At 38.7% G+C, this 72,089-nt stretch overlaps 1 protein-coding gene across 1 annotated transcript; it reads right to left on the minus strand.

The window, feature by feature from the left end:
• Positions 1–12,231: 12,231 nt before the first annotated feature.
• On the minus strand, positions 12,232–56,396 carry mmp15b (matrix metallopeptidase 15b). Its single transcript, XM_067457148.1, has 10 exons — positions 55,585–56,396; positions 40,896–41,044; positions 39,729–39,851; positions 39,031–39,338; positions 34,301–34,462; positions 29,784–29,995; positions 24,979–25,117; positions 21,117–21,267; positions 19,255–19,373; positions 12,232–17,911 (listed from the first exon to the last, which is right to left on the minus strand). Exons 1-10 carry the CDS (start codon positions 55,711–55,713, stop codon positions 17,424–17,426), a joined length of 1,980 nt encoding a protein of 659 aa, XP_067313249.1. The 5' UTR covers positions 55,714–56,396; the 3' UTR covers positions 12,232–17,423.
• Positions 56,397–72,089: the final 15,693 nt, after the last annotated feature.

A 72,089-nucleotide genomic window follows, 5' to 3' on the forward strand; every position in this document is an offset into this window, starting at 1 on the left:
TTTAATAATTTATCGGAATGATTTTTTTTATCAGTCTGACACAGCATAAAAGAGTGTATATGCCTTAAGAGAAGAAACAGATTGATACTCTGGACTTACTTATCCTCCATGTCCTAGCTGAGGGGTGTCAAACTCTGTAGAGTCGGATACACTGTACAGTTACACACCTAAACCAGGTAATCAAGGTCTTCATGATTACTAGCTTCCAGGCAGGTGTTTTAGAGCTGGTTGGAGCCACACTCCAGGAATTTAGTTTGATACCCCTGGTCTAGCTCATATTTTGGATGCAGGCCCTCAAAGTGGAATGAGGAGGTGCATTGAGGTACATGCACACTCTGTTTACAGCTGGTATTAAGATGCATTTTGGTCGATCGGCTCACAAGTAGACGAGGGAGACACATTCCCGTTTACCCCTGGTGTTTTAATCTGTTTCTGTTTCCCACCTTCTACCACTTTTCTACCACTTTTTACAAAATTCTGCAAAGTTTTCATGGTTGACCTGAAATATTATGATGGCTGTCACAGAATGACTTTAACCAACAACAAAATTATCCACAGAACCCAATCCTGGCCTGTTATTTTCCAAGCCCCTCTATTTTATGGTAATGATTTTGGCATAAGCGTCTGTCTGATGTTGTTGAATCTATCCAGCAGGAAAGGCAGAAAGACACCTGTGCTGTTTACAGGCGGATAGAGGCCCTGCAGAGTCTAACCATACAAATAAACAAAGCATTTACTTACAATGGGTAGAGTACTCACAGATGTGAACGCCCCCTACTCTAATTAGTTGGCCTAACTAATTCGTTTATATTTAGGATCAGAGTGAGAGAGAAGTTTTAAAGGGAAAGTTCACCAAAAAAATGAAAGTTCTGTCATCAATTACTTACTCTCATGTTGTTTCTTAAGACTTTCATTCATCTTCGAAACACAAATAAAGATCTGTTTAATGACCTGCCATTGAAAGTCTGCTAACCCAAAATGTTGACTGTTCAAAAAATTCTTCAAGAGATTGTAAAATAAATCCAAATAAGCAGTTCAATCCAAGTCTTCTGTAGAGACACAATTTTTATGATGGATATATTTAATTTAGGCTTTTATGCACATGCAAACATTGATCATTGAGCATACACTATATTGTCAAAAGTTTTGGGACACCTGCCTTTACATGTACATGAAATTTAATGACATCCCATTTTTAAGCCGTTGAGTTTTATATGGAGTTGGCCCATCCTTTGCAGCTATAACAGCTTCAACTCTTCGGAGAAGACTTTCAATAAATTTTGTTAGTGCGTTTATGGGAATTTTTGACCATTCATCTAAACCATTCTTCTGTGGGACAAGTCTGGCTCGCAGTTTCTACTCTAATTCATCCCAAAAGTATATCAGGTTGAGGTCATGACTCTGTGCAGGCCAGTGAAGTTTCTCCACACCAAACTCGTTCATCCATGTCTTTATGGACTGACGCTTTGTGCACTGGTCATGGTGGAACAGGAAGGGGCCATCACCAAACTGTTCCCACAAAGTTGGGAGCATGAAATTGTCCAAAATGTCTTGTTTTGCTGAAGCATTAAGAGTTAATTTCACTGGAACTAAGGGGCAAAGCCCAACCCTTGACAAACAACCCACACAATAATCCCCCTCCACCAAACTTTCCACTTCACACATCGCAGTCAGGCAAGTGCCAAGTGCCAAACACAGACTCGTCCATGTATATGTATATCGTCTATGGGATTGCCAGACAGAGAAGCGTGATTGGTCACCCCAGAGAACACGTCTCCACTGCTCTAGAGTCCAGTGGCGGCTGCTTTACACCACTGCATCACACACTTTGCATTGCACGTGGTGATGAGATGCTCGGCCATAGAAACCCATTCCATGAAGCTCCCTCCGGATGGTTATTGATCTAATCTGAAGGCCACACAAAGTTTGGAGGTCTGTAGCTATTGAGTTGGCGATTTCTGCATACTGTGACCCTCAGTATGCGCTGACCCCGCTCTGTGAATCTTCGTGGTCCACCACTTCGTTGCTGAGTTGCTGTTGTTCCCAATTGCTTCCACTTTCTAATAATACCAGAAACATTTGATTGTGGAATATTTAGTAGTGAGGAAATTTCCCGAATGGACTTATTGCACAGCGGGTAACCTTTCACGGCACCACGCTTGACTGAGCTCCTGAGAGCGACTCATTCTTTTACAAATGTTTGTAGAAGTGTCTGCACATCTAGTGCTTGATTTTACAAACATTTGACAATGGAGGTGATTGGAACACCTGAATTCAATGATTTGGAGAGGTGTCCCAATACTTGTGGCAATATACAATAGATAACTCAAATATGGTAGAAGCTCAACCATGCTTGCTTGATGTGCAAGAACAAATCTCATCGGTTCTTACAGAAGCTCAAACATCACTGGTTCTCACTAGTCATAAAAGCATGCTTGAGTTTCTGTTTGCTAAATCTGAGTACAAAGGTGTGCTTTACTTTTTTTCAAGTGATCCAGCTAACAATTTAGGCCTGGTAAATTATTAAAAAGTTGCATTATTCCATAGACTTACATTGAAAAAGGAATGCCACATAAAAGCACATTTTATTTGCACTTTGCTTGTAAGTCAGTTTTCTATGTTTCTTAGCACGTTGTTATATTTTTAATAGCATGCAGAGTGATATATAGAGAGATGGTGGTGTTTTATAGTCTTCGAGTCAGCATGACTGACCGGACACTGCAGGTATTCTGTCTTATTTGGCTACATGACAGCTTTTGATTCTTGAACACATGTCTTTTGATTCACACAATATGGCATTTTGCTGATCTGAATCTATACAGGATAAGAGCAGTCTATTAAAGTTTTTCTTTCTTTTGAAAATACAGACTGATCAAAAGGTTCTGTCTCTCATGACTGTCTAGCTCCATGCTATAGTCATAAAGAGTGTTCGCATAAATCAAGACCATTTGTGAATATAATCTTAGAGTGCTTTGCATCTGCATCATAGGAGATGGAAATTTTAAGCACCATGCACATGAAAATGTATGTGTGTGTTCATGCACATGGAACATGCTTACTAGCACACAAAGTACAGCATTCTAGTTAAGCCGCGTAGTGCGTTATACAAAACAGATTATTTCACAGTAATAAACTAACAGTAAAACAGCAGTGTTAACATTGCAAAGTTCTTGTTAAAAATGATGAAACATACAATTGCAGCTGTAAAGCAACTCTAAAAAAAGACATAAGTGTCATTATACAGCTCAATATAGTTCAGTGTTGGTTTAAATTCTTTCAATTACAGTGTCAATGTTGCAATATTCATAATGAAGTGAGCATAATCACTTCAGCTCAAGTCAGTTCAGTGACAGTGTGTCAGAGTTCATCAATTATGAATTATTGCATTCAGTTAAAGCAGCTCTACAGAAGAAGTTTGTCATTATCCAGCTCAATGTAGTTCTCATCCAATAATGGATGTTCATTCAAAACAATAATATAACTGATATAGGGGCCAGATTTACTAACAGCTTACTCCAGCACAAACCTTCGTTTGGTGTTCGTTTGGCTCGTCAATTTACAGGTGTTTGCGCTATTATGAAATGTCTAAATAAAGTATGTTTTAATAATAAAAAAAAGCATTTATTGGGTAGGGTTAGGGGAAGGTGTAGGGAGGGCTTTTTTGTCAGATTAAGGCGGTATCCATTTAATAATTTTAATATAATAATTTACGCTCTATGCATTGCATCCTGTTAATGTACAACTAATGTGCAAACAGTGCGAAAATAAAGTATGAATAACAACTAATTACTATTTACACATGTTGCAAAGAACTATTACTTTTACATGGTGTGAATAGAATGTATCACTATATATTATGTTTATATTTAAGTGTAAATAGCATATATTGCTAATCAAAAATGGTGTTTTCACTTAGTGCAAATAGCCGCTGCCATAAATAAAGGGGACTTGACTGACTCGACTAGATCACGCACTTTCTACTCCCATCGGCGCTTTTATGGGATTGCACTCTTAAAATAATTCACTCTCGCATGTTTTTGTGAAATATAAGGACACAAATGTATATAATGACAAGGGTATGACACAGGTGTTACAATGAGAGGGTGTAATATGAGGACATTGGCCATGTCCCCACTTTTCAAAATGCTTATAAATCATACAGGATGAGTTTTTTTGAGAAAGTAAAAATGCAGAATGTTTAGAATTAGGTAGGTTTAGGGGTAGGGGCAGTGTAGGTGATAAAAAGTACAGTTTGTACAGTATAAAAACCATTACGCCTATGGAATGTCCCCATATGTCACATAAACAAACGTGTGTGTGTGTGTGTGTGTTGTGTCTGTGTGTGTCTCTGTGTGTCTCTGTGTGTGTGTGTGTGTGTGTGTGTTTGTGTGTGTGTGTGTGTGTGTGTGTGTGTGTGTGTGTGTGTGTGTGTGTGTGTGTGTGTGTGTGTGTGTGTGTGTGTGTGTGTGTCTCCAGGGTTCTGCTGCTTCAAATGTCACAGACACAGGAGGTTATGGGAACTAAAGAGTAGAATGAGAGCTGTGATGAGCAAAGAGCCCGACTTCTTCATCAAGACTTTCTCTCAGGAAACAGAGTGACCTACACAGACCACCTGACCCTGTCAAGCCCACTTCCTCTGACCTCTGCTAGCTCACATCTCCACATACTCTCAATATGAGGTGATGCAATCCATCCCATGATTCCCTTCCTCAGTTCAAACCTCCAGACAAAAGAGCACACTACTGGCTGAATTTTCTCATAGGCGGGAAAATGCTTTTTAAAATAACAGATGGAGACTAGAAGACACGACACTACAAGTTAAAAGTGCACTGTTTCAAAGTTTTACTCTACATTTTGTTTTAATCTTTTGTCATGATTTAAAGCATACTCCCTAAAAAGTCACTGTTTTGATTGAAAGTAAGGTCTTACTTTAGTCTAGGGCCCAATTAACTAACTATTAACTATGAATGTTGACCCCAAAAAAATCCCAATTACTTATTAATAGTTAGTGTGGTAGTTGATATGTTTAGGTATTGTGTAGGATTAAGGGATGTAGAATATACTCATGCAGATTAAGGGATTAATATATGCTTTAAAAGTATGATAAACAGGCAATATCCTAGTAATATATATGCTAATAAGCAGCTAGTTAATAGTGAGAATTGGACCCTAAACTAAAGTGTTGCAGATCACTTTTGCATTACTTTTTCACGCCTGGGCTGGGCTTGCTTGCTTGTTTGGTTAATAAAGTGAGATTAAATTTATAAAGTATATGTGTGTAATTTAACATGTTTACTTATTGTAACGTAACGTAACGTAGATGTAGCGTAGAGATCCACTGGAGGCGAGTGTAGATGAACCCAAGAGTAGTTTTATTGCCAGTAATCCAAAGTGAGCAAACAGAACAATGACTTGTACATGGACTTGACAAAGAACTCACCAACAGCGGTTTACAGGAAACAATACTCGACAAACTGACAATGCAAACATGAGTACTATATAACTAGAGACTCGGTGAACACATGACTGTGACAACCAATGAACAACAAGAACTCAACCACATGACAAGACAATTAACTAATGAGAACATGACACATCGACATGACACATAGGAACCAATCAGAACAAGACACATGAAACTAGGGAACCACATGACATGATCACATAAAGGGAAGGAGGTCAGATGACAAGAACCAGGAAACATGATAATAAACTTAAAAATATTAAAATTAAAATTAAACTTCAAAACAAAATACTTGAAACAAACAAAACCAACTGTGACACATTTACACACAAAACTACTTACTCACAATTTCTGTGAATTCATGAATGGGGAAAACTTGCATTACTTATTTGAAAGAGTAATTTTACTAGTTACTTAAAAATGATCTGATTATATAACTCACATTACTTGTAATAAGTTACCCCCAACTTTGATCTTAAAAGTACTAAATTGCAAATTCATCATTACAAATGTGTAATTACGAATATATTTAAATGCATGAAATACAAGTTTTGGGGGGCGGGGGAATGACATTTAAGTATATTTGTTTAGCATGAATGCTTGTCAAATTCGGCAGTACACCTAATGTACTTAAGTGAGTCAAAAAAACTATGTAAAAAATGCTAGTTGCTACATTTCATATAAATTTTAACTGTAATACATTTTATTTTAATTGAGCTTAACACAGTAACATGTCAAGACAAATCACATTCAGTTTGCTCTATTTGAAAGTGTATTATTTCCTTAGTAAAAAAGTATGCATATAAAGATTAAAAATAAAATATTTCCCTAACCATTTCTTGCTTTGCTTCATATATCCTACAGCATTTAGCAGAAGCTTTGTCAGAAAAACATCCTTTTACTGGCAGTTGTGAAAGCTTCTCTGCATTACAGCTCTACCGGAAGGTCATTACGAGGCAGAATCTCATTATGATCATCACTACAATGATCATTTTTCCACTAATGTGTAACATATGGATGACTTGCGCAGTCATTACGCGACCAGGCCATTATCCAGCTGCTAAATGACCTCAAATGCTTTTTCAAGACTGAACTCATGTAAATCTTTTCTCTGTTTTACCTGAAAGTACATTTAAATCTTAAGGCCCATAATGCTGAATCATTACTTCTTCACATCTCCTCACATTCCAAGTTACACACTTTCAACTAGGGCACATTGCACTGGCATATAGTATCATGCAAAGTGTCTTGGTTGTGTATTTTATATATATCTGTATATACTTTAGCAGTATACTATATTTTGGCAAATGTAGTGGTTCATTCAGTTATTGATTGGATCCTATATTTCCAATCAATAATAAAAAAGAATAAATAAATAAATAATTAGTTTGTCCTCTTTACATTAAGGTGCACTTTCACATGTTATTCATGTTTATATGACAGGTGTATGACCCTACATTAAGCAGCACAGGTAACTCATATCAGAATTACATTTTCCATGTTTAATATGCTGTTTGATAATGAAGATATTTGGACACCCCCCCCCCCCCCCCCCCAAACAAGCAAACAAACAAACAAACAAACAAAAAATTGACTACCATATTATGTTTACCCACTGTTTGAGTAATTGTAGGGCGAGATCTGCTTGGTTACAAATATTCTTCCAAACATCTTCCTTTGTGCACAGAACAAAAGACATTTATAAAGGTTTAGAACATCTTGAGGCTCAGACAATTTTCTAAATGACAATTTTCATTTTTGGGTGAATTATTCCTTTTTCACAAACATATTTATAAATTCTTACCTTAATGTAAAGTGTCACCTTGTTTTATTATCTGCAAGTACAGTTGTTTAAAATAGGCCTATATACTTTTACGATTTGAAGAACACTTCATTAGTAATTCTATAATTGGAGATACATTTTGCATTTCCAAAAGTTATGGATTTTTTTGTTTTGTTTTAATTCTTTCCAGTATTCATATTGAAAACATATTCAATTTTAATAATTCAGTGCTTGCCAAACATATTTTAGCCTAATTCCTTTATTAACGTTTAATGAAAAATAAATGTCTTGTCTTTATAGTATTATTTCAACTGTGTTACAGACAAATTGGGCAACGTGTAGAGATTTCATAGGTAACAGAGTTTGACGGTAACAGATTTGACCATTTTTGAGTTTTAAGCCACAAATTCTGTTTTCCTTTCGGTAAGAGAGAGCACACATTCATTTCAGGGCTTTAGATTTAGTGCTTTAACAGTGAGGGACAGTGACATAATTTCCTTTATCTTGTATAGTTGTGGGAGATCATTTCACCAATTTAAAGGCAAGGTATGGTACGGTAACAGAGTTGACAAGATTTACAGACATATTTTTGCAAGATAAACAATCTAAACAATTTAATGTTGTAGAATTAAATGACTATTTAGGGCTTTTGTAAATAAAACAAATGAAATATTACTAAAAGAATAGTAAAAAAATATATTTTGATTACACAATGATACATGATGAAAAGAAATACACTTTTTCGGATAAGAAGAAATCCTACATTTAAGACACTTTTTACAGAAAATATTATATTATTAAACTATGGACACCAAATGTACTTGCAATTATTGAATCACCATTGACATTTAATATAATTAAGTGCATTTATCATAAGGGGAATAATGAAAATAATAATGAGTAGAATGTCAGTTAAAACACCCTTAGACTTCATATTAATCTTGGATTTCCTCTTCCCGTATGACTTTTGTTTGAGCGATAATACTAATGTAGCACTGTGACGTGCACTAAGTGGTCTTTGTTGACAACATTACTGATCAGGAAATAGTTTAAAGACCATTGGAGGAATAAAGTTTCCACAATATCCTAACAAACTATGTGCTCAGCCATTGTGTCACAGTTTCTTTAACGCTTTGTGAACCTTCAGTCTTTTGACTGGCCTTAGGCAGAGAAGCTGACGAAGCATTGAGCACTTTCTAGGGTTACATGTGTGTGTGTGTGGCCATAAGTGTGTCAGGTTAGAAAAACAGGCATGCCCTCGGAGGGTTCATTTAGAGAAACGCCTCAGAGCTGCAGGTGTTCGTTGTGTGTTATGAAATTAGATTACTCTCAACATTCAGAGCCATGGCTCGCATCAGACGTACGCAATTAAAAGGTGTGTTAAGTTGTTTTGGTCTGTGTTGTTTACAAGTCGAAATTGTTCGTAGAGGAAACCATTTAATTCCTAGGAAAGAATGTGCTTGCTGGGTCTTGCTAGAGCCGTGGGTTTTTATGGAGAGATCTTATAGTGTGCGATCGCTGCCCACCCTAATTCTTCCACAAATAAACACTCCAAACCACATGCTTTCTGCTCAAAAACACTGAGCTCATTCCCCAGCAGGGGCAAAGACATATGACTAGAGTGGGGGATGCTGTCAAAAATTAAACAAGTTACTTTAGTGACAGACCTGTTTTCTTCAAGATGATCTGTTAGGAAATAGCAGGTGCCTCGAGGAGGAGTGAGTGTTAAGTGTGTTTCTTTAACAAACACCAGGTGGGGATCTGAAAGTAATAAACTCAGGATTAAGTAGAATCATATGGCAAAAATACAAACCCGGTTCCAAAAATGTTGGGACACTGTACAAATTGTGAATAAAAACAGAATGCAATGATGTGGAAGTTAAAATTCAATATTTTATTCAGAATACAACAATAATGACATATCAAAAGTTTAAATTGAGAAAATGTATCATTTTAAGGGAAAAATAAGTTAAATTTAGATTTCATGCCATTAAAACCTCTCAAAAAAGTTGGGACAAGGCCATGTGTACCACTGTGTGGCATCCTCTCTTCTTTTTATAACAGTCTGCAAACATCTGGGGACTGAGGAGACAAGTTGCTCAAGTTTAGGAATAGGAATGTTGTGCCATTCTTGTCTAATACAGGCTTCTAGTTGATCTACTGTCTTAGGTCTTCTTTGTCACACCTTCCTCTTTATAATGCGCCAAATGTTTTCTATTGGTGAAAGTTCTGGACTGCAGGCTGGCCATTTCAGTACTCGGATCCTTCTTCTACGCAGCCATGATGTTGTAATTGATGCAGTATGTGGTCTGGCATTGTCATGTTGGAAAATGCAGGGTCTTCCCTGAAAGAGACGATGTCTGGATTTGAGCATATGTGGTTCTAGAACTTGTATATACCTTTCAGCATTGATGGTGCCTTTCCAGATGTGTAAGCTGCCCATGCCACACACACTCATGCAACCCCATACCATCAGAGATGCAGGCTTCTGAACTGAGCACTGATAACAACTTGGGTTGTCCTTGCCCTCTTTAGTCCGGATGACATGGCATCCCAGTTTTCCAAAAAGATTCTCAAATTTTGATTCGTCTGACCACAGAACAGTTTTTACTTTGCCACAGTCCATTTTAAATGAGCCTTGGCCCAGAGAAAACGCCTGCGCTTCTGGATCATGTTTAGATATGGCTTCTTTTTTGACCTATAGAGTTTTAGCCGGCAACAGTAAATGGCACGGTGAATTGTGTTCCCCGATAATGTTTTCTGGAAGTATTTCTGAGCCCATGTTGTGATTTCCAGTACAGTAGCATTCCTGTATGTGATGCAGTGCCGTCTAAGGGCCTGAAGATCAGCACAGAGATTATTCCAGATTCTTTGAATCTTTGGATGATTATGCATTGTAGATGATAATAACATCTAACTCTTTCTGATATTGCGCCACTATTTTTCGCCACAGCATTGGGTGATCCTCTGCCCATCTTGACTTCTGAGAGACACTGCCACTCTGAGAGGCTCTTTTTACCCCCAATCATGTTGCCAATTGGCCTAATAAGTTGCAAATTGGTCCTCCAGCTGTTCCTTATATGTACATTTATCTTTGCCAGCCTTTTGTTACCTGCCCCGAACTTTTTGGGAATGTGTAGCTCTCATGAAATCCAATGAGCAAATATTTGGCAAGACATTTCAAAATGTCTAACTTTCAACATTTGATATGTTATTCTATTGCGAATAAAATATAAGTTTATGAGATTTGTAAATTATTGTATTTATTTTTTAATCACAATTTTTTCCTCTTCCCATATGACTTTTGTTTAAGCGATAATGCTAATGCATTCAATGTGATGTGCATTAAGTGGTCTTTGAAGCAGAAAAAATAGGCAAGCATAAGGATTTTAGTGAGTTTGACAAGGGCTAAATTGTGATGGCTATAGACTGGGTCAGACCAGGCTGTTCCCGGTCTGCAGTGGTCAGTATCTATCAAAAGTGCTCCAAGGAAGGAACAGTGGAGAACCGGTGACAGAGTCATGGGCGGCCAAGGCTCATTGATGCACGTGGGGAGCGAAGGCTGGCCCGTGTGGTCCGATCAAACAGACGAGCTACTGGAGCTCAAACTGCTTATAATGCTGGTTTCCATAGAAAGGTGTCAGAACACAGTGCCTGGCAGTTTGTTGTGTATGGGGCTGCATAACCGCAGACCAGTCAAGGTGCCCATGCTGAACCCTGTCCACCGCCGAAAGTGCAGTGCCAACAGTGGGCATGTGAGCATCAGAACTGGACCACGGAGCAATGAAAGAAGGTGGCCAGGTGCGTCTGCATGGCTTACCTGGGGAAAACATGGCACTAGAATGCAAGCGGCCAGGGGCCGGAGGCAGTGTGACGCTTTGCTGGGAAACCTTGGCTCCTGCCATCCATGTGGATGTTACTTTGACACGTACCACCTGCATAAACATTGTTGCAGACTATGTACACCATTTTATAAAAACGATATTCCCTGGGGGCCGTGGCTCTTTCAGCAGGGTAATGTGGACTTAGAGGGGATGGGAGTTTGGATAATTTGCTATTGCTATTTTATCAACATAGATTTTGAGTTGAAAAACTACATGACAGGGAGAAGGGGAGGAAACATTAGCAGAGTTTTTGTGATCTAGGTCAGGGGTGCCCAATCCTGTTTCTGGAGATTTGCCTTCCTGTAGAGTTCTCAATAGCTGACACAGTTAATTAAGATCTTCAAGAGCACTTGATCATTTCAGACAGGTTTGTTGGATCTGGTAGATCTGCAGGAACAGGATTGGGCAATCCTGATCTAGGTGGTCCACAACCATGGTGGTTCAAAGTGGGGTTGTGAAACTGGCAATGATCCATAAAGCTTCCTGCACAGAAAACTGTGCACACTTCTGATTTGTTTCTCCTTGGATTCGTACAGTACATTTGGTGGTGGCACCTGTTATTCATGCTTCGATCATCTGTGTGCTCTTTTTTCTTTGTATTTCAGCAACTATAAATATTCCGCCCATCTCCCATGGCCCATGCGGCCCTGCTCTTTCCTGAGGGAGAGGAAGTGCAGACTGATTCAGGGACCTGATCTTTCTCCTGGGAGAGAGGAGAGCCCAGCGATGGGGGTTGGGAAGGATGAGGCTTGTTTACAGTGGAGATCCCTGGAGGTCTGCACTGTACAAAACATGGGCAACCATGAAAGGCAACCACCACAATAAACATTAGAAAGGGAAACAATGATTTTTCATGCATACAAGTATTTGCTCATTTTATGAAAGGTTTAAAGTCAACATGACATTGTGTTTGCAACCCATTTAACTTAGGTGTTGAATTATGCACAAGACCAGGAATGTGTGTAAAGTAAGTACATTAAATCAATTTGGATTTCATGTTTACTTTGAGAAGACATGTTTGGCCTACTGTATCTTTTGGAGAAGTAACTGTGGAACCCGAACAGAAAACAGAGACTTGATTCTTTTACATCTTTTTTTTCTTTTATTACGGTTTACATGTCCAGCATGGATTGTTAAACACTCAGAAGATGTGAACAAACACAAATGTATAAAATCCTCAGTTTCTACATAAGAAAAAAATCAAAAACACAAATCGGAATGTTATTAACAAGGTAAAAACCAAAAAAAAAAAAAAAAATATTGAAAAGGTACTATTTACAATATTAAAAATGACCAAATTTAATATAATATTAAGAAAAATATTAACTGAACACATGACCATCTAATTTTAATTTGACCATCATTAATAAAGACGATGAGGTGTTTAAGAAAACACTGCAGCACAACCTTGTGCACATTAACAGCATTGCTTTAAATGTTAGTGATTTGCTACTACTGCATATTTTGTCTGAAATGCTTTGTCTAGTTTTAAACAGCATATTTCTGTAAGGCTCAATAAGTAAAGTGAGATTCCCTTCAAGACAGTGTGCATGCCTGGACGCATTGTCACACAGCAGGGCTGATTTGATATTGAATCTACTCTTGACACAGAATAATGCAGGCAAGAGCAAACACACCGTCTTATTCTGCTCAGATGATTCAACAACATATTGTCTCAATCATTTTTTGGCTATTTATTCATTAAGTCAACAATGATTGCAGTCTAATAACTGCAGCTGGTTAATAAGTGTGGTGTGGACGGATGTTCTTAGAGGCACCTCTGATCAGAGCTCAAGTTTATATCAGGAGAATATACTGTACATAAACACAGAGAGAAGAGACAAGTCACACAGCATATGTAGCGTCACTGGGTGGTCAAACTCTACTTAACTGTGATGAAAAACCCATCATTGCATAAAATAGCAGTGGTCCTGAGCTGCATTTATAGGAACGGTGTGACCGAAACGGTCAACGTCCATGATTCACACTGAACAGAGGCTGTTGTTAGTATGCAATGCTAGTGTGAGGGCCGGTGGGAGGAAGCTTTGTGGCCCTGGCTGAGGGCCCAGTCTGTCTTCCTGTTGGCCAGAAGCAATGTGCTGGACAATAATGCAGCAGGAGAGAGGGGCCATTGTTATAAGAGCCAGTCCTAAACTTGGCCAAGAGTTGATTTGAGATGACGGTGAAAATATTACACCTTAAAGTCTACGTACTAACATACTAACAAATAAACAGACTGCTTTGATTATTCGTCAGTCATTGTCTACCACAATAGTCACCCTTATTATCTCTTAAAAAGAAAGAAAGACAAAAACAGTGTAGAAACAAACATAATCATTAATACAGTTTTACGCATACTAGACAACCCTTACAGCCTTACTCTGATGGTACCATAGTACAGTGATCGTGGCCTGAATTATGGACCGAACCAGTGGTGCCAGTTCCCAAGGACTGCCAAAGGGGACTCATCACAAGGATCCTTGATGTATACAGCTAGAGCTGACCACCAAGGCCCTTGGCCCTCAGGCACATACAATGGGAGATGACCACTAGGGCCCCAGGCCACACTGCACATATAGTGGGACATGACCACTAGGGATGACCACTAGGGCCCCAGGCCCATATGGTGGGACATGACCACTAGGGCCCTGAGCCACTACCCATGTATAGTGGGACATGGTCACAAGGGATGGCTGCCAGGTCCAACCACTTAGGCCCTGGGGGCCTACAGCGGGACATGACCATTAACCCCGGGCCACCCAGCACATAGTGGGACATGACCACTAGGTCCAACTATTAGGGCACTTGGCAAACGGGCACATACAGTGAGACATGACCACTAGGGCCCCGGAGTACCCAGCGCATATTGTGGGACATGACCACTAGGGATGACAACTAGGTCCAACCACTAGGGCTCCAGTCAAATATAGTGGGACATGACCACTAGGGATGACAACTACATCTAACCACTAAGGCCCCTGAGTGCATACAGGGGGACAAGACCACTAGGGCTCCGGGCGCATATAGTGGGACATGACCACTAGGGATGACAATTAGGGCCCCGGGCGCATACAGTGGGACATGACCACTAGGGATGACCACTAGGGCTCCGGATGCATATAGTGGGACATGACACCCCTCTGACAATGCCCTCAGTTAATACAGATCGAATGGACCACTAGTGTCTCAGTGAATACTGCCCAGACTGACCACTAGGGCGCTGATCACCTCAGCGAATACAACATTTGCTGACCTTATGGGGTGGTGAGCAGTCCACCACCAGGGTAGGAAATAAGATGGATGGGGCTTCAAATATGTGTACCCAAGGATCTCAAAGAACTATGGCCTGGCCTTTAATACCATACTAAATGATTAACCAATTTAAAAATATGTAAATGATTCTGACTCCAAATTTCCATTGCATAACCAACATGGTTGTGTCCAAAAAGAATGGCAGATTATGGAAAAATGCCATAAAGGAGTATTAAAATAAAACAAAGAATGTAGTGTAGTGGGAACAAGACGGGAATAAGGCCTGAGTGAGCCCCTGAGAGTGAGCGTTTCAGATATCCTTCAAGCCTGTTTATGTATTCCTCATTGATCTGGGCGAGTGGAGGAGAAGGTAAAGGGCGTCCGGGGAGGGACGGAAGAGCTTTTATGTCTGATTAACTCTCCTCCAAATCTCCTCGGACGACAGGAGCACCGCGGGGAGGGGCGGATCGCCTGGCAACGGTATTCGGTGGGATTCATCAGTGACAGCATTCCGATCATGACTGTCCTGTGTCTCCTCTACTCTTCCAATAATATTTATCAAAGTGCTTTCTGCTCTACCTTGTCTGACAGGGCAATATTTATAATGCCACTCACTTTCGTTCACTCCTCTATGTCGACCGCTTCCACTACAAAAAGAAGGTACTCTCTGGCTGATTGCGAAGGGTAAATGACTTAGATTTTGTCAGAGGCACTTTAAAAAAGTGGTGGTGGTTTGTTTTTCAATGCCTTCCGTGTCCTAGTATACTAGCTGTGTTTATGTAGGTTAGACACAAGACTAAGCAAACACTACAGAAAGCAAACACAGACCTACCCGACAGCAGTTATATCTTGCGCTGTTCGGAAACTTGCCTAATTTGCCTACTTTGCCTAGAAGATCACATCAGCATGAATAGGTTGTGAATGAAACAGGGATCCTGTTTCCTCTGCTGGTCAAGGAATGCGCTCCAAAAATAACTGGCAGTGGACCCTGGCAATGTGTGCCAACACGCTCTCATACAGGGATGGCATTGCTACAACACGCTATCTACCAAGCGGCTCAGGCTTAGGCCAAAAATATACTCCAAGCAATGCACCAATGCCAATGCAGCCCAAGTGCACGTTCTCGTCGGATACGCTTAACGTGCACTTGTATTCAAATGGTTCAATGGAGTTACCTTCAAATGTCAAGTTTCATTAAATGTTAGCTAGCTAGAAACATGTCAACAGTTCAACTAAAACTTGCTCAGCAAGATTCCCAAACTGTTGCTTCCAGACAATAACTGAATATCTGGCCATTGAAAAAGAAAAAAAGATTCCTTGTTTGTAAGTGAATTCTCCATTACGTTTGCATTAATTTCTGATATAGCGCCCCCTTCAGGCAATTCTGATAATGCAACTCAGAAATTTAGCTAAAACATACAGGACCACATACTTTTGTCCCTTCGAGAGGGAGCTTGCAAAGTGTTTATCCCACTCCTGACTGTTTGTTTATAACACCCCCACCCCTAAAATATCCCCATTGCTGTAATACAATCCAGTTCAGACTCTACCAGCACACGATAAGCCCTTTCGCAAAGACTTAAGATATAAGGTTTCTGCATCTGAACCCTTTCCTTTTGAACTCACAGTTGTCCCTGCTTCTACCCCTCTCGTCTCAGCCCACCCCAGTGTGATATTTCTTTGGTAGGGAGAGCATTGGGTTTTCCAATAGGTTTCACCCCCTGCTGTTTTTTTAAATTACACTATTACCTAACATTCCCTACAACAGTGAGCCCCTACTAAGGCTTTTATTTATAATTGGGCCCAATAAGCTTTTTTCGAATTTTAAATTGGTGTACGCTAGTGGTATGTATTTTATAGTTCTATTTTTCATATTTTCATTTGATTGAACAATGTAAAGCTATTATATAAATATTCACTCAGCAAATGGCTCCAGCACCAGCAATCTGTATGATGCCTCAAGTTTTTTCAAACCCCCTAAATGAAACCAACCGAAACATTATGCTGCTCAGACAATAAAAAGTATAATCGCCACAGTATCTCGGCATTGTTGGAGATAGAAACACAGCAGCTTGCAAGAAATAAGTCAGGAGGGCTGGACGGAACCACATAAAACATGATTAAAAAAAGGCACAGTTGTTAAATCAAGGGGCTTGGCCGCACTAAGCAAGCTAAATTTTGAGAAAAGTCCCTATTTTATGACACCAAAAGAAATAGCAGGTAAAGTTCAAATCAAACACAATTGGTTGTCCGGTTGAATAACCAGGTCCAGTTGCTTGTGAAATGACTTCAAAAAAGGAAGGTCGAAAAGTCAGAGACCACTAGTTGACAATTTTTCATTTTTTTTAATGCAATAAATGTTTTCTACATTAAAAAATATTATTAGAATGACAGTTTGAACTTTGCTTTGACAGAAATCCTGAAACTTCCTGGCATTTTTAAGGTTTAAATTAGATTCCCAATCCCAGACTTTCCTTGTGGTCTCAGACTTTTGGACCCGCAATATATCAACATATTATAGAAAAAGTTATGATAGAAGCAGCCACAGTCCTTATGGTCTTTATGATGACGTATTATGACTTGCCCGGCAGTTGGAAAACCAAAGCTGAGAGTCCTGAGAAAAGGAGAAATGATGCAGAAATATTCCTAAGAGAGATATTCCTTTCTCCACTTTTCGTTTCCTCTTTTTGCTCTGCAAGACTTCCCGCAGTGATCCAATCCCTTATGCAGTGATTGAAGATCTATATTGTGACATCTTAAAAACAGAAGTTAAGAAATTCCCCAAAACAACAAAATAAAATATGAAAAGGAAAACCCAACGACAAAATCAATGTGCAAACTTTCTGATATAAATAGACTAGACGACATGTTAGGAAAGCACCATGGGAAAGGAAAAGAAGGGTGAACATGAAGGTGTGAGTGTGTGTCAGTATCTGTATGTGTGCGTGTAATCATGTTTATGTTGGTGTTTTGTGTGTGCAATGTTTTTGGGTATGTGAAATGGAAGGGCAGAACAGGGATCGGAGGTCGTTCTGATTGGTTAAACCCAGTCCTGCAGTGAACGTCTGCAGTGCACTAAATACTTGGGTGCTCCTTTCCTCTGTAGTGTGTTGATAATGGCATAGATCAGTCCCAAGATGCACAGCACCAGGACCAGGGGTACCGTCACCATGATGATGTTCATGGTGCGCTGTGTTTCATCTATCTTCAGAACCACATCCACATCATTCTTTTTCTCTTCCGTCTCTTCTTTAGAGTTAACGTCATTGGTGTTGTCTCTCTCTTTGTCCTTGTCTTTGTCTTTGTCCTTGTCCTTGTCTTTGTCTTTGTCTCGGCCAACATCTGGGTTGAAGGGTGGCCGATCAGGCCATTTGCGTCCCGGGTCCACGTCGGTGTCTCTATCAGGATCAAGGTCCACATTACAGCCCATGAAGTCTCTAAGAATGGACTTTGGGTAGCCCGGCTCGCTCGTCATTCTGTGGTTGTCAAATTTCCAGTACTTTGTACCCTTGTAGAAGTATGTATATGCTGTGTGAGAGACAAACAAAGTTGGAAAGTGAAAAATGTGTTGAGTGAATCACTGGACATTACATAAAAACTTAATTTAGCTTATCGGGACATTACTTTATACACTGACTGATTGGAAATAAACAATGCACATAATACACATTTCAGTTCTGGCTGCAAACACACATGCACGCACGCACGCACACACACACACACACACACACACACACACAAATAATATTGCTTTAAAGCAGCTTTACAGAAAATGCTTGTTGTAATTGTCCATTGTCCACCAACCAAAATGGATTAGTTACCAAAAATCTTCAAAATATAGTTTGTGTTCCACATAGGGCTGCACAATATTGGAAAAACTGACGTTGCAATATTTAGTTTTTCTGCGATATATATTCCAATATAAATGGAAAGAATTAATCATTCAAGAATTATTGGGGTGATTTTGTAGGGGAGTGTGTCTGCCTAGAAATTACAAGTATTGATAAATAAAACAGAACAAAGATACAAATTAAATAAGCAGTGCTTCATGTTTTTTCAGGTAATTCTAACAGTATTTAGTATATCACTTTTTGTTAAAGCTACAAAAGTGATTTTCTCTTTGTCTTTTGTTGTTTTATTAACATTAAATGACAGAACGCAGCAGGAATATAGGCTGCTGTCACTTTAAGACAGAATGCACGGATCCAGTATAAGAATAGGCATCTATTTTCTTTCCCCGTTTTTGTACTGTTTATGGGGATACTTGCAGAGACGGGCATTTTGTGTGTTTCAAGCACAAAAAGACATAGAAGAGAATGAAATTAGGTGCATCTTGTGCCTCAGTGGTTTAAAACTGAATGAATGTATAAACTGACAGGACCTAAAATGTGCAAATTATAAACTTTTGCTTTATGATGGTTAAACTTTGCAATTAATCCAAGAATCACATGCGTTTCGAACCGTGGTGGATCCATACGGATCAACTACGATCCCTATACCTGACATCGATGTTAAAACAATATATCAAGCTGCCCTAGTTCCACAGAATAAAGAAAGCCACAGGTTTAAAGCTACATGAGAGTGAGTAAATTATGGCAATTTTAATTTTTTGGTTGACAAAATGAATATCTATAGTAATCGAGATCATGCCACAGATCCTGTCAATATAGTTTGACTTGCAGGAACATTCATTTAAATGGGAAAGTGCTTTCAGTGATGCTATATTACATTATTTTCTCAAATGACATTTCATTCATTACTTTCTCTCACTTCCTTTGTTCCACCGTCTGATTGATCCCCATCCATCCTGTACATTATGGTGACAGGCTCTAGATGGCCCCTCAACCCCACACAGCATTTCACTCACTCACCTCCATCATCGCTCAGGAAAGCCCCCTTGGGAGAAGACGGCACAGAAGTGCCCCACACACTAATTGGCTTAGGGTAGTCCTGATCCGCGGCTCTGGATTGCTCATTAAAGCGCCAGTACCTGTGGTTTATCAAACACAGTTCAATGCTTTCCTTGATGCAACCATTTCAGCAAAAGCACAAAGACCCCATTTACACATGATATTAACATCCGCCTCAGGTGATCAGATCATTAGTGCACACCACTTTCAGTTTGCCCGCTTTGCATTTTTATCAGAAATGCTAATTCAAGACAAACACTGCAGGACGTTTTCATTGTCCCAAATCAAGAGCTTTAAACTGCCTGCTATGAATGACTTGGTAACACTTTACAAAAATGTTTCATTTGTTAACATTAGTTAATAAATTAAATAGTTTCTACTTACCATGAACGATACATTTATTACTGTATTTGTCAATCTTTGTTAATGTTAAAGTTAATAAAAATGCAGTTGTTCATTGTTTGTTCATGTTCATTCACAGTGCTTTAACCAATGTGAGCAAATACAACTTTTTATTAAATGTATTAATAAATGTTGAAATAAACTAAGATGTAGAAATGCTGTATAAGTGCAGTTCATTATTGCTTCATGTTAACATGTAGTTAAATAATGAAACCTTATTTTAAAGTGTTACCTATGATTTTAAAAGTTAACAGATAAATAAATAAAAAATATGTACATGGATTTTTGATATAGTGTAGATTTTTTTTAATCCCAATTTCAACTAAAATTTTAACAAAGTAAAAAGTAATAATAACATTTGAATTTAAACCTTGAACACATGTGAGTGGTCAGATCTTAAGCATTATTTTATAGTAATTTTATATTTTTTACAAACATGAAATATTTATAAAATTATACAATTCATAAAATGTTTTTATTTTTATTTTTATTATTGTTATCATCATCATCATCATCATCATCATCATCATCATCATCATCATCATCATCATCATCATCATCATCATCATCATCATCATCCTCATCATCATCATCATAAATTACAACTATCATGTGCAATTCATTCTTAATTATTTTTTTTATTTTATATTTTGGGGAATAAAATAAAAAATAAAAATTCACACCTAATTTTACAATATAAACTAACTTTGCCTTGCCATAAAGAGGTACAATGACGTGATGTTTTAAGAGATTTATCATCAATAAGCATAGTAATAAAGCAGCCGGGTTTTTGTCTCTACGTAATTATAATAAAATATTAATTGAACCTACTCTTCTTCTAAATTCTATTCATGAGGGATATTTTTCCCATTATGACATCAGGAGAGTTCACCCTGAAATTTTTGACTTTATGCTCCTTCAAAAATATTAAAATTATATATTTGTTTTATTTAGACGTTGAAATTATATCATAGAAGAGGTGTGTTCAATTCATCGTGTATGAATTTGTGCCGTCGACCCATTTATTGGAAAATGGTTATATGTAGTCACAAAATAACCCCCCCCCCCCCCCCCCCCCTCGTTGAAATTCAATCTGGGATGGTCATTGAAGAAGCATGTGAGACATATTAATACCAGGAGTAAACATTAGCCTCTCTCAGTGGACCACTTTTCATCAGACCACCCGAGAACAATGTTAAGACTGGGTCAGTAAAGGCTGTGACACACCAAGCCGACAATAAAAAGACCTAGTGGTGACGAAAGCTGACTGTGTTGTTGGCTTGCTTCGCTGCATCTCGCCTAGGTTTGAAGGCTTGGTGCGTCAAGGCAGGGATTATTATACAAAACAGCTCAAGGAAACGATTAGACAAACATTAGCGGCAGAGCTATCTATGGAACAAAAAATAAGACTATCCCCTCACCAGTCTCCTTTGAAGAAGTAAGTGAAGCCAGAGGGTTCCCACCAGATGGCTGTATCTATCTTGTCATATGGGATGTCTCTGCCATAATCCATCAGTTCTTGAGGGTAACCGGGCTCCAGGTTGGCTTCCCTGAACAACCAGTACTGACTTCCTACAGGTGGATGTCACAAAGAGAGAGAAAGAGAATTAGTAGTGATAGTCCAAAACTTTTTGTGAAATTTTAATAAATATTGTATTAAATGCTTCAGGGGTTATTTTATTGCAGCAGTTTTACGTTCGTCTCATTTGCCATCATATGAGGTTTATATATCGCCACCCCTTGAATAACCCGGCATAGGTGGGACAGATTGGACACCACTTTTTGCCAGGGTCGATATTGTTCCCACCACTTTGTGAAACATCTCGCAGAATTGAACTGTATCTCCAGTAGCCTAGCAGAGTATTTTCGTTGTTTGTTAAATAAGAGATGATCTGGTGCCGGAATGTGTTTTTGAAATCAAGAGTGTTCATTACTGCAGTTTGCAGTGGCAGAAAGCAACAATATTTTCTTATGGCTCATTATTTACAGATGAGCACTTTGATTGATTGCTTAACATTGTTGCAAAAAAGCTGTATTTGTCCCGGTGAAATAAAAAAATGCATGCAGACATGTCCCCACTTTTGATTCAAGACCACTGATGAACATGGTTTTAATTAGTGAGAAAAAATTAACTATATAAGGGCAGATTAGAATCCAAAACCTCTGACACCCCAAACAAAAGTTCTACCACCAGACAATTATAACCAGGTCTTGACACTAACTTTTTTAGCTCAGCAGCCACTGTGGCTAGTGGTTTTCCAAAATTACTAGCAACTCAGCATCTTCACTGACCACAATTTTGACATCCATACTATGGGGGAAAAGCTGACATATAGATATTTTTAATAGTATCTTATAATTTGGCAGCAGGAATATTAGGCTGCTGTCACTTTAAGACATGACGCACGGATCCATTATACTGTTACACATGCGTTTTCTTTCTCAAGTGTTTGCATTCACTGAAAACTGACTGTTTTTACGTGAATATTTGTCAAGAAGGCATTTTTACATATTTATTATATAGTGTATTTAACTGTTTAAGAGCAATAATTAGTGGGGAAAAAAAAAACATTTAAAGAGGAATGGAATGAGTAAAATTATGCACAATACGTGCAATCCCATGCTGAAATTCAAGCCCTGTAACACTAACAATATTCATCCAGAGCAAATGAAGAGAATGAGTGAGTGGAGGCGGGTTTGTGCGTCACTCGCTGTCAGAGAGATGATGAGAGACACTACATTGCACTTAGTTTATTATTTCAGATACCTTTCAGATTACAATTGAAAAATGTATATGTTATATATACATATCCACCCAACAAAGTGGCTTGTAGGAGTGACTGCGTTACACAACACTGCTGAAACACACACACATTTGGCGGGTTGGTGGGTGTAAAGCCCTGATTATGACATACAAACATTAATTGTTGGCATATGTATTTATTCACTGACATAAATATTATATATATTATATAATAGTAGATGTAAGGATGAAAATTAAAGGGATAGTTCCATTTAAAATGAAAATTCTGTCATCCTTTACTCACCCTCAAGTTGTTTGAAACTTGTATGAATTTCTTTCTTCAGCTGAACACAAGGGAATATTTTTTGAAGAATGTCAGTAACTGAAGCCATTGACTTCCATAGTAGGAAAAAAAATACTATGGAAGTCAATGGCTCCAGTTAACTGTTTGGTTACTGACATTCTTCAAAATATCTTCCCTTGTGTTCAGCTGAAGAAAGAAATTCATACAGGTTTCAAACAACTTGAGGGTGAGTAAAGGATGACAGAATTTTCATTTTAAAGTGAACTATCCCTTTAAACGTGAGTCCTATGTCAATAAATTAAACTCAGAACCACAAACACAAACGGCCTGAGGGGAACCATATTTGGGACGGCCCTGTATATTGGCTAAGCGCTAGAAATCAAAAGTTAAAAAATGACCTTGAAAAAAGAGAACAGAGGTTGAAAACAATGGTAAGGAAGCAGAAAGACAAGAAGGGGGAGGCAGCAGCACTCAGTGGGTAACAGGATTATATGGTGCATGTACAGGGACTTTCCAACCTTTGACACAGTCTCCAGCACTCAACTACGGATGTCGTTTACTCTCTATTATAACACATATAACTGCATGACAACACTGAAAATGATGCACCAACAATGTGGGTTTGGTTCGAATCCCACATTTTAGCGGTTGAAGTGATGACAGAATGAGCATCGCATGGAGCCGTTACAGAAACATTGGGATAAGCTTCAGTTTTTTATTATTTTACAGTATGGCAGACACTGAGGCACCATCCTCATGGACCCGTTTGATTCAACGGGCCCTTATCCAAGTCCAACCGTTGCTGTCAGCATCTGCTAGAACCGCTAGCTGACGCAATGGCCTCGCCTCACAAAGAACAGATGTTGCTCCCCAAGATTTTCGGTCTCCCGATTTTCTCGAATGGCAGAAATCCAAATTTAAAAGGGCCTTGCCAATGACATCACTTGCCCTACAGAGTTTCCTTATGAGAGCCAGCTTTCCTCAAGTACAGCACATGCACATTCATCTTCACAGAAATCTTCAGTAGGAAGTCATTAGATGCCTGTTTCAGGGACGCAGGGTGTTGATGTGGATAACTAATGTGGGAAACTTTTTTGATTTCAATCTATTGGCAGGGCTTGATAATAACAGTTAACAAGTTTCTGGCAGGTTGACTTTTGCACCAGAGAGATTTTCATTGACACTGTTTATATGATTCACATGATGATAGCATGGATGTTGTTGGACTTAAGTGGTCCAGGGTTGACATATTTTTTATACCCCAAAACCTGGAAGCGAGTTAGCTTTTCAATCATTTTTAGGAACATTTTTAACTAAAAATATTTGTATAAATCTGACATAAATTTGGTAGTAGCACAATCAACTAATTTTAACCTTAAAATGATGTAATGTAAAATCGGACGTAAAAATTAACAATACTACACAATGTAATATTTTTGGTGGTGGGGACAGTGAACTACCGCAAACTTTTTTTCTGGCCTTGCTATTAGTAAAATGTGTAATTTTCAAATAATACAACATGCTAAAAAAGCGATGCACAATATATCAGTTTGTTTTAATGTTATCATCAGGCTCTCAAAAATTATATAAAAATGTGGATTTAGATTTATCAGCCAATATATCAGTTATCTGCTTTCAAATATAAATAATTATTGGTTATCAGCATTGGCCAAAATGTTCATATCAGCGCATCCCTAGCTAAAAATATTTAGATGCCAGAAAAATAAAGTTTAGCATTTTCATTAAAAGAGTATCTTTTCTTGTTACTAATGTAATAAAACTATATTTTTTAGCTGCAAATAATAATGATAATAATAATAATAATAATAATAATAAAAACTGCAAAAATTCTTATAGTTGAGTCTCGATTGAAGTGAGGCTAATATGAGTTAAAGCAATCACTGTTTTGCTTTCTTTGCAAAATGTATGGTCAATCTCCAGAATTATAGTCCATTTACCTTAAACCCATATATAAAACAAAAAGCAATGTCTCTGAAACTCTACCTGTAAAATCCATCAGACTCACATATAAGTGGCCAAGGGAAATCAAGGACACTTCCTGTACTAAATGACAAATGTCAAAATCAATGGCTAATGTAAAAAGCACTTCAATGTTAAGTAATTCTGCCAGCCTGGGCAATAATTTCTCTCAAGAATATAACATTTTTATGGTCTATAATAACTTTTACAGCACGAGCTATATCAGTTTTCAAGAGTAGTAAGAAAGGGAAAATACCTTTGAAAAACACAAATCGGCCATCATGCCTTTCATACGCGGCATCAATGTCTCCCGGCAAACCCCTCCAGAAGTGTCCGATTGGCATCGGGTAGTTATCCAGCACTCTATTCCTCCTCACTCTCCAGAACCAGCGACCCTAAGGAAGCAATAAAAAAATTCAGAATCAGTGAACAGTTGATGATTGTTGTGAATTCATCCCACCGAGGTCAGATGTCATGACTAAAAACATAAACACATTGGAGAGCCGCTTTCTTGTAGAAACTGAAGTTTTACTTGTAATTAAAAATGACACTGACTTTATGTTTGATACTGAAAAGCTACTGCTTTAAAGCAATCTACTGTATGCTAAATAAACCTGACTTGACTGAAGTATCGAAAGAGCTGGTTCAAACTTCCACATCGCTAGGATCAGATGCTTTCTTAACAGCTGTTTTCTCACTGCTGTGTTTATTCTGCTATTGAGAGGAAAGCACACAGCACATATTTACATATTCATCTAAATGTCGCTCTCAGCAGTGTTGTTAGATAACAGTATACCCCTGCAAAGGTATATTCTTCTAAGAATGAACTGCATATCAGGGGGCATATTACATAAATATCTTATCTTTAGAATCCTATCTTACCTGTTTGGTAAGGTAACCATGGCAATTTCAGTTAGGACCACATTTAGGACAAAGGCTATTATAGAATGACATTTCTTAAGTGCATAATCTTATCATGGATAGGAAATGGGTATTACAGAAGCATCCTAACTCTGCAAAAAAAATCCTAAAAGCTGTCTTAACTTTAGGACAACCCCACTGGTGTCCTAACTTTAAACCTTTTTGAAACCAGCGGTAAAAATCACAGAACAAAAATCCTTTTTTAAGAGAGCGTTACATGTATTAGATGAAGAGCAGTGACATTTTGATGGTGGAGAGACTTTTGGAGGACCCAGAGAATGTGCTGTGCTTTGATGATAAAGTACTCGTAAATAATTACAGACTCCCAGGACACATGATTTAGCAGTTAGTTGACAAATTGCGACCAACATTACAGAGACCAACGAGCCGTCACGGAGCATTGGCCTACCAGTCATTCTTTACTGGCATAAAGTTGCTTTGACGCTGGACGTTCGATATTCGCAAATTTAAGTACTGTCTCTAAAGTTACATATGCCATTGGTATACCTACACATTTCTAACTTTAATAGCATTTGAACGGAATATGTAAAAGGTGTGCATCATAGCTGAGACCTAGATGAACACTTTACAGTTAGTTTTGACACTGTAAGTCATTCCATTCAAATGCTATTGAAGTTAGAAATGTATACCAATGTTGTATGTAACTACATTGTCTTTGGTCTTTACATTTGCGAATATCAAACGTTTTTGTATACTTTTTTTTGTTGTTGCATAAAACAGGGTTTAACTTTTCAATGGAGCTTATCAAAATTTACATTTCTGCCGCACTGGAATTAAAAGCATGCCGTTGTTTCTCCATTTTGATTTTAGGTTTACCCATAGGATTTACCTCATAGACTGTGGTTTACCTCAGAAGCAGTTTGCGTGCTGTTGGTTGCTTGGTAACAGACCTGACATTTGATTACCGAACTCGATTGAGCAGTTTAAGGTTTCTTAACTACAGATAAGATGATTTTGTAAGATAGGATAAGAATCCTAAATCAAGTTAAGATTTGCTTCTGTAATACGAAATTGTGAAAGATCCTAAATGAACTTATCATATCTTAAATTAAGACCTAAGATAGAAAGTTTCTGTAATACGCCCCAGGGCCTTAAAGGTGCACTATGCAACTTTCCGTCCACTGGAGGGCCTCTATACAAAAAAAAAGGCGTAGTTTGATGACACCAAGTTTGAACGCAGCATCTTGGGACATGTGGTCTTCACCAGCCGGTGGAAAATAGGGCACGGGCAGAAATCATGTTCATGGATGCGGTTATTAACGTTACTGTAGTGTAAAGCAGAGCAGGACCGAGTGTTGTGGAGCTGAGCACGGCCGCTGGAGCGATTGTTAAACAAACACACGGCTCACGAGCACCGGGACTTTTATTATGACGGGACAGAACACAGTCGCCGGGCGCGCACACTATTTCTGCTTTTCCGGTCATGAGTATGAGGTTAAGCAGCTCTGTTTATCATATTAGATACATTTAAGTGTGTTTAAAATGATGTAATGACATTACTCTGTGCGTTCGCTCGGCGCTGCTGTGACATGTTCACACTGCTATAAGTAAAGCGCTTCTGCAGAATAAAACAGGCGACTCCCTCAAACGCTGTGCTGACACGTCCCGGTCCTTAGTTAAAATAGCAATTTTCTCACAATTTACAAATAGGTGGAAATATTTGGGATATTGTAAGTAGGCCTACTCAACTGAACAAAATATATAACACTGGCCTAGTGGTTTTTGGATATTTTACTGCAAGAATACTACATTCTAGGCAGTAATAGTGATCATGTACATAAACTCAGTGTATCCTTTACGCACACTCTGGCTCTCCACCAGGACCTTCAGAATGTTCCAAACCAATCCCAAATTAAAACCAGAGCCGGGTCCGCGGCCAACACGCTCTAAATTTATCCTGCTTTCTCCCCACCCCTTCCTCAGCCCCAACACCTCATCACAAACAGACACACGTGCTTCTTGTTCTCGCATGGAGGAACACAATCTTGCATGAGTTAACTATTAGTATCGTTACATGAGCAAAGGCCTTCTTTCAAGAACCTGTGTTTGAGACATGTAGATAACTAGGGAGTGGTCCTTTACTCAAGGGCATCTGATTGTTGAGTAATGGATAACTTGACTACTGCGGCCAGCTAAACATTAACACCTGAAGAAGAAACGTATAAATATTTTCCAACAAACTGTGCTAAGGTGCAGCATGCTTACAGCTAGCCACATCTAGAAATAAAATTAACCATTGCAGTTACACCTTTGGATCTTTTTGATCCTTTTTAAATAAAATGACTGATATTACATGATTTGAATTAAAATCATGTTTTTCAAGATCAATGTCATAATGGACTATGATAGCAATTGAGACAAAGACAATGCAAGTACATTTTGAAGTCAATCAGACCAACAGTTCGAGCTAGTTTCATGTTTTGTACAATTATAACCTTACATCTGGTTGATTTATTTTAAAGGGAATCATTTTCTTAGAATCCTGAATCTTACCGAGTCCAATGATACCAAACGGAAAGGTTTTGCCTTATGGTTTGTGCAACATTGTGATTTAGCATTTAAAAAACTTTCACCAATAGCTTTAAAACCATTTGTCCGATCAAGATGAAACCAAAGTAGGAAAATCAGAATCAAAACGGGTTGACTAAACATTAATGGCCAAATGTCAAAATTTGTAAAGTAAATGGCAAACAAAAATGCAATCAGAGTCGGGGTGGATCATTTTTATATGCTCATCAATACAAAAGTCTCCTAAACAAATGGAGATATTTTCACCAAATTTGACATTCTTATGTATGGGGCACTCTGAGGACACACACAAAGGTGGTGGGACTTTTTGTTGGCCTGGTCTGAAGATGACCTGGTTCAATTTTCGTGAAAATTAGAGCAACATCTTAGGAGGAATTCAATTCAAAATGGTGGAAAAATTTGCACGATGGAAAATTACATCATAGGGTGCAATCGTTTTGAGCCAAAGAATCAGAGGAAAAAATGGGAAAAAGGCCTTACGGTTTAAAATGTATTAATATAAACATGAGTGCAACTTTGGACAGTTGGTGGCGCTACAGCGACTGAGTTAGACACTCCAAATTTGCTACAGTGACATTTCAGACTGTCTGCTATCTGTGTGCCAAATTTCACAACTTTTTAGCAAACGGTTCTATGAGCTGCCATAGACTTCCAGAGCGGAAGAAGAAGAAACAGAAGAATAATACTAAGAAGAACACCAACAAATACAAGTGGTGCATACGCACCTTCAGTGCTTGGCCCCTAATTAAAGTAACAACATATTTACTATAACATTGACAATGACAATAAAGTATTTTTTGCTCACCACATCTATAAATAAAATTAAAATCTCACTTTACATTAAGGTGGCATTTAAAAACATGAATTACCTTGAACTAACAACGGAAAATAATTCTAAAGCATTCATTAACACATTTTATTCAGGATATTTTGCTCAGTAACCAGTGCACAAACATATTTGCTAAATTACATAATTCGATTTTTTTTAAATAACCTAGTTAAAAAGCTTTTCTTATACATACTGTACATTTCTTCTAACTTTTCCAACAGCAAGACTAAAGCTAAATAATATGCTTTTTCATCTAATGGCAGAAAGAGAAAAAGATCATATGATGTTGTTTGCTCTTTTTTTTTTTTTTTTTTCTGAAAAAAAGAGCAGAATTAAAGAGACTCTGCCACAGAGAGCGCTTCTTTCATGCAAGAACAAATCACATGACATGATGTGACCACAAAACCGCAACTCCAGGGGCAGAGCAGATGAAGTCTGATGTATCTCCTGATCAACTCCAGACTCCAAATACATGGTTCCTTTCCTCTTTATGGAGCTCTTCACCTTAACAAAGCCCGGCACTGGGGTTTTTACGACCCATTGCCTAACAAAGCCTGATTGAGAGCAGGCCGACCTCAGCAGGCCTCCATGTGTGTCAGGTCGTTCACCTGGAACTGCGACTGTTATTGTTTCACCGCTTGACCTGCTCTGATTCAGAAAGCACTACAGCGGCTGAGTGAATCTTACAAAGCCTGTCAAAAACATGTTTGGGACATATCATTTTCATTAGAATAATGCAGAGGAAAGCTTCTTTAGCTCACCTTAAAGACAAACATCTCTCCCCTGAGCATGGTGACTGTGTCGAAATTGCCCTCGCAGATGTTTGGGCCGTAGTGATCCGGGCGATCGGTGGTGCGAGGCCTGTCCGGCCGGCGAGGGGGCGCTCCGGGAGGGTTTTTAGGAGGCTGGGGATGGGTTGGTCGCCGAGGGGTCACTGTGGGGAGAGCCTGAGTGGGAGAACTGCCAGGGGGTCCTGCAAGGAAGAGAGGAAGAAACAAGCACAAATTACTTTCAGAGTTTATAACAATAGCTCTTAGTTCAGTCTATGATAAATATAAAATTGATAGCTATACACACACTAGGGGTTGCACAGACTAGTCGACTAGTCAACTTTAATGCTCTGCCATGACGCTTTATGATTGACGTCGACTAGTTCCTGATCATGGCCTATAGAGGGCGCAACAGGATAAGAAGTAATTTTTTACAGTCGTTTTCCAAAAGTTAAAATGACAAATAAATGCATACTCTGAGAGCACGCCACATGATATGTTTGATTATACTACCTGGATGCTCAACATTGATTGGGTGAATGCACGTTGTAAACGGTTTATTGTACACGCAAGTAAATTGCGGCTATAAATTAATGTGCTGCTGCACTGTACATTTACATTTACATTTATGCATTTAGCAGACGCTTTTATCCAAAGCGATTTACAACTCAGGAGAACAGGAAGCGATCCGTCAAGAAGAGGCAACGAAACACAAAAAGTGCCCCAAATACCAAGATTTGTATACCGCTCAGAGTAGCAAAAACCAGAAAAGGGAAGAAGAAAGGAGAGATAGAGGAAGAAAGAGTTTTTTTTTTTTTTATGTAAGATGTAATGTCTGTACCACACACACACAGATATATTCAGTAGCATAGAAACTTATGCCGCGTCCCAATTCGCCTACTCATACTACGTCCTAAAAGTATGTACTCTTTTTGTGAAGAAAAAGTATATACTTTTGAGTGTGTAGCAGAAAAGTATGCAAGCTTCGGGACATACTACTTCGCCATCTTTAACGGACTCTTCGCTTAGTTACGTGCATCCCGTCACCGTTTATCTGCCCTGTCAATCATCGTCAGATTCGTCACAGTTCAAATCCTCCACATTCAGTTTAATCTCCTACCGTATCGGAGAGAAATGTAGCCGCTCGTTGATCTGCCATTTGTGGGTCTTTAATGCAGAGACTCTCCTCATGTGTTTGCAGTTTAAATATAATGATGCATTTAAAAGTTAATGGCCAAACATGTCATTACAAAAGTTCACAATGCTGCTGCGGGTGAAATATAATGTGGACAACACTGAATAAATATATTTTTGTCAGGTTAAAGCTACACTGTGTGATATTTTTCCCCATCTAGCGGTGAAAAGGTATATGACAAGCCAGTGATTATTAGTTTCTGTTCCTCTCAATTCCGATTTCGTTTTAACTCCTACGGTGGCCAATTTAGTCCAAGATTAACAAGGCTTCCAGTTCGACCTCATCCATGAGTGCCATCGAGTGTAAAAACGCGAAAAGCGAAGTTTGAATTTACGGGTATGTCCCTCTTTGGCTAATGTACTTTCAAGATGGAGGGGCAACATGGCGACCGGCATTCGAACCCCTCACCCGTATGTGTTTTCAACGGCATATTATAAACTTACGAGAATACTTTATTACTTGAAAGAAGTAAATATACATTAATGAGCACATATATTTTTGAAAGAACAAAGTGTTTTTAGCTAAGAATAAACTAAAAAAGTTACACATTGTAGCTTTAAATATTGATAGTTGGTCACTCAAACCCCTTTATCTAAACTTCTCTACTTAACCGGCGGACTCGCACATCCGCCATGTTTGTAGTTTTTAACGCTTTTTGTCCGCGCTTGTAGTTCTAATCGAATCCCCATATGACCTTGCAGTGGGTTGTGGGCAATATCAGCCGTTTCAGTGCCCATCGATTCATACTTCGAATTCGGACCGGAAACAGTAAACCATCCGGGTACCTTTGGAATACTCTTTTCAACATACTATGATTTGGGACATACTAATTCTATTTTCGAATACTATTTAGGATGAATAGTATGCGAATTGGGAGTGGGACACAGGGTTACTGTCAACACTGTTCTGTGATTTATCAATAAAATAGCTAAACAACTGAACGGTTCTAGCATTTATTTCTTGAGCCCTATTCGCACGGGACTAGTATTATCTGGGGACCTCTGGTGATTTGTAATAATTGCAGAGAATGTCAGTGATCTTAATCCTGTGTGAATCGGCAATGTCTGTAATTTGTAAAGTAAAAATTCCTCCGCAAATCACCTACCATATTTCGCTGAACACCGAGGTCCTGTGATAATAGTAGTCCTGTGTGCGAATCGACATCTCTGGGATTTGGCCAGGATTAGGTGGATCATTTATAATTTTTGCAAGGTTTTTATTTCCTGTGCGCATTTCAATCTATATCTTTCATGAAGAATGGAGGCTGCATTCATAATGCGCACCGTTATGAATTCCAGTGTGGCCGTACAGATTACTTTCACTTTAGAATAAGTACCAATTTGGGAGATATCTTATTTAATGGTGTGTTTAATATTAATAAAAATACTATTCCTAATGAAAAACATAACAACAGAACAGCACAACGCTTAAATGGGCACTTTTACATTTAGCTTTGAAACTTAATCTTCCGCCGTATATTGTCAGCTTCTCACTCCTGATAAATGAAATCTGACATCATATCACCGAGAGGATAATTTGCGGTGTAAAGTGAACACTACACACCACCGCGTGTGTCGAAGCAGATCCAGAAGTCCCGTCTCTTCGCCTGCACAAAACGCCACCATGCAGCTTTTCTAACTTTTTTTTTTTTTTTTTTTTTTAGAAAACCTGTGGACTCGATGTCCTGACAGGCTGGACACAATAATTTTCCATGACAATGTTAAATAGCAATAGAAAAACTACCGAAAATACACTGATTCCAACAGAATACCAAACTATTCTGCACTTAGCCAACGCAGAGCTTGGCACTCGACTCCCTCTCGTGATTTAATATGACGTAATGTTGAAAAAGCAGTGTTTTTTACAAACAGCCAACAAAAGGGCCATTTTAAATCCTGCATTACCTTTTCATATGGCATTTTCATTCAAGGTTATATATTTATCTGGAATTTTGTTTTACCTGCAACATGCTCTTTAAGCTTAAATGACGAATGGGACACCCTACGGTCTTGTGCACATAAAAAAAGTGCACATAAAGTTTGCCATTTGGAACAGGGCCTTTAGCTCCAACTCCAATGAAACACAGCTGAACCAGCCAATCAAGGTCTTACTAGGCATACTAGAAACTTCCAGGAGGTGTGTTGAGGCAAGCTGGAACTAAACTCTGCAGGACAGGACCAACTTTGGACACCCCTGGTATAGACTGATATGCATGTGCATGACGTCCTTGTTTCACAGAATCACATTTTTGTTGTTTACATGAATACTGTTTTCAAAAGTTTGCATTTTCAGGCATCCAAAAATGCTGTTGTCGTGTAAATAAACGGCCAAAACGTGTGGAAACAGCCCCTGAGGCATGTAGACATGGTCAAGACGATCTGCTTAAGTTAAAATTATTTAAGTGACTTTGAATGTGGCGTGGATGTTGCCAGAAATCAGTTCTCAAATTTCAGAAACTACTGCTCTACTGGGATTTTCATGCACAACCATCTCTAGGGTTTACAGAGAATGGTCCGAAAAAGAGAAAATATCCAGCGAGCGAATGGCTCAACAGGTTCAGCATTTATATATATATATGCAACGGGTAATGATAATATAAAGAGACACCACTGAGAATTAATAGAGCCTGAATGCATTATGATATTTTTGGAAATAAAATGTGCTTGAAGATTGTCACAAGACTAAAAATCCCAATGGTTCTAAACCTAGGCTTCATGTTCTGCATGCAAAAATAACCTTTTTTCTTAATTGTTAAAAATAAGTATGAGCAATTAGTGATGCTTGCCTTCACAAACACCAATAATGAGTCAAATGATTAATGAATTTGCCATGACATAAGCATGAGTTCGTTCTTCTAAAGTGGGAAAGGTTCTCCCTCCTAGCTGAAGCTCCCTCATGCAAAGCTTAAACAAACATTACTTAAGACTAGAATATATGTCAAAGGAACATGGCCAGGCCAAGGGCAAAGTAAACCAATCTACCACAAAAACAAACATTACAAACTTTACACCAAAAACTTGGATACCACTAACAATACTTACTGTAAAACAAAAAACGTCTTTATAATAACTCCGGTCCATACTGAACCAGGAAACTAAACGTAATCTAAAGCTGTAAATCTATATTGTTCATAATCACTTTCTGCCAGATGATAAGGAGAACAACAGAGAACGGGATCCGGAAAGAAATGCGCCAGACCAGAACAAATGTTGCACAACCGCGACACCATAGAGCTAGCACTAAACACTTGTTCTTGTTCAGAACGGCCCACTTGATCAGAGATAATATAGGAACATCACAGGTGTCAGGTTACCGTAAATCTGCTGCACGCCACGGAGATCATCTTCAGGCAGCTCAAAGTTTTCCGTGTCCATCCACTGGTAGAAAGGAGCCATAATAGCCAAAGGATTATTGGAGTGCTCCAGTCCGAGGGCATGGCCCAGCTCATGTACGGCTACCAGGAACAGATCATTACCTGCGGGAGACACGTATTAAATATCACAGGCTGTGGTATAAGAGAGAGATAATGGTCAGCAATGAGTAAAGAATGTCTGATACAGCAGCATTCGAATGGGGAGATCACAGCTGCACTTTATGGGCACTCTGGCTTGAGGACACATGATCCACTGCATATCAACTAGAACATTACATTTGCTGCAGTTAAGTGTCCACATTAAACAGAATCGCCACTGGTCTTGCAGGAGATAAGGAAGTGAATCTATATTTAGTTGTCTGTGTATATGGGCCGCTTTTCCACCATTGGGTCAAACCGTTCTCGTTCCATTCTGTGCCAATCCGACCCAGCTGGTATGGTCGTGGTTTCATTTTCCACTGTGGCTGATAATAGACATCTTTGGAATGTAATGCAACTGCGTCAGTCGTTGCCTTGTTAAAGTTAGAGTTTACAAACCGTTTGGGATGTAAATAGTAACAGTGCTATATAGAATGAAAATATATTTCTGTTTAAAACTTGTGTTTACGTCGCTCAAAAACCACGTTTGGCCAATTACAGAGAAACTGGTAGCCAGTGACCAATCCTGAGCAGCAACATCACTACACACACTATATCTGAACTGTTTGTAATCGTGACGTGCCAAACAAGCTGAAATATAACTGTAACCATTCCTTATCATTCTTGGTCTGTAACCATTTCTAAGTGCTCTTTACTGACATTGATGGTTCTATGAAGAACCTGGTACCATTCCATTGCACAAAAAGTTTCTAAGAGTGGACGACACTAGTGGATCACAAGTGGACGACACTAAATACAGGTGTAAACGGCTCTAAAGCGCTTCGAGCTTGTCCACTTTCGGCCACATCCAGAGGTAGTGGAAAACACATTGGACCGGATTGCTTTCGTAGTGTAGACGCTCATGTGGTCGAATGTGTTCAAACAGCCACAAAAGACCGTCTTCTCTCCGTCTACTGACCTAATGCAGAAACATTATGGGAAGAGCGCGAGCCAGACAGGATTTAAACTTTGACGGCTGGAAACCTAAGTTTGGTTTAAAGATGAAAAATTTACCAAACACAATGTTCTCTCCCCATTCCTGATTTCTAGCACACATTCACAGTGCAGCCGTCAGATCAGAAACAAAAGTTTTTCGTTCGTTCATTTGTAAAGTGCATGAGCTTACTTCATCCATTAGATGGAGAGATCTGACATTTACCCATCCATAGACCCTCCCCTCGAAGAAATCAGGACAGAAGTGGTTGAAAGTGGACAAACTAGACGGATTAAAACACCAGGTGTAAACGGGAATGTGTCTCACTCGTCTACTTGTGATCAAATCGACCAAAAAGCATTTTAATACTAGGAGAACACATGGCTCTTTTTGTTCACTGAAAGGTTCCCTGTGGAAAATGGTTATTTTTTTCTTTGCTGTGAAAACTTTTGGAACTTTTATTTTAAGAGTGTATGTTAATTCTTGCTTAGTGCTGAGAAGATGTGAAACTTAAATTTGCATGAAATGAAAATGGACTTCTTAATATATCTTCCTGATGTAAACAGTTCATCTGTGCACGCTATTCCAAATAAAAGTGTTTGTCTTTGTAATCTTTCATCAAAATTACTCTGAAATTACTTTCCTTTTTGGCTGATGTCACCAAAGCTGCTAAAGCGTCAACCAATGAGAGCTATCAGATGTTTCAGGAAGGAAAGAAGTCCCAAAACAGACTGCAAACTCTATGAAACACGTTTAACTATCCAATCTACACTATGGTTTTTTTTTATTGAGGTTTCACTAAATGCATCACTTTAGAGAATTATTAACAGGTTTGCAAATGATGTTTCATTTTGACTTCATATTTAGTTTATTTTTTTGGTTTGATCCCCACAGATCCCTCTCTCATCATGCTTACTGAAGGCAAAGATGGGGAATAACACACTACAGATAAAATTATAATCAAGCACTTTACATGTGCTTTTTAGTCAACACATCATCAAAATAAGGGTTCTTATTTAAAGCAAGAATGATTCAAAAATGTGATTTAAAGTAAAACTTTAAATTTGAAATTATTACATTATTAAACTGCACTTTTTAAAAGTACATTTAAAAAAAAATAAAACTGTCATGAAAGTGTACTCTCTGTAAGTGCACTTAAGTGGCATTTTATTTCATTATTTCTATATTATCTTTAAGTGCAGTTTTTAAAGAAATACACTTTTAAGATTTGAAGTGTAATTAGGCACAGTATTTTTTTTACAAGGGTAGGCTTCTTTTCAATCGGAAATCATCATCATGTCCTGAATGGTACAGATTTGTAATACATAGTGAGTGTTCCTCTCACTCAGGCTTATTAGTTAATCTGAAAGGAGTTTGTGAATCAGTGCAGAACATTTGCATTTATCTGCACAGGATTTATGGAAACACTTGCCATGACAGTGCACTCAGTGACTGATTTTAATCATGTTCCGTCTCCATTTTCAAGCTGTCGCAGTGATCTGTGACTCTGCGGGTGTAAATGGCTCTATGTGATTCTTAAATCCTGATTTTCAGGAGAGGGGAGGATGATTGACCGCTTTCCTTTAATACTGACTGTATGCATTATTAGCCAGTGTTAATGCAGGCTGTATGAAGTCATCAGAAAGTAATGTTGCTTGTTCAAGGTTTCTTTCTTTTTTTTCTTTCAGAGAGGCAACATCATTAGGGTTAATAAGTGTGCAGATAAGAGAAGCACAGAACTGGTTGTCCTAATGCTTTCAGACAGTTCAATCAATGACGGCTTTCACAGACAAACACACTCGTCATTCAAAGCTGCTCTTGTCTGAGACCCGCGACTGTTAAAAGATGCAACTTCAGGGCAATAGGAGACATCTCTCCTCACAGCTGTGACACGGTGACCGAGACTTCAACTGAGGCGAACAATGACGATCCTGTAGCCAGACATTACATACCTATGGAAATGGCTCTGGAAAATCCTCGAGATTCCCTTTGAAGTTGCATGATGAGCTCTCTCAGTGAATGTTACAGTGTGTCAGCAATTAATCAAATGTGTCATGACGGAATGAATCCTTTAAACTGTTTGAAACACTACATCCCATTATTAACCTCTGGCCCATTTGAAGACAAAGAGGCTTATCCAAGTTACTTAAGGAAACAGGGACCATATTACAGCAACTTTTTATCTTAAAAGGGTCATGAACTGAGAAAGCAAATTTTCCTTGAGCTTTTGACACATAAGAGGTCATCATACTATAAAAATATCCTGTAAGTTTCAGAGCTGAAAACTTCCTTGTTAGTCCAAAAACAGCTTGTATTGTAACCAAGCCCAGCAAACAACTCATTGTGGAAGGTCCCAATAGGTGAAAGACCGCCTCTGCATAAGAAGATCAACGCCTACTTCATCATCATACAATAAGGACTCGACAGTAATGCCACAAAATGTAAGTAAATGCTAATTCTAATGCCTGATCTAGGACCAGTGATTTCTGATATGTAATGATTCATGTGCAGTCAGATGTTCTGTGTCTATGTGTCAGTAAATCAAAACCAAGGACTAAATGTTCAACTTCACAATGTTACTCTTCATTATAGGATGAAAATAATCAGTTATTTAAATTGCGATTCAATTATACATAGAAAGCGATCAAAAAACACTCCCTTTGCAAACTCTTTGCAAACTCAATCAAACATTGCAAGTTTATCAGTGACTGGGTTCTGGAATCGTGCCAAAACTCCCCGTGATAATCAACACATCTCTTATTTGCATTGTTTGAACTGTTCGTTATGATGAGAACATTCGTGAGAGAGCAGAAATCGGGTTGCTTCAACGCGCCCTTTCAGGCCACCATCTGGATATAATAACATAGATCTGAATATAACGCCATAGATCTAAATATATAATGCTATAGTCACTTTTTTTATGATTAGTTAACCTTAAGAGCTGTAATAGTAAAAACATGTTAAAAGTATTTGAGAGAGCTCCACATAGCTTTATAATACTAGCTATTTCATATTCAAAAATGTCAACCAATCACAGCAGTGGGCATTTCCAGAATCTACTTTAGGTAGACAGATCTAAATTCTCACACCAGACACACCCCTTCAAATACAGTGCTTAATCAAAGCTAAAATCAGGGTAGAAAACATGTCTTTTATTTCTAAATTATGACAAGTTTTTAATGTAAAAATCACACTAACATTATAGGTGCACCCCAGGAAACATCATAAAACAATGCCGTTTATGACCCCTTTAAAGTCAGCATGAAGTTGTGATAGTCTTGGGAGGTATATTAAGTGAAGGTATATTAGAGGATAGTAAGTGAAACAAAAAAAATGTAGGGCAGGACTTGATTTTGTCCATGGGGAATTGATTGGATTATTGTGGTTAGCTATTGGTCAATTTCATGTGAGTGACAGTTTGCCCTGCCTATTAGAATGATTTCTGAAGGATCATGTGACACTGAAGACTGATGTAAGAGTAATGATGCTGATAATTCAGCTTCAGCTGATCACAGGAATAAATTACATTTTACTATCTATTAAAGTGGAAAACCACATATTATGCGATATGTAAAGCACACAGGTCCTTCTGACTCACCTTGTAGGTTTTGCGAGCCAATAGTCCATGGCTCGTCTGAGTCGAAGTGAGTATCTCCACCCATCCCCGGACCAGGGAAGTAAGCATGAGCCAGGAAACCCCCTTCTCCGTCAAATGGGGAACTGTCGCCATGGAACCCAGAGGCGAAGAAGATCATAATATCAGGTTCCTTCCGACGGCCGTATTTGACCTCAAAGAAAGGAATCTCATCGAATGTCAGCGGCGTCACTTTCTCCCACACTTTGAAGGCCCTTCGGATGGCCTCGTATGAGTTATACTCCCCGATCTTAGGTGTGTAGTTCTGAATACTGCATCCACGACAAACACGGGAAGAACAGTGATGAATGAATGAATGAATGAATGAATGAATGAATGAATTAATTAATTAATTAATGAATTAATGAATTAATGAATTAATGAAATTATTTTATTTCGAGCAATATATAAGGACACATAACAAAGGCAATAAAGAAGCATTTTGATAAGTCAGTACAACAAGTTAAATTCATCATACTTTGACATCACAATTCCAACTGTTGCTCAAAAAGAGTGGGTAGAAGACAACTTATTTAAACCCACCCCGGTTACAATTAAACAGGAAAAAAAGAGCTTCTCTAATGAAGCATCAAAATGAATGAAAACCAAAATAACTAAAAAGATAATAAAGATATGTATGGAATAGTCAGATTCAGACTCACCTAAAAGTTATATGGGTCTTGTCCCACTTGTGGCCGGTGAGGGCATAACGTTTCCGTCGTACATTGGTCTTGATTTGACCCCCAAACTTGTCTGGGACACCACAGCGGGGTCTCTTCATGGCCCTAAAAAGAAGGGAACAGATGAGGGCTTAGTGTGTTTATAATGTTTATAATGTAAGGGGCGGGGCTTTAGATTCTAGAGAGCATCTGATTGGACAGAACATTTAATGAGAAGCTGAAGTGCAGTAATGTCATGAAAATCATTCATCCATATTGGCAGAAGAGAGACACTGTAAGTTTTAATTGCTTATATCTTCTAAATGCAAATATTGTCATTGTTTTGGAGCACACTAGCTTATAGATAACAGTAATACTAAAGTTGATTTCATGGAGACTAACTAAAAATCTATGGAGAGCATATAGTATGATGCCATACAATACAAAACAATAAATATATTTACAACAACACCTTTACAAAGGCAGATACGCATGCTAGAAAACAGCACAGTGAATGGATATTAAATAAATAAATAGCCAACTATCACAGTTTTGATAACAAAAACACTAACATTAAAGGCATGTTCATATCCAAGAAAATAACTAAAATTATAATAACTATAAACTTTTAATAATCGTAATTGTACATTTTGTACATTAACATTACCATTGATAAAGCGTGACCACAGGATCCTTCCGCTAGAAAGTAGATCCACAGATATATATATATATATTATTTCTGTCATCATTTACTCACACACAATTTGTTCCAAACCTGTATGAGTTTCTTTCTTCTGTTGAACACAAAAGAAGATATTTTAAAGAATATTGGTAACCAAACAGTTGATGGACCCCATTGACTTTCATAGTATTATTTTTCCTACTATAGATGCCAATGGCTACTGTCAACTGCCTGGCTCCCAACAATCTTTAAAATATCTTCTTTTGTGTTCAACAGAAGAAAGAAGAAGGCTGAGTAAATGAAGACAGACATAACATTTTTGGTAATACTATCCCTTTAAGTTTCTTCTTCTTTATAAGTGTTTTTGTGTTCAATTACAGGTTTAATGGGATGAAAGTACTTCATGAAAAATCAATGGTTTGATGACTGGCAGAAGCTCTAACAGTGCAGCTGACTCATTAGATAATGTGATGGACTGAGTCTCTTACTCGATGGTGACGGGATCCATCTCTCCAGTGATCTCCAGCCCGTAAAAGCGCTGCATGTCACTGATGGCGTTCGACAGGATTTGAGCTGAGCGCATGGTGGACATCTGCCTGCTGGCCTGCGGGAGGTAGCCGTACATCCGCAGCCATGACTAAGAGGAAGAAACACAGACAGATATAATTAAAACGTCTGATTTTCCTTGCCCTTTTGCGAACAGGGATGTGCATGGTCACTGTCAATAATAAATATTCTGATACAACTGAACTGAGATAGATGATGACACCAGATGGTTTGACTGTTTCACTGGTTTGCAATGTTAACGTGAGGATTAAATACTTAACTGTTTGTTCATTTGATTCAAACAATTACAAAAGTTGTGTCACGCTTGTCATGCTTGGTTTTGCATTTTGTTCATGTTTTTCTTGTCATGTCTTTTATTTTGAAGTTAAGACATGGTCATGTTTCCAGGTTTGTCATGTACTTCGCCTGTTCATGTGTCTTGTTCTGATTGGTTCATGGTTTGATCATTGCTTTTTGGTGTGTCTTGTTAAGTCATTCATCTTTGTGTGTATATATAACCCTCTTGTTTTTTTAGATTTGTTCCCTGTAAACTGCTATTGGTAAGTTTATGTTGCTGTTCATGTTGACGTTTATGGTGTCACGTCTTTATTTTGTATCAGTTCACTTTGGGATTCAATAAACTACACTTGGGATTGTCAAGCTCGCCCTCAGTGGACATTTGATACAATAAGTTCAGAGTATGAAAACATAAGCTTTCTTAAAAGACTGTTAAAAATGTGTTTTTGATAACATTATGCAGCATGCATACATCAAACAGATCACATAACATGTATTAATTACTCAAATAATTCATGACTGACAAGCTGGCCATTTAATAAAACTTATGCATTAGAAATGCTTGCATAGCAAGCAGAGAAAAAGGTGCCAAAAACTTCAACACACATAATGCACTTTTGATTTGACATGGCCCTTCTGTCAATCCAACTTTACATGAGCAGGAACACAAATGTGGAAGTTAGAGCAGTAGTTTCAACAAAAGCCCTGGAGCTGTCTAAAGTCCACTGGATAATGCAAAATAGTGTTTCATTAAAGAATCAAGCAGTCACTTGGATATGTCACAACTTCCACTTCTTGACTATCACAACTTCCACTTCATGCTGATTTTAAGGGTGAAATGTAGAAGGGAAAGGTCATGAAAAAAGTCATAAAAGTGGCATGAAAAATATATGATGTGACCCTTTAAGACCACAGCAATTCAACAGAACATCAGTCTGTCAATGCCATGAGGCAGAAATAAGATATTATCACAGACGTAAAGAGCGTCACACCTGTTATAAGCGACACTTAATACTGGCCCAGACGGTGTGCGGACACTCGAGGCGGATCTGGCCACAGATTGAGGGGTGACGGCACCAGCTGTGGTGGTCAATTTATCAGGCTTTAGATGTAGATAGTGGCCACTTTTCCCTCACGGCTGGAGGACTTTCCTCAGGGCAGAGACACACACAGACTCCCATCTGGCTCTTGTGTGGGATGCTGTGGGCGACTCCAAAAGGCCAGAGGGCTGATTAAAGGGCATGAAATCTGGACATTATGCACTGATTTGCATTAATTGTGGCAATAGCTACTGCTTATCATCATTAGTTAGGACATTAAGACAAATGATGTAATTAAACTACCCTGCTGTTAAGCCCATCCTGTGGCGACACTAATCAGGCAACCATACACAAACACAACTTCCCACAGGGGAATGAAATCAGATTTCTTGAAGTCTCAATTTTTTCTCCTAGATGGCAATGGGATAAAGTGGAGAACAGATTGGGAGGTATCTTGCTTGTTTCATCAACAGGTTCACAAAGTCTGAACAATGTCACAAATTGTGTTCTGATTTATAAAGATTGTGCAACCAAAAGGCAGAGATTTTAGGTCTATAGCCCTATTCGGACGGTTATTGTTTCTCATGTGGACGTCCGTGAAAATAAATGTGCATGCAATCTCATTGATAAAACTTGTGCATTCGGATGGTGATTTATTCACGGAGGAGGACAAAGTTTTGCGATCCTGCGCGTCTGGGAACACTGCTCAAGTGGTCAGTCAAATGATTGTCTGCTGTAAAAATGTCATATACTTGGAATAATAATAAGAAATTATTATTTAACCTCCTGTTTAAAAATAGGAAAATGTCATGTAAAAAATATGGAAATGAGCAGAAATAAATTAATACAATGCTGCAAATATAACCTATATAAAGTTAATTACTGCCGTAATAATGGCTTATTTCAAATGTTTACATGTTTTTCTTCTCTTTCTCTTTTGAGCGGCGATAAAAGATTATTCTTGTGAATACTTTCCAGCATTTTAGTAATAAAAGTGTAGGCTATATCTTTAAAATGCATCAAAATTACAGCGAAACTCAACGATACGGTGCTCTGCAGGGGTCAAAAAGGATATAAACAGTGAAATTTAAAGCAATCTCTTCTTGAAAACTCAGAGATGTGGATTTGGACGGCAATTAAATCACCAGATGACCTTGTTGTTTGTCTAAAAAACAGTAGGTAATTTGGCCAGGGATTTTAATGCGGGTGGTGGGAGAAAAACTCTGACATTCTGGATTCGGATGACAATGAAATCACAGACTAAGCCCTGTCAATGATGAAAATACCTTACGACCGAGAAACAATTACCGTCCGAATAGGGCTTAAGACAGTTTTCCATTTTAACATATCAGATGGTTTGTCCTGTTGTTAAGACATACCATAACGTGTGCAGAAAATCGCAATGCATCTCCTATCACATCCTTTTAAGGATAAACACCAGAGATAAAATTGATACTAAAATTAATCAACTAAGAACAAATGCAATACTAAAAAAAGCTATTCAGAATTACTTGCTCAGAATTGTGTTTCTGACTTTACAGTGCTGTTTTTCATCTGGTATTAATGAGCAGAGGGCTAATGTGGACGTCCCAATGGGCTCATGTGGTTATGGGGTCCCTGCTTTAATAATGTCCCCTTCTCTTCCTACTCTGTAACCAGGGCTGTCACACATTGCCTGGTCTGGATCTCCACTTTCCATGGCCACAGAAAACACAGGCCTTTGTGCTCTTCTGTGTGCTATGAGGCAGCTGAGTAATGGTCAAACTGTTGAATAGCTGGCCCTGTTTTGGGCAAGGGTAATGTGCCACCGCACCAAACCAACTATCTACAGTTTGTAGAAGCAAAAAAACAGTGAATATAACCCAATTTGCATAACTTTATCTGTGTACTTATTGGCAAGGCATTTGTTATGAAAACGTCTGCATGGAGCTCATTCTGCTGTGTTTGTGCTATAGACACTCCTTCAAATAATGCAGCTGGTTTGATTACTTTTCTAAGTGATCAGACTTACAATTCTCATCTGCTGAATGATAAAATGGGTGAAATAATCCCCTAGACTAGGCTGCATGATTCATCGAAATTAATCCAAAGGCTACAATTGTATTACACAAATGTGCGCTGCATGTTTTAAAGTGAAGCGTGGCACTGTGCTCTTACACTCGTGCAGCTCATTATCCGTCTGTGTTTGCAACATCTCCAAATGGCTCAGTTCGCAACATAAGCAGCTCCACAAGACCTCCTCTCTGCATCTACTAGTTTGGATCGCTTTAATGTGCAATTTGGAATGAAGCACACAGCTACCATCTTCCGATACTTGTAATGAGAAGTGTTTATCAATACAAGAGAAGCTTTCAAGGGGACCTGTTATGCAAAGTTAACTTTTACATGGTGTGTGAACATATATGTGTGTTGGCAGTGTGTGGACACACAACCACTCTATATGGTAAAAATACACCCACTAGTCTTTTTTTTATCCCCAAAAGTCATAAGCACCGTCTTAGAACAAGCCATTTGCAGATTCCAGCTTTTGTGACATCACATTGCTTAGGCCCCGCCCATGACTGCTGACGGACTCTGCCCTATTTGCATAGACCCTGCTCTAAATGAACTGTACACAGTCCGCTATGATTATTTCCTCGCCAGAGCATATAACATCAGCTTTCAAGTAAGAAATTCAACTAAAATTTGTCAAGAGCAGTGAGCGATTCTCTGTTTTTCCTTTTGTCAGTTCATACTAAAAGCATATATAGTAGTAGGTTCTGTATATCATACTGCTTTCACTTCATTACCCAGATGTAACATATCTAATATATATCTAATATGCAATTTCTTACTAGCAGTTTATGTTCAGACATAACGACTGTGTTTATGTGAACTTTGTGTGTTTCTGTGTGTATTTAAGTTTAAGCGCAATAAGAAGTGAAAGAGAAGTTTAAAGGAGCTGTATGTAAGAAATGTATTTCAATTAATCATAAAATGGCCCTGATATGTCACTAGACATTAAGAAATCATGTTAATTTCAAATACTTATTTCACTGACAACAGTAGTCCAGCCAGGATGTTGTCATTTAAAAGTTGTTGTTGCAGCCCTCAACTGACGTTGACTTGTTGTGTTTTGGTCTAAAGCTCCACCCTTCACCTATCGACCAATCACAAAGTCAGTAGTGTTTTGGCATCCAGGTTGCCAGATCTGCTCTAGTTACCACAGCTGCAGCTACAAACTTTCCTGCTGATCCTGCAGCCAATCTGGCAACTTCGAGTCAGGGGGAGGGGGAGAGGAGATAGTGACTGCAGTACCAGTTTTGGCCACAATCTTACACACACTTCCTTTAATACTCATGGGACGCGTCGTCTGATGTCCAGCTTTCTGTGCGTGTGCTTCGGATGTGTATGTGCATAGAAAACCATATATCAGAAGGTTAGATGATATAGCTTTAAAACGCATGTAGATAATAAACTTGCACAGTGATGAAGAACTGCAATGCCACGTGACCAAACAGATGTTGTCATTTTTTTAGAGTATCGGAGGCATGAGCTGTAAAGGCTCCGCCCTTGTCTAAAAAGTAGGGTGGGGAGCAGCAAATCATTTGCATTTAAAGATACATGCACCATAACAGCATTTTTTTTTTCTTCCAGTCAAAAAAATGGGCATTTACAACATGGTGTAATACATGATATTAATTACGTATTATTTATAACTGAGACACATTCTGGGTACACCTGAGATATTTAATGCACAGTTAATTCTTTATTTTTAATCATATAACAGTACTACATTTTACCTATTTCCATTTTATTTGTCAACTACTCTTGCGCTTTTACACCAAATCAAACAGCTTTCTACCTCTCCCTGAGCACAATCCTCTTTGTGTCCCCCAGAGGGAAGTGCTAAAGGGCTGTGCAGGGCAGGACACACCTTACCCCCTCAGATAAGAGGCTTTCAGTCAGAGCCCTGGGGCTTTTAGCAGGACGAGAGGTGGGAGGGTGTGTGAACTCCCACAACGGACATTACCCTAGTGTTCTGCTCCCTGGCTCATAAAGGAGAAAAACGTTCTTACTTTATATGCTCTTTTCCTTATGTCAAGGACACCTGGGATCATTCATTGCAGGTCATTGGAATGGACGCCAAGCTCTCAAGTGCCCGAGATAAACGAAGACCTAAAGTGTTTTTCAGCATCCATTCCACCATCACAACATCATATGTCATGCATACAGAGCAAGGCTTTGAAGAGAACAGAAGCAAGGAGAGCCATCCTTCTCTCCCATCAGCTACCGTTGCCAGCCGCTGGCTCAATAGGACCTTGAGAGCTGCTGCCAACAGCACGTCCTCCAGGAACCTGTGATTCACAGCGCGTTGTGAAAAGACTTGAGTTTAGTGTGTGAGAGAGAGAGCGTGTGTGCGTCCAGAACAATGTCAGCCAAGAATCTAACGACTAGAGAGCGCTATTATTCCTGTGCTTTGGGTGCATGCCATTTTTTGGTCATTAAGTGAGAGGGAAGGGGGAGCGAGCAAAACAGATCAAGTGAAAAAGATTAAGAGGAAGACAGGAAAACAGAACATGACAGAGGAGGGGAGAAGTAAAATAATTTAAAGCACATTGGGTTTTTTGGCGTTCCAGACAGGATTCTGGCTCTGATATCTCAGGTAACTGGTCTGAAGAATAATCAATGACAAATTTCATTTAAACTCCATGTGGCCTTCTCTCTCAGCTCTGCCTGATGTTCTACCCAGCCTCCAGAAAATACAATAAATAGATTTTGAAAATGCATTTAGGCTGTACTTTTATTATAGGCAATGGCAGGCAGGCATTGTGAAATGAGATTCAAAGCAAGGTCAAAGGACCAAGTGCATCAATCAGTTGTCAATTTAATTTTCCCACTATGTAAATCAATAACCGCAATCAATCAAAACAGCGTACTAAATAAACTAGACAATCACATGAGAAGTTCTCAGAAGGAGATGTAAGGATCACCAAAGGATATTCTTTATAAATATTTTTAAAAAATGACGGCATTTAATGCTCTAGAAGCTGTGTAGCTCTAAATAGACAGCATTTTAAGTAGTGATGCACCTTTTTTATATATCGTAATGGTTAATAGTGGATATTTAATCATGGTAGGCTAACTCTCAAAATAGTTTTAGCAAGTTATTGATTATGGCAAATGTTAATGTATTTGGTTATACTAGATCTGCTGCGCTGCTGATTATTATTGCTGCTACTGATAAAGAGCAAGGATGGACATGCTACTGCTAAAAGATACACAGACTGAGCATGTAAGATATACCTCACAAGCAGGGACTTTCTGAGAGGGAAATATTACCCTTAACTTCATTTAAACCCTGGTCCCTGCAGTTGAAACGCACCGAGAACCACCCCAAAGTTAGCCTGGCTCTGCCCTCCTACGTACTTCCGCTTAATTTTCTTTTTCCTTCAGTACTTTGCCTGGGATTGCTGTATATTCTCTGGTTTTCTCCAGTCAAATTTTAACCGGTCTAATCAGCGAACAGAGGGAGTGGCTGAGAATGATGACATTGATGTCGCGTGCTTGCTTGAGATGACATAAGTGACCAAATGTTAGCGAATCGTTCTGGCAGATTTCTCAATGTTAAGTGCTTTCTTAATTTTTCCAGAGCTATATGTAAATCGCATGGCAGATCAAGGCAGGTGGTGCTGGGGGAGTCGGAGGGTCTCAGAGTAACTCTGATAACGCGCAGCAGGACAAGCCTACAGCAAACACTCAACAAGGCTATTTAAATGTAGAGCAAGCAATCTCACTGGTTGCAGGATCAGCAGAGACCAATCAGCTTGTGCCATATGGTAATGATGTGATTGCATGTAGAGGACCCATCAGTCTACGCTGATATTTCATTAAATACTAAAAGGACTTTGTTAAAAAAAAATATATATATTTATTTTACTATTATTGTATGTTTTTTGCTTTGTGTTGCATATTAAGCACATTGCGCACGCTTATCTCTAACGTTTTTCGAGACGTTTTTTGGCACCTCTTTGTGTTCATAGCCAAGTGATTTTCACTGGCGATGTGCCGAGAGAACGTGCAAACTCACTCCCTGATAGTAGATGCCACTTTTGATTGGATTGCAGCTCAAATAAGATTCAATGAAAACTCACCATTGTATCCTATTTGGTCTATAGTTCCTCTCCATAACAACTCCCTCTCATCAAGATTTTGGTTGTCGCTGGGGCGTTTGTCATAAAGTTCTTTGTGTTCAGACACCAAAGAGACTAGCAGCTCTACATTCATCTTGCCTCGCTGCATCTTCTTCTTAATCTGCTTACTTCATCTTCGTTGTCTTCTTAGTTATCAATGTGTGGCAAGACAGTTTTGCTTTTGAGCGCCACCAATTCGTGTTTTACTGTAACTTCAGCAGCTCCAGGCACGTGAACAAAGGCACCAATCTCATTGGTCGGACAGTTCTTTTTAACACACTTAAAATAATAATAATGCTTGTGAGTTTTACGCCTGGCATTTTGCCTGTCGGTGTGAACACTTACATTAGCGCCCTTTGTTTCGTCACAATGCGTTAAACGGTGGCGATAATCACACGCGATAATCATCCCGGCATGAACTGCACCAAATACCATTGGAATCAATTTTCAAATCTCCGACACGCTTAACATGATGAGTACTATATATGTAGCACATATATGAAGAGCGGTCTAAATCAGTCACTTCTGATGGTCCATTTCTGTGAGGATAAGCCAACTATGTACAGTAGTCAGCAAGGCAGGTTTTAGAACAGGCCAAGCAATGGCCCATTACCCTCATGACCTTGCAGTAATTGCGCTGGTGAATGTAGCCCTGGCTCCTAATAAGAGAGGAAATAGACCTACCAGTCAGATGTAAAAGTCATACACTGAGACATGGACACAATTAGCAGTTAATGCAGTTCCCCGGTCCAATCACATCTCATTACCCCTCACAGTCAAAGTGAGGTAGCCCAGACCCCACAGCTCGCCGTGAGTTTGTGGGAAAACTACAAAGATGTGACGTGCCAGATATTCCACGCATACTCAGGGCGGATAAAGTACGTGGGGGAAAAGCGGGACTCCAGGGGTTAAATGCAGGATAACGATAAGGTTGCAGGAAGTGATACAGTCGGCTCCCTAAGAAGTAGAGTCCTCATAACCCCCTCCGCTCCCTGCTGCATGAGCTCTTCCTGTCTCTCTATCTCCCCGCACCTCTGAACACAGTCAGCTGAACACAAGAAGTCTCATTGTTGCGCCTCAGCTGCCCGAGAGCCCTGCAGTCCTAAACGTCTCTTAACTGTTTCTGTTTGTGGCCTATTTACGAAACAGCTGTTGCATTCACCGATCACATGCAGCATGAAGAGCAAGCCAACACCTCTAAACCTTCCACCCAGCATCTACTTAAACATCCCGATAGTTTTATGACATATCCAGAGAGGACACTATTTGAATTGCCAAGCAAACAGATAAAGCTATCTGAAAAATGAAGAAACCAGCAACACTGAATGTAATGCCGCCAATCCCTGTTCACAAGTTCCTAAAACACCACTTTGATGTCGTATCTTTGTTTGAGAAAGCAAATGCTTTTCTATGGGGTATTGTACTGTAAAGAACTGAACGACAAAAGGCTCTCTGAGCAACACCCACACACATACTCACAGCACTCCCTATCCTCAAGCGTCTACATTTTTTGTGCTGAGGGTGAATTGATACTCAAGCTTTGAGTTTGTAAAAGGATCATCCAAAACATAAAGATGCAAGGTCAAGACTTCTTTTTGCGTGCAAACATTTTCACAAATAATATTTCAGTAAGAAAGTGTATGGTCTATGGTCTGGGTATACATGTTTTATGTAAATGACTAAGCTTGAGCATGTGATGGCTTAATTGGTATACTCTTATTTTTTAACATTAGAACAAGACTAAGAACAAATTCATGTCCGTATGCATGTGTTGTGAGTTAGGCAGACATTTTTGTGATAAGTATAAAATCATCCATGCAATTAGCGAATGAGACCCAATGTTTGGAATATTCATGGAATATTAAAGTTCTTGTTTGTAGGCTTCCTAAAGTCTTGATAGTTTCCTAAAATAGATCCAGCATAATGTGTTCATAAAAACATGTACTTGGTGCAATTGCTCTGTTGGTGTGGTTCATTTGAATAAGTGTGAACGGTGCCATCTGAAGTGGATCGAGAGCCCCTTTCAATAAACTCTGGTGGGGTTTAACTGAAAAATGAACAAAAACAGTAGACGTATTGGCACAAGATGCGACTGAAGGACAGAATGCTCAAATGCACCTGTTTTTTTTTCATCATACTATATTGCCCATCACAGCTCAGTACAGGCGTCAGAACCGCATCTCCTTACAGCAGAAATGTGTGTGTGTGATGGAGGAATATCTGGCACTGTTTTGAGTCCTTTACACATTTTACAAGCTCTTGGCGAGTTCTCAGCTGGTCAAAATATCCCCATATGCACACACAGTCATTGAGCGTATTTAGCACACAGCATTGTTTTGGATGTTTGGTGTACTGTCGTTTTTGTTCCAGACCAAACTATCCAAACTACAAGTGTGGACACATCGTAAGTGACAGATAAAGGTTCAACATCATGAGCACAACCTATAAGGTTTAGGAACGGAATTTGAGCCTTTGTCCCCATCTTTATCTCACCACACATCCTGTGGGTCGTACAGCTTTACCACACATAATCCCCCTAAGAATCCATTGAGCTCTGTGGCATGTACAGGCCTATCAGCTGTCATTCAACATTTGCAACTGGTAGAATTGCTACAGTTTGAGTCAACTACATACCTGTCAACATTTGGGAATCAAAATCCAGGAGAGATCCGGGGTGGGGTGGGGGTGGGGGGTGGTGGAGAGGAGAGGAGGAGAGATTTCCTCAAATAGACCCATAATAATAATACTTTTAATGTGTACCTGTGCTCTTCCTACTTGTATAACAATTTAACAAGTAGGAAATATACATAAATTGTTATCAGTTTGCACTGCATAAGTTATGAATTACATATAGATTAATCCTTATTAAAGATACTGAAGTTATTTAGTCAAGAGCAGAGCATATTTAGTGAGCAATTACTTTTGTTCTTTACATTGTCATTATAAGTGGTTACTGTCACTTTAAAAGATCTTCCGCTGTCGCACATGATGCGGATGTGAGATGCTGAAGTCGCAGTTACAAAACGCGTGACTGTCCCCCAACTGCTCCTCTTCAGAAAATTAAATTCACTGTCCCATTGATCACGGTATTTACACGAGGGTTTTGGTTTTTTGGCAGGAGTGCCTTCCGTCTTACGTCTATCATCCGTCTCTGTTTTGTTTTAGGGTTTTTTTCCCGTGTTATCACTCGTCATCTGACCTCACACACTAACCTCGCGACAACGACCACCTACAGTACTGTAGGCTACTACAGATGGCAGTTATCGCGAGGCTAGGTACAGAGCTCAGAATGGAAATGTTTTTGTTTTTTTCCTCCGGTATTAATATTTTTTAATAACGCAGGTTAAAATACGAGATATTTACAGGAAAATACTAATACGGGAGGACGGCAGGAAAGTATGGTAAAATACGGGACTTTCCTGGCCAAAACGGGATACTTGACAGGTATGGTCAACTATAGATATAAAGTCTAAATGTTAAACCATACACCCAGTCCTCAGAGTTGGAGATCAAGGCTGTGTTTCCCAAAAGCACTGTGAGCTGAAGTTGATCATGCAGACCACTGCCACAAATATTCTCTACGATCAACTTAGCTCAAAATGCTTTTGGAAAACACGGGTAAGAATAGTGCAGATATTTCAAAGAAATGCAGTATGAACTGAATTAAACAGAAATTCAATAAGTACCCGTCCTTAAAGTTCCAATGAACTGGAAGTTGAAAATGATTTTATTTCAGTGCTGTGACATATTTCCAAGTGAAACGGAATAATGAATAGATGACAGAGTTTAACTTCAACGCTCCCCCTCCATCTCTCACTTAACTTCAGTCTGTTAATCATATAAACCTATTCCTGTTCTATTCCTATTTTACTGTTCTCCGAAAAAAAAAAAAAAGTGTTTTTCTGGCACAGATGTCTGCTAAAATTCACATTCCTGGGTCTATATATCACATAATTGCGGTCTCTTCAACATGCGGACATGGAAAACAACCTGCGGGAAAAACGCAGACTTGGCAACACAGTGCAGTTGAGCTCTGTTGACATTTGACAACTAACGTTATGCGTCGCTACTTTGCTCTGATTGGTTGTAGGTCTGTCCAATTGAGGTCTTTCCTGGTTCGATTGAAACACGCCCCATAATCACAGCCCAATGGAGCAGAATCAGACTAATATTCTGACTAGAATTGAGTATGACCACGTCAGGCTAATAAAACTATCGCGTCTCTTCAGAACAATTGGAGTAAACCACTTAATTCATATGGATTAGTTTTACGATCTATTTATAAACTTTTTGTAGCATCAAAGTGGTAGACAAAGGATTAACCTGATTGGTTCTCACTGAAGCTCAAACGTGCTGGGTAACACAAGAATGAACCTCATTGGTTCTCGCTGAAGCTCAAACGTGCTGTGTAACGCGAGAATGAACCTCATTGGTTCTCGCTGACGCTCAAACGTGCTACGTAACACGAGAATGAACCTCATTGGTTCTCACTGAAGCTCAAACGTGCTGCATAAAGCGAGAATGAACCTCATTGGTTCTTCCTGAAGCTCAAACGTGCTGTGTAAAGCGAGAATGAACCTCATTGGTTCTCACTGAAGCTCAAACGTGCTGTGTAAAGCGAGAATGAACCTCATTGGTTCTCACTGAAGCTCAAACGTGCTGTGTAAAGCGAGAATGAACCTCATTGGTTCTCGCTGACGCTCAAACGTGGTACGTAACACGAGAATGAACCTCATTGGTTCTTGCTGACGCTCAAACGTGCTGCGTAACACGAGAATGAACCTCATTGGTTCTTGCTGACGCTCAAACGTGCTGCGTAACACGAGAATGAACCTCATTGGTTCTCCCTGTAGGCTAAATGTGCTGCGTAACACGAGAATGAACCTCATTGGTTCTCACTGAAGCTCAAACGTGCTGCATAAAGCGAGAATGAACCTCATTGGTTCTTGCTGACGCTCAAACGTGCTGCGTAACACGAGAATGAACCTCATTGGTTCTCACTGAAGCTCAAACGTGCTGCATAAAGCGAGAATGAACCTCATTGGTTCTTCCTGAAGCTCAAATGTGCTGCGTAAAGCGAGAATGAACCTCATTGGTTCCCACTGAAGCTCAAACGTGCTGTGTAAAGCGAGAATGAACCTCATTGGTTCTTCCTGAAGCTCAAATGTGCTGTGTAAAGCGAGAATGAACCTCATTGGTTCTTCCTGAAGCTCAAATGTGCTGTGTAACAAGAGAATGAACCTCATTGGTTCTTCCTGAAGCTCAAATGTGCTGTGTAACAAGAGAATGAACCTCATTGGTTCTTCCTGAAGCTCAAATGTGCTGTGTAACAAGAGAATGAACCTCATTGGTTCTTTTACATCAAGTGAAAATGCTTGATCTTCCTTTTCCCCAAACTGATGTGTGAGTTGACGAATATTTATATGAAAATAAAAGCCTAAATTGAATCTGTTCATCATATAAAGCGCTTGAGTATCTTCAGAAAATTTGAAGAAAATCATTCAATTCATATGGATTCGTTTTATGATCGCTTTATTACTGTTTAAAACATACTTATTACTGTTTAAAACATCAAAGTGTTAGTTGCATAAAGTGACTGTCAATGGAGGGACACAAATCTCTCAGATTTTGTTAAAATATCTTCATTTATGTTTCGAAGTTGAACAAACATCTTATAGGTTTGGAAACACATGAATGTGAGTAAATGGCAGAATTTTTATTTTTGGGTGAACTATCCCTGGAACTATCATCCTCAGAAATAGGAGAATGTGTAAAATTCACATTTGGGGTTTCAGTCAAACAGCTGTGTGAAAAGGGAAAAAAACGAATGGCTACAGCAAAATACCACCTGCAGAGAACCACTGTATTTCAGATGTTGGTGGGCGATAACTAGTCAATGTGACAACCAAGTGTGTGGGAACAGCCCTAGCAACATCACTTTTTAATAGTGTCTGCATGACATCAGAATGTCCCGCAGCTTTTTCCAGAGTCAAATCATTATGGCCATTGTGATTAGCATCCCTAATCTGAAAAAACTGCAGGTGCTCAGTTTGAGATAGATTTTACTTCCAGCCCAGAGGAGCGATTATTGCTCACCATATTCAAGACTTTTTCAGGTCAGGACTGGGTCAGGACTGATCTATATATGTTTAGAGAGGCAGCAGATACCTGAATGTATCAATATAAGGCTCCCTAGCAGCCAGATATGTGAATCAGTCTGGGTGAGTATAATAATTAACTCAGAGAGCCGGTCCTTCTGTCAGTCTGTTTGCAGTTTGCACAGTGCCAGACCACCAACGACAGGGTTTGGACCACTGAGGCACTGCATGCATGAGATGGCACACCACTAACAACCCTCAAAGCACACAAACTACAAGCTGTTCTACCACTTCTATAACTAAAAACATCCAAAAGTTTGTCTACAAGAACTTTGCTTTTAATGTGAAGTATGTTGGTGTTTCAAAAAGTTAAGCTATATGACTTTCTAATTTGCTCTTTGATATTGCAGAAATGTATATGCCGAGTTAGTCATTAAATTGTCCTATAAAAACAAGACCTGAGAAATGCACAGTCCATCAAACCTAAATGAGAAACACACACTAAATATATGGTGTATACTTGGGTCAAAATAATTCCGTAGAGCAGTAAAATTAACACCAAATGTGCAGCTACAAACAAAACATTAAATGCATTTGGTAACACTTCTCGCTATTAACTAATTGCTTATTAGCATGCATATTACTAGGATATTATTTATAAAGCACATATTAATGGTTTATTCTGCATGACCATATTCTACATCCCTTAATCCTACCCAATATCTAAACTTAAAACTAAGAGATAATAAGAGTTTATTGAGGCAAAAGTCATAAGTAATGGTGAGATGTGGACCCTTAACTAAAGTGTGACCATGCATCTTAACACGACATCAACAAACCAACTATTCCTGTTCTAGTGCGGACAGCTATCTGAATACATTGCTATTGTGTATTTTGTTTGTGGTCATCAGAACGGTGTCCAAACGTAGTGATCAAAACAATTTAATATAACACTAAGTTCTCACTAAACTTTAAACAGTGCTGAATGGTTTCTAAATGCAAAATACAATTTGAAAGAATCACCTCTCCATTAAAGGTTTCATCTCCAAAGATGCGCGCTCCACTCAGCAAGAGCACCAGAAGAGAATAAATTAGAGTCCGTCTCCACAGCAACGTGAACGGGTCATCCCATAATACTGCCATCATTCTCATCGGGATCAGTGATGTGGGTTAAACTCTTTAAAGTGTAACCAAAACTGCCTGTTACTAAAAACACAAAAGTCCACTGCACTCAGATTAAAATCAATATCATTGTGGGCTCGCGTCCAGTTGTCCTTTCTGCAGGAGTGCAACACTCATACAGTGAGATGTAAACGCCAATCCCAGAGTCAATAAGGTCCGATGCTCTGGCTGAAGTTTCTGAGTGTGTCAGGTATCATGTCCCGCGGGTGTGCCGACTTAATGCTCGTTTCATCCCACTCACGTGGTGCCTATAAAATTAATTACAGCTACAACCTACTTCAAAGCAGGCGCTGTGCAAACTTGCGATGCAATTTCCTCTTACGGTATGACTCTGTAAACGAAGCATGAATACCGGCTGGTGTTATTACGGTGCCAACGAATTGGGACAGAAACTCGCTGAACGGTGCCGTTGGTCGCCGCGCGGTACCCACAACACAAGAGCGTTCAAATTATTCGCAGATGACGGAAACACTCTCTGACACCTGCCTTGGATAACCGCACTGCTTGTAAAGATTTAATATGATGGGTTCTTCTCGATAAAAATCCCTGTTTTGCTCAGCTTTCTTGGACGGTTTCCACTTGGTTTCCGCCGCGTGCTCGCTGGTGGCTTGTGACGCCCCTCATGTGTGCAGCGAGCGACTTTGAGCCGAATCCTGCGGCGCGTCCCGCTGCCTTGTAAAGCTGGAGGAGGGGCACAACAAGACGGACATCAGTAAAGTAGCCAGTGCCACCTCCAGTCTGGACATTTAACACAAATATATGTGTTCCTGATCTTTTTGAGCCATTCATTTATAATAAAAAAGAAGAAGAAAAAAAGTAGACTTCTAACATGCGTTGCAATAACTTAAAAAATAAAATACACAAGTCTGTGGAGGCTTGTTTACACCATTGTTTTCTCACAATTCAGACTTTTTTTCACTCAACTCAGCGTTTATATCTCACAATTTTGAGAAAAAAAATCTGAAATCCATGATTTTAAATGATAGTAGGCCCTATAGAACCCCCTAAAGGGACATGGTGAAGGGGAAAAAAAACGCAAAATGTTTTGCGAGCGAACACAAAGATTTTTTTGGGGAAACGCATAGTTTAGGTGGAACGCAGAATATTTTTGAGCCAATGCAAAGTTTCTAGGGGGTACAGCAAACGCAAAGTTTCTAGGGTGAATGCAAAAAAAAGCATGTGTGAGCTAACGCAACGTTTCTCAAAGGGGAACGCAAAACACACAGTTTCTAGGGGGGGGGGGGGGTGCAAAGTTTTTGAGAACGAACACAAAGTTTATCTAGGAACACAAAGGTTTTGCGAGTGAAAGCAAAGTTTCTAGAGGGAATGCAAAACATGAGCGAATGCAAAGTTTCTGGGGGGACATAACTTTTAAAAGCGAACGCAAAGTTTATCTGGGAGCAAATTTCCTAGCAAGCAAACGCAAAGCTTCTCGAATGGAACACAAAATATGTTGCGAGCAAATGCAAAGTTTCTAGGGGGAATGAAAAACAAGTGCGAGTGAACACAAAGTTGCGAAGTTGCGAGTGAACACAAAGTCTCTCAAAGAGAACAAAAAGTTTTGCAAGTAAACACAAAGTTTTTTAGGGGAACGTAAAAGCATTGAATTTTATTGATATAACTTAAAAAAGTTAGTAACCTGGTTGCCTTAAAATTTTGAGTTTATTGAAATTTGAGTTGATACAATGAAGGAAATTTGTTTAATAAATAGAAACTTGAAATATTATTGTTTCTGAACCACTTAAAAAATGTGATAAATCATGAAAATAGCACTATTTGGCATGTTTCACTGCGTCATCAGAAATAAAACACACACAATTACCTAATATGCTTACAAAATCTTTTAATAATATTTTAATAAAGGTTGTCGAATCTCAAAAAATGTTCATTGGATTAACTCAAAATTTTAATTTCAATGAACTCAAAATTTTAAGGCAACCAGGTAACTTTTTTTCTAAATATTTTTTTTACAGTGTAGGGGCTGAGCTGGGTCAGAGCAGGCATAATTTATCTGGCTTTCTGCATCTCTACCACTGATCATTAGAAAGATTGGTGGTCTTTACACAGAAGGTTGAGAAGGCACAGAACAGCTTAAATTCAGCTGTGTAAAGATGCCTTTTAGACATACTTATATATTAGGTAAAAAACTGACAAAAGAAGTATATCTGAATTCACACTTGGAGCTAAACTCTCCAGAAGCAGGTTTGGACACCCCTGCTTTAGAATTTATTGGCTATTAGACATTCAGAATTATGCTCTGGTTTTTGCTCTATTAATTATAGATTAGTTGTTTACACAATGGAAAGAAATGAACAGCATGTGTTGAATTCACTCACACTCAAATATACACACTGTGTGACAGAATTAGTGCTTGTGTGACAGAATGAGAATGAGACAGTCAGACAACAGTACACAGCGCCCCCTACAGGACTGCTGTTTTGTTGCAACTTTAAAGTGGTGCATCCCAGACGCTTTGAATAAATAATTTCATTATACTTTTGGAAAAATGCTTCTTATTCATTAGCCGAAATTGTATATTATATGAGTGCTGAAAGCCGAAAGCAGTGGTACCGCTAGAATAGGCTGCTTCTTCATTAAAGATTACACTATTTTTATTTTTTAACAATCAAAATATTTTATAAAAGGTAATGATGTTTGAAAGGAAATGGGGAAGTAGATTTATTAGTTAAACAGATAAACAACAGATTTGCACATTTCATTCAGTGAAGTTAAAATTAAAAATTAAACTCAAAAATATGGTACAGTTATGTAGGCTATTTATATGATATTCAAAGATGTGATGGTATTGGCAGAGAGCTGGATATTTACATTTACATTTACATTTATGCATTTGGCAGACGCTTTAATCCAAAGCGACTTACATTGCATTCAAGGTACATATGTTTACATTATTATGAGTTCTTGCTGGAATATCAGCTGGATAACAGCTGGAAGGGAAAGAGTCATTACTCGACTCAGAATATGGCATACAGGACACTCAACAAAACACTTCATATAACCCAAATTGATTGTGCTTACAAGACCAGAATCTGTCCAACATTTGATAATGGAATTTAATGCACATAAAAGAAAACAATAGAACAAAAAGATGCCCTCAAAAGTGTGGAGCTAAACTTCATATTAAAAAAAAACAAAACAAAAAAAAAACATTGGAGCATTGAGACAGATATATAAGGAAAGGTATTTGATATTTTGAAAGGTGATGCTTGATGGAAAGAATATGGAATGTCCTTGGTTTGTTTAATTTCATTTATTTTTTTATTTTTTCCCCTGCCAATGTCCTAATCCATACTCCCATCCAGAAGGTGGCAGTAATACATCTAAAAGTTGGTTTGCCAACTGCTAATAACCACAAATAAAAGCATAAAGTAATTTCCAGAGAAAAGTAGTCTCTACTGTGACACTTGAACGGTGTGGGAGTTGCATGATTGCATGAAATGAATGAGAAAAAGACATAAGTTGTGTCCCAATTCAGAGACAATTCACATATCCTTCAAAGGCCATGAAGGTGGAGCCAAACTTTGCTGATATTGTCCTAAATGGAAGCTTAAAGTAACACTCCACCATTTTTAGAAATGGGGCTTATACAACTTCTTTCCTACATTTAGATATGTGGGCAGATGCATTTTTGTCTCAGTGCATGCATTGTTTTAGTTCGGCAGGGTTGCTGAGACATCACGCAACACATTGCGATCGCACAACAGCCAGAGGACGTGAGGATGAGAGCCGTGATATCTCTGTGCCCAAGTAGCAGTGCTTTGCCTGTGCTTTCCCATAATATAGTCCCAAATCAATGGCTGCCTATGAAATTGCCTGGTCTTAATCTGCATCGCTATTTGCACTCATAGTCAGTACGCATTGGATCACTTTTACTCGGGACATGCTATCTGGCAAAATATGATTCCGTTCATTATGCTAAGCTAAGCTAGTGGCAACCCTGCCAAACTAAAACAATGCATGCACTGAGACAAAAATGCATTTGCCCATCATATCTAAATGTAGGAAAGAAGTTGAATAAACCCTATATGATGGAGTGTTCCTTTAAAGGGGTGATGAATTGAGAAATCAACTTTCCCTTGAGCTTTTGATATATATATATATATATATATATATATATATATATATATATATATATATATATATATATATATATATATATATATATATATATATATATATATATATATATATATATATATATATATATATAAGTTTATAGACACCAGGTCCAGAAAACGATAGTGTTCGCATCTTGACGTCATCGACTGATGAAACGCCTCTACAGAATAATAAGCATGAGTAGTTCAGTCGCCCCGGCCACCAACTCATCGGATCAGGCTAGCCAGTAGCAATAAACATGAAGAATCTAGCAAGATATTGCGCTATTCCTGGTTGTGGAAGAACACAGTCGCTGCATTCGGATCCTAATGTGTTGTTGAACTTTATTTCTTTTTTTGTTAACAACTGTTTATTGCGTTATTTTCCTCTTTTTTGCCCAGAAATACAAAGCAAAAAACAACCATACAAATCTTGAACCCAACCCACCCTGTCCCACCCCTGGTAGACTTCAATAATAAAAATTAAATACAAACAAAGAATTTAGGAAGAGAAGAAAATAAAATAAAAATAATAATAATGATAATAAATGATTAAAATAATAATAATTAAATAAAAATAATTATTTTACAAAGATGTTAAAAAGGTTGACACAGTATCAAAAGCAGCACACCATACATTTACAGTCTTGATATTAGCTCCATGCATGCGAGCAGTTGAGAGTTCCATCGATATAATGTCCAACAAAAACGCTGACCATGTTCGCCTGTCCATTGTGTGAGGAGGGTTCCAGCGGTTAACTAGCATTTTTTTTGCCGCTGTGAGTGCGGCCAACAGTAAGGATCTTTGTTGAATAGATAAAGTAAGGTTCCAAAAATCATTAAAAAAGAAGTGGCGTGGGGTGAGACATATATCAGAGCCCAAAAAATATGATAAGTCCTGTGAGAGCTGAGTCCAAAAGGGTGAGAGAGAAGGACAGTCCCAGAAAAAATGCAAGTATGTGCCTAAAGATCCTTCAGAACAAAGATTACACTTAGGAGAAGAGGACAGATTCATATAGAAACGTCTCATAGGAGTCAAGTAAACATGAAGTAATTTCCAATGTATCATTTGATGATTGGGGTTCTTTGAAGACAGCTTAAACATCCTCCATACCTGATCCGAAAATACAACATCCACATCTTCATTAAGATCCCTGGCCCAAACAGTTGTAATAGATAAGGTTTTGTATAGATGTTCGAGAAGATACGAATAAATAACTGAAACAGAAGAGAGAGATTTCTCAGAAGGAAGGATTAATTTACGTAAAGGGTGAAGAGGTAAATGGGAGTCCCAAGGCACCCCATAGGCCCGAAGGGCTGATCTTATACGCAAATACATAAAAAAGATGTAGCTTGTAAATTATATTGGTCTTTAATGTTCTGAAATGATTTTAGACCCATATCATCGTATATATCTCCCAGAGTGTTTACTTTATTCTGAGTCCAGTGCGGGCAGTGAAATGGGGCCTTGCCTGACAAAAGATTATTATTGTGGAAAATTGGTGAATGTTTATGCCAGATTGTAACTTGATGTGATTGTTTTTCCACTTCCCTCCAAGTGGAGATGAGATGAGTTATAATTGGACCAAACTTGGATTTGCACTGCCTCAGTGGAACCCCCGAGAAAACAAGATGTTTCAATTCATAGGGATAGACTATAGATTCCTCAATTGCTTTCCATGACACAGAAGCATCAGGGTCAAACCAGACTGTTAAAGGGCGGAGAGTAAAGGCTTGAGCATACAGTCTAAAATTTGGGAAAGACAGACCTCCATGTGATCTAGAGCGCTGTAAAGTTGTCAGCTTAATTCGAGGACGTTTCCCATTCCATATATAACGAGAAACACATGCATCCAGTTTTTTCCAGTGACCAGCAGGTGGAGAAAGAGGAATCATAGATGAAAAGAAATTAATACGTGGGAGAATGTTCATTTTAACCACCGATACCCGAGCATGAAAGGAAGTTGGGAGACGGGACCAATTTTCCAAGTCAGAGTTTACTTTCAGTAAAATACTATTCAGGTTTTTTGAAATAATTTCCTGCAGGTTTGGAAAGATATCTATGCCCAGATACTTAAAGGATTTAACCACCGGAATAGATACGAATAGGGGTGTGGGATCAGCTTCAAAATTTAGTGGGAGTAAACATGACTTGCTCCAATTAATTTTAAACCCAGAGAGGGATCCAAAGTGATCAAATAAATTTAACACATGAGGGATAGAATGTGACGGTTTCTCCAAAAACAATAAGATGTCGTCAGCAAACAATGAAATATGATGGTATGTGTTCTTGATAATTATTGGGGCAATAGTTTCTGATTGGCGGACCGCTTGAGCTAAGGGTTCCAAGGATAAGGCAAATAACAAAGGAGAAAGCGGGCAACCCTGACGAGTACCTCGATGTATAACGAATGGATTTGAACAAACTGACCCTGTAAGGACAGCAGCTGCAGGGTTGGTATACAAAACCTTAATCATGTTTATAAATGTTGATCCTAAGCCCAAATGTTTCAAAACTACCCACAAGTAGTTCCATTCTAGCTGGTCGAAAGCTTTCATCGCATCCAGAGATAATACTGCGCAAGGGGAAGTCAACATACTCACTGAATTAACAATATGACAAAACCTGCGCAAATTATCCGAAGCGGAACGAGATTTAATAAAGCCTGTCTGGTCACAATGTATTAGTCTATTCATAAATCTCTCTAAACGCCGGGCCAGCACTTTAGCATACAATTTAACATCTGTCCCTATTAGAGAAAGTGGTCGATAGCTAGAACAGGAAGTTGGATCTTTGTCTTTTTTTAACAGGAGTGAGATAATAGCTATATTAATCGATGAGTGAAATGAACCTTGAGTAACTGAAAAGTTTATCATATCTAACATTAAAGGGCCTAAGTCAGACCAAAAAGTTGTATATAATTCAATTGGTATACCGTCTATGCCTGGGGATTTCCCCTTGTTCATAGATTTAGCTGCTGACTCCAACTCCTGAAGAGTAATCGGTTCGGCCAGATATTCAGAATCTGAATCCGACAACCGAGGTAAATTCAGGTTGGATAAAAAGGGAGCAGATGAGTCAGGGTCACCGCCAGAAGAAGTATAAAGGTTAGAGTAAAAAGTGCGAAAAGTGCTATTAATCTCTGTGGGATCTGTCACAATGTCCCCAGATTGGGATTTCACCGCAGGAATATTCGCAAACTTTTCACTGTTGCGTAATCTCAATGCTAAAAGATGACTTGGTCTACTCCCCTGAAAATAATAATTCTGCCTAGATCTTTGAATCAAAAATTCTGCCCTAGATCTCAGTAATGAATTAAGTTCGGTCCTAACCGCCGTGATTTTGCTAAGTGTATTATCTGAGAAAAAACGTTGATTATCTCTTGTCAAGTTCTGAAGCTGCGATTCCAATTCTACTATCCTTTTGTGTCTTTTTTTCTGAAGAAAAGAAGCATATGAAATAGAGTTATTCCTTATGAAACCCTTAACTGCATTCCAGAGTGTCCGAGGATCGTCTACAGAGCCTTGGTTAATTTCAATAAACTCATAAAACTTATTTCTGAACTGACTGCAGAAGCTTTCGTCCTGTAGCAATTTAGGGTTAAATCGCCATCTAGAGGCCCGAGATGACCGAGGGGCCAAAGATAATCTACAAAAATTAGCATCATGATCAGATATAGATAGGGAGCGAATATCCGCTTCTTGAGCAGCTGAGGATAAAGAGGAAGAGATAAACATATAATCGATTCGTGAATAGGATTTATGAGTGGCAGAGAAGAAAGTGAATGATCTAGCTGAGGGGTTTAATAATCACCAAATATCAACCAACGAGGATGAATTTGCACATTGCCGAAGTTTGTCAGAACAAAGAGCTTGAGAGTGTGATTCCTTTGGTCCCGATCTATCTAAAGAATGTGATATTACAGAATTCATATCTGCACCCATTACAATTTCAGAGTCAGAGAATTTCAGGAGATAAACTGAAAGTGAAGAGAAGAAATTAGGGTCAGGGATACACGGAGCATAAACTGAAAGAAATACGATATTCCTATTCTCCACCGCTGTTTTCATGTGTGTTACTCTACCATCTGAATCACTGCCTTTATCCAAAATAGTGATGTTTAAAGACCTCCGCACCAATATTAAGACACCTTTAGTTTTAGTATCTGTAGATGAATGAGATACCACTTCATAAAACTTATTATTGCACCTGCGTACATCCTCCTCTTTCAAATGGGTTTCTTGAACTAAAGCTATATCAATCTTTCGTCTTCGCAAAAAATCCAAAAAACCTGTGCGTTTATGAGGGCCATTTAGGCCATTAATATTGCAACTCAAAATATTAAGCTCAGTCATGAGTATCAGATAGAAATGCTGCTTGATATAACAATGTACAACTCAGAAAATAAAACCATTTGAGTCTACCATCAAACCCTCCCACCCTCTTCCCGTCCCCATTTGAAGAAACATAACCAATTTCAATTGAACAATGGTGGATCGCAACAAGAACAAACCGTGATCCACCAACCCCCCTTAAAGGAATCCGTGGCGTCAACAGAAACCTGCACATTACTGAAGCACCAACTTTGGCCCCATACTTACATAATGGGTAGCAAATCAAAAAAAAAAAAAAAAAAAAAAAAAGTAATAATAAATAATAATAAAAAAATATATAATAATAATAATAATAATAATATCCATGCATATTTAGCCAATAATCTAACTACATTTTAAAATAAATAAGTAAATAAAAAAGGGTAAATGGAAAAAAAGAAAGAAAAGAAGGGGTAAATAAATTAAAATGTATACTAGCAAAAATGCCACACAACCGAGAAAATACAATATGCATGGTTAGTGATTTGGATACTTATGTCATATAAATTCAAGTGAGGTGAGCACTATACGAAACAGTCACCTGACACGTTAGAGCATCTTTTCTTCTTTTTGTCAACATCTGTCAAGTCCAACTAAAGTTCACTGGTAGTTATTTGCTGAATGACTACTGAGAAAATGTCTCGCTTCCTCTGGGGAGTACAGCATTTTTGGTTCGCCTTGACTGAGAATGACTTTCAACGTCGCAGGATAAAGAAGGAAATTCTGGATGCCAGCTTCCCTCATTTCCCTCCAGATTGGTGCAAACGCGCTTCTTCTTTTTGCAGTCATAGGAGAGAAGTCTGGGAAGAGGGACAGCGTTGCTCCGTCGCTTGTTTTCACCGGGGCATGAAGTCTAGCAGCCCGTAGAATGAGCTCCCTGTCTGTGTATCTCAAAAGTTTAAAGATGAAGACCCGTGGTTTAGCGCGATCGGAGGAACTTTTTGTATACAGGCGATGCGCTCGTTCCACTTCAATCTCTCTGCCCGCCAGAGATGGGAGCCACGTCGGAAGCGATCTTTTCAAAAAGCCGATAGGGTCGTCCTTTTCGGAGCCTTCAGGTAATCCAACCAGACGTAGATTGCTGCGCCTGTTGCGATCTTGTAGATCTACCACCTGTTGTTCAAGTGCGGCTATTCGCACATCGTGATCCGCGACTACTTTCTTCTGTTCCCGCATCTCACCCGTTAGAAAATCGAGTTTAGAGCATAGCGACTGGACAACTGACATGTGGGAGGAAAATTCGCTCCGCATCGCTGTCAACTCAGTTTTTAGAATGTCCTCAAAGCGTGCGACGGTGTCAGCAATTTTGTCAACCGCGTCAGTCGTGCTCGGTGTCTTGGATTTCTTCTTAATCGGAGAAGATGACGGCGACAAATCTTGTTGTTTCCGATTGTGTGCCATCTAGCACAGTGCATTTAATGAATAAAACTTGAAAATAAACAAAAAATCTACAAAAACAAAGGGGGCCAAATACGGAGCTCTACTCAAGTGCGACTAGCTTCATGAGCACGTCACGTGACCTCTTGAACATTATTTCTAATGAAGTTCTAGCTCACGTGGTGAAGACATGTTCACTTAATTTTACCGCGGGATACGTAAACAAATATCGCAATGCTATTCTTCTCTTTTGGATCCGACAGGAGGAATGGTGCAACACACTTATGTGAGTGAAACTTGTTTTTTATATGTAATGTATTGCATTCTTATAGATCATTTTGCTTATGTGTACATGTCTAACAGAACATACATTAAGCATGCTGGACTCAGACACGTATGGGCCAGGGCTCTCCTGTTGGCAGGCCGATGAATCTTGTAATATTTTTTTCTTGTTCTGCTATTCTCTCTCTGGACTTGACAATTGAAAGGCGCACTTGCGCATGTGTATGTGTGTGTGCGGTTCGCGTTTATATCGAACGTTCGTGCAGGCTATGTAATACAAAAATAATAATCCAATCAATCGCGGGTGGATGAGAAATAAATCATTGTGTTTGTTTGATAAAGACGTACTTGAATCATTCCGGTTGGCGCTTTTAAAACAACCCTTCTTTCATGTGAACTGAACTGACAGAGGCATAGATATGACAGGAGCTGAAGTTTATTAAATATGCAAATCTTATCCAATCCTAGCCAAGGGCGTTTCTTTACAAGTCTCCAGTGCTGCATGCCCATCAAAACCCAGCATTCTGGAGAAAGCCTCAAAACCAGTGTAGAAAATAGCCTAATACTTATTAGTTATGATGTTTTTGAATGTAAAAACCACACGAATGCATGACCTCAGACACCAGTATATATATATATATATATATATATATATATATATATATATATATATATATATATATATATATATATATATATATATATATATATATATATATATATATATATATATAATAAAAAAGCCAGTTCATGACACCTTTAAGCCCTCACAATCTTTCTCTGTGTCCAAACTTTCCTTGCGAAATGCATCGAGTGTGCATATTGGCCGCAAAGGGACTGCTAGCAACCAACCTACTGAAACCTAAAATGACCAATGACATGGGATGCCCTATAGCCCTGTGGACATAAACACACGCACAAAACTGCAAGTCCACATAAAGTGTTCCATTTGGTACAGGACCATTAAATGGAACGGTCTAGTGATGATGGCTTGAAATTGACAAGTGGCAGTAACGCTGGACTTTTTGAAAGTTATAAACCATTAAACAGTCTACGATTCACAGCATGTAATATGTTCGCCTTGGTGCATTTATGTACATCATAAAGAATATAACATTTTATATTTAAATTGAAAACCCAATACTTACATTAAAAAAGTGTGAATCTGCATTTTCTCTGGTGTTTGCTTTTAACTAATGTTTTTTTACCCATTTTGCATTCTCGAGACTCCTGTACTTGTCATTAGCAGGGCGTCTGTCTTGTGCTCAGCTGTTGCCTGTAAAAGCTCAGTCTGTTTGAACAGTCTTGTGTTTTAAGCATGTGTATTAAAGGACTGCTGGAGATAAGAGCATATTTGACTGTGCTGAGAGCTGTAGATTGTCTAGAGCTGTCAAACTAGAGTGCTTTCTAACATCTGTCAACACAAACAAATTAAAGCCCCTTTCAAATCCCTTCATTCAAATACACAGCAATGAAAGACAGACCTTCCTAAAGAAGAGCTAGAGCTGAACAGTACACAAACACCATCAGTCTACAGAGAGAGAGAGAGAGAGAGAGAGAGAGAGAGAGAGAGAGAGAGAGAGAGAGAGAGAGAGAGAGAGAGAGAGAGAGAGAGAGAGACTAGTGGGAAATCATTGACAAAAACTGGTTTAAAAACTTGCTTTCAAATTGTTACTATGCAGAATTTACATTAAAATTTCTCTCACACAAAATTTACCTTCATGTTCTTCTATCAGATAATGCTAATATTTATAATCCATCCATTAGTGGTGTGACAAGACCAACACGGTCACAAATATGTATCAATAGTATGAGTATCATATGCAAGCAAAAAACTGCGTACCATATGCACCACGAGATTGCACACTCTTACTATTTATACGCATTTTCGCGAGACGAGACACAAGACTGGGTTCACTAGAACAAGATTTTTACAGTTTTTTAGGAAATCCTCAATGACTTAACACAAACTCAACTGACAGTATGATTGTCTCTTCAGACCTTACATGATTTATAAGCTTCTACAACTTTTGACCTCCTAACTGAACTCCTTTCCACAAATTGATCAAAGAAATGAAAAAACATGAATAAAAACAAATAACGTTTTTTCTTAATCTTATTCAGTGAAAACAATAAGTGCAACCATAACCAAAGTACTGTCTCAATATTCAAAGTGCAAATAAAGACCATTTTTTTCTCCAAGCATGATACATAGAGATGGTTAATGACAACAGCCCAGCCTATGATAGCTTTTATATTGGGAGACATTCGCATACATCAGGGAGCCGTTTTCAAAATGTGGGTTATTGAAATCGCATTTGATTGTGCGCTCATGTTTACTTTTTGCTTTCAGTTATATTGGTCAGATGCTTCTGTACCTCAGAGACGAATCCTCTGCCATGGTCCTGTCAGTCATCTTGTCATGTAATGTGTTGGATGGTCTGGGTGGAATTGATTTCTTTTTTCTTCTTCTTTTTAAATCTGTTTATTGAACTTTTACAATAATAACATGTTACAAATACAGGAGAATCATGGAAAAAATATATCTGGTGACTGTGGGGGCATTTTAGTACACTGAACTCATTATCTGTGTCTCATTTCATTAAATTTCGAAGGCTGCGTCCTCCGGAGGACACGTCCTGTGTAGGATGCAGTATACGGAGTGTCCTCAATCAGAATTAAACGAGACATCCTTCGTAGGACACACGGGCAGGGGGTATCACGTTGCTATGCCAACACGTTCAGCCTCGTTGCGCTCTCACGTCAGTGATATGAATGAAAATGATTTATAACTTGAAAATGACTATGAAATGTTTCTTGTCTTGACAGCAATTTACTGTTCTAAACATTTAAAAAAGCACTAAACAGTTGTAATCATTTTTACCACAACTATCTGTTTGAGGTAGCCTAATAAGGCTTAAAAATAAAACAAACAAAAACAAACTTAAACTACTTACATTTGAACACCACACCTACGCTTGCATGTATATCTGGTGGTGGTGCCGTTTTTCATATAAGATTAAAAAAAAATATGATGGTTGTAAAAGGTGACGCAAAGAATTGTGGGTTATCTCCAGCCAGGAAGGATGCACCTCATTCACACATTCCGAATTCCTGTAAAAGAAGGACGCATTCGAAGGTCGCATTTGGAGTATCCTACTAACTTTTTTAAAATGAGACAGTCATAAGGCCGTATGCAGCCTTCAAATGCGACCTCTGGAGGACGCAGCCTTCTGAAATGAGACACAGCTATTGTCATGGTCAAGAAAACTATTTGAAATAATCATCCTGCTGGAAGTAGCCATCAGAGGATGGGTACATGGTGGTCATAAAGGGATGGACATGGTCAGAAACAATGCTCAGGTAGGCCGTGGCATTTAAATGATGCCCAATTGGCACTAAGGGGCCTAAAGTGTGCCAACAAAACATCCCCCACACCATTACACCACCACCAGCAACCTGCACAGTGGCAGAGGTGTCAAGTAACGAAGTACAAATACTTCGTTACCTTACTTAAGTAGAAATTTTGGGTATCTATACTTTACTGGAGTAATTATTTTTCTGCCTACTTTTTACTTCTACTCCTTACATTTTCACGCAATTATCTGTACTTTCTACTCCTTACTTTTTAAAAATAGCCTCGTTACTCCTCTTTCATTTAATCTTGTTTAAAAAAAAAATGCAGATAAATCGCGTCATCCGGATAGTGTGAATTTGATTGTGGTTGGATGAGAAGTGTAAACATATACCAAACCAACACCCTATTGGTTACTACGCGATCCATCGTGCCTGCACATGACTCAAAGCACAAATCACACACGGTGTTGCCAAATTGGGCGGGTTCCAGCGGACGAGCACGCACTTTCAGTCAATCAGCGATCAGCAGGCAGGCGCTCAATCATGACAGCCAGGTTTTTAGCGCGATAACTTGTGATAGATGTATATTCAAGTGATCGCTATGCTAAAGTGGCATACATACAGTATATATATACACAACCCGTTTCTACAGTAAGGAGTGGGAGAGTGAACCAACTCTCAAACGTGGAATACACCTGTGACTCGAAGACTCTTTATAAATATAATCATGATTCCTGTCCATCATACACTCAGGACATCTGCAACTAGCAACCCCAACAGCTGCTGAAAGAGGTTTGAATCAGTTTTGACTGGGCTATGAACTTCACAAGGGTAGGCCTACTGTAGTTTTGTCAGAGCAAAGCTAAGCGCATTGTTATTTTTTTGTCGGCGGATTATTGTACAGTAATTTATCAATGAATTACACATTTTGGCAGTGGCATGTGCGTAGATTACGTGGGGGACGGGGAAGGTGGGGGGGACGTGTCCCCCTCAATTTTAATAAAATGTATTTTCGTCCCCCGCACTTTTACTGGGTCTCACCGATTCTAGTCGACCCGCTCCGAGCGGGATTCGAACCAGCGTTACCCTGCGCGGCGAAGGCCAAATTAACAGGGACGCTAAAGACAGCCTTCTCTAATCTCGGTTGATAGAGCGCTATTTGAGGTCACGGGCAAGTGTATTTACATAGAAACCAATGTGAATTAAGATTTAAAATCAGAGACAAAAATTAATCTATGTATGACCTGCTGTCATTTTATTCGCATCTAAATATGAGGAGTTCGCTCTCACAGAAAGTCCAAATTCCAAAAGCGGATTCGTAGAAGTAATACCCTGTCACGCTGGAGCTACAGCTGAAGGAAAACAATCGTTATGAGTGATGAAACGTGACGAAGACAATCAGACGATTGCGACAATATATGCTTTATGTGTGTTTTTCAAGCCATCTCAATGTAGCCTATTTATTGACAATAAAGCAGCCTATAATGCAGCTTTTTTTAATGTTAAGTATCTTCTGCTCACCAAGGCTGCATTTATTTAATCAAAAATAGTTAAAACAGTAATATTGTGAAATATTATTACAAATTAAAACAGCCTTTTTTTCTATGTGATCAAAGCTGCATTTATCATTAGTCCAGTCTTCAGTGTCACATGATCCTTCACTAATCACTCTCATATGATGATTTTATAATCAACAAACATTTATGATTATTATCTGTGATGGAAACAGTTGCGCTGCTTTAAAATATTGTGGAAACCATGATACATTTATTTTTTCAGGATTCTTTGATGAAAAGAAAGTTCAATGGACAGCATTTATTTGCATTTATTAAATAAATTATTATCTTTTGTAATATTAACAATATCACTTTTGATCAATTAAATGCATGTCTGATCAATAAAAGTATTAATTACTCTCTTTTTAATTTTACCACAAATGTTTAGATGGTTTCCACAAAATTTAAGCATCACCATGAGCAGCACAACTGATAATAATCATAAATGTGTGTTGATCATCAGATCCTCATATGGGAATGATTAGTGAAGGATCATGTAACATTGAAGACTGGAGTAATGATGATAAATTCAGCTTTGAACACAGGAATAAGTTGCATTTTACTATATATTCTTTGAGCCCTGCACAGGCCCTGCACAATCCTATGGCACACTCCTGCAGTCATTATAATCGTTCAGCTTTGTTTGTAATGTCCAAGTAGTTAAATTTCGTTTAGTTTCTTTATTAAAGTTAATTTAGAAAAATGTTTGGATAATTTGTTTGTTTGTTAATTTTTTTTAAAGTGACAACCAAGCAGTCGGCGGCCGACAGTGGGTATGAGGTTAGGGGTGTAAAAAAAAGTCAGGGCCCGTAGGGCTCTAAAGCGTCGTCAATCTGGCAACACTGATCACACATGTAGCCTACATTTACATTCCAATAAAGGTTATTGATAACATTACTTATAGGCAACTAGTCATCATATCTTCCGCTTCAGGAAACACATGTTAATGCTCAGCAGTACACATAATGGTATATTTCCATTGTACTAAAATGCATTCATTTTCAATGGGTATATATGCGGCTGAAACAGGTAGCCAGTGCATCCCAAATTTTTAACATTAACATTTTAATATAACATTATAGTCAGTATGGCCTTTAGAAAAGTTTTTCTTGAGGAGGTGGGGTAGTGCACTATAGGCCCCTGTGGTGTGGCCTAAGCTTTTGTCTTTAATGGCATTTTTTCCTTACATTACTTTTACTTTTATACTTTAAGTAGTTTTGAAACCCAGTACTTTTACACTTTTACTTAAGTAAAAAGCTTGAGTTGATACTTCAACTTCTAC

The sequence above is a fragment of the Pseudorasbora parva genome, chromosome 1, assembly GCF_024679245.1.
Source record: "Pseudorasbora parva isolate DD20220531a chromosome 1, ASM2467924v1, whole genome shotgun sequence".
Classification (NCBI taxonomy): domain Eukaryota; kingdom Metazoa; phylum Chordata; class Actinopteri; order Cypriniformes; family Gobionidae; genus Pseudorasbora; species Pseudorasbora parva.

Coding starts and splice junctions, on each gene's coding strand:
- mmp15b (XM_067457148.1), bottom strand. CDS start 55,713: ATGAGAATGATGGCAGTATTATGGGATGACCCGTTCACGTTGCTGTGG. Junction 39,339..39,728: donor AAGACCCATATAACTTTTAG/GTGAGTCTGAAT, acceptor TCGTGGATGCAG/TATTCAGAACTACACACCTA. Junction 19,374..21,116: donor TACTTCTTCAAAGGAGACTG/GTGAGGGGATAG, acceptor GATAAACCACAG/GTACTGGCGCTTTAATGAGC.